We start from the raw sequence: 72,089 nt of genomic DNA, 5'->3' as shown, positions 1-72,089 counted from the left end.
TAACTACAGGTAGTACATAAGCATCTGGTAACAGCCAACGTTGATGTTCTGATAATTCAACCCAACATCCCATCTCATCTAACATTCCTGTACTTTCCTTCCACTTTCTCAACTCATTCTCCGTAGCCTCTCCTTGAATTGATTTCACACTCTCTACTGTATCTTCACACATTCCCTTTTCTCTTATGCAGTTTGCGGGACCTGCAACATACATTCGACTTGTGTTGTCTCTGGCTGTCTTTTTCGCTACCTCATCTGCAAATGCATTTCCTCGACCAACATCGTCCACAATCTTTTTGTGTGCACTACACTTCACGATCGCTATCTGAGTAGGCATTGTAAGTGACTCAAGAAGTTCAGTCACTAATTGACCATGTTGTATCTTAGTACCATGGGAAGTAAAGAATCCTCTTTCCTTCCATAAACGCCCAAAGTTAAACGCTACACCAAAAGCGTATTGGCTATCAGTGTACACGTTTACTCTTTTTCCTTTGGATAACACACACGCTCTAGTTAAGGCTATCAATTCAGCTGCCTGAGCTGAATTATGTCTAATGCGTGCTGTCTCCACAATCGTATGCAAAGTAGTAATAGCGTAGGCTGAAACTGTATCTCCATTCGGGAGCTTGAAACAAGAACCATCTACCCATAGTGTTCCATCTGGATTCACTAATGGCGTGTCTTTTAGGTCAATTCTACCCTTAGTCTCTTCTTCAGTACGGAGAAAACAATCATGCTGTTCAGAGACATCTCTCTCTTCTGGAAGAGGCAACAAAGTAGCTGGATTCAGGGTATTACATCGTTTGATGTGTATGTGACTAGCCAAAAGCGTCAGCTCATATCCGGACAACCGAGCACTCGTAAGATGCTGCGTTTTTGTCCTATTTAGTAAAGTATCCACTGCATGTGGCACCATAACAATGAGAGTATTATCTAGTACTACTCCAGCAGACTGTCGAATAGAAATTGCTGCTGCCGCTGTCTCCTTAAGACAACTAGGCAATGCTTTAGCTACTGGATCTAACGTAGCTGAGAAATATGCGCATGGTCGCTGTTGATCTCCAAAACGCTGCGTTAAGACTGACAATGCACAACCCTCTCTTTCGTGGACATAGAGCGTAAAGGGCTTACTGTAATCAGGAGTACCCAATACAGGAGCAGAACACAAAGCAATACGCAAATCAGTAAAACTCTTCTGACATTCGTCAGTCCACGGAAGAGGCTGAGGCGTATCTTTTAAAGTTAGCGCCAACAGCGGTTTAGCCAATAAAGAGAAACTCGGAATCCACTGTCTACAATAAGAAGTAATGCCCAAAAAGGCACGTACCTCTCTTTGTGTGGATGGCACTGACATTTGTGCAATTGCCTGAATTCGTTCGGGGGTCAATCGTCGTCCCTCCTTTGACAAGAGATGACCCAAATAAGTCACCTCGCGACAGACATATTGTAATTTAGAAGGAGAAACCTTGTGATTCAGATCAAACAAATGACGCAACAGTGCAACGGTCACGTTTTTGCAAATCTCCTCTGAATCAGCGGCAACTAATAAGTCATCCATGTACTGAATGAGAGCGGCACCGGACGGTAAGGAAAAGGCATCAAGATGACATTTTAGAGCTTGACTGTAAACAGAGGGACTTTCACAATAACCTTGAGGTGCGCGTTTAAACCGGAAGCTTCGGCCTCCGAGGGAAAAACCAAAAATATCTCTACTCTCTTCGGCGATGGGAATACTAAAGAAAGCATTCTTTAAATCAACAACTGAAAACCAAGTCGCTGTAGAAGGTATCATCGTCAACAGAGCAGTGATATCTGGGACTACAGGAAACTGCGGTACGACAATCTTGTTTACCTCCCGAAGATCAATTACAAAACGATAAACAGGAGGCTGAGAAGGATCAGTGCGTTTAAGAACCGGAAGAACAGGACTGTTACATGTATTTCCTCTCGTTTCCTCAACCACACCCTTCTGAATCAAATCATGGACAATTTCCAGAAGTGCTTTCTCACCTTCAGTAGAGATTCTGTATTGCGGAATACGTGGCATTTCAGCATTGGGCTTAAGAGTAACAACATAAGGTGGGATCTCAAGACAACCAACGTCATTCGGACCCGTAGCCCAAAGCGTTTCGGGAAGAGAAAGCAATTCAGGTGGGAATTGATCTTTTGATAAGTACATTGGACTAGTCATTTTCTGTCCTTGAGTGAGGTATACACCAGAAGGTGAACAATATATCGTAGCATGCATTCTTTTTAATAGATCTAAACCCAACAGATTTTCACCACAACCATTCGTCAGAAGAAGCGGAGCTTCTAAATCATAAGGGCCTATTGAAACAGGCAAAGGGCAAGAAACTGGATTGCGAACAGGGGCGCCAGAAAATCCTACAGATACATTCGTTAAGCCAGACAAAGGTGCGCCAGGGAGTTTAGAATGAATGATAGAGCTTCTCATGGCACCAGTATCTAAAAGAAATGGCTCTGAAACACCCATTGTAGTGACATTAACATAAGGTCCATTCTGATCCACTGGAATTGACGTAACCCCCTTACTTTGTCCATGGCTGTCCTATTCAAAATGAAGACTTTCATTCCCTCCTTCAATATACTGATCCTCACTGTAATACTGTGTAGACCTAACATTTTGCTGGTCAAAGTAATTTCCGGAATTTGGAGGAACAAAAGAACGCTGCTCTTGGGTTAACACACCTCGACCTCTACCTCTATTTGCTGACTGAAGACCACCACGACCTCGTGAAGCAGATGTTGCTCCATTACGCTGCAACAATGCCGGACAATTGTTCTTAAAATGACCTTCCTCCCTACAATAAGCACATTGATTGGGACCTAGCAAAGGTCTTGGAATGAATGGTTCAGGCTTTTGATACAACCTCTGAAACTGCGGAGGCTGTTGAAACTGAGGCTGAACATAACGAGGAGGATAAGCCTGTTGCAAGAGAACTTTAGTTTTTAATTCTTTCGTCTTTTTCTCTTGTTTTTCCCTTTCTTCTTTGTCTCTATTTTCATAATATTGTGCAGTAGCCAATATCTGGGCGGAAGAAGAAACTGCCCATGAACTCTCGGAGTCTTTTAGCTTGTGTGATAGTTCAGGAAGCAAGTTATATACGAACTTATCCACAAATAATCGCTGTCCCCCTTCTGTAGCCATATCTTGACCACTGTGATCAATGAATGTCTCCTCGAATCGGGTAAAGAAATCGGAAACACTTTCATCTTTCTTTTGTTTACATGCTGCTAGCTTATCCCAATTAACTCTCAAAGCAGGCATCATTGTTTTCATTAATGTAATAATCCTACCAGGGAGTTCTGAGATCAAAGCATCGGGCTTTGCACCACCTACTTGACCTCTATCTGTGGCAATAATAGCGTTCCAATCGCCGCCTAATTCTTGAGCGTGATCCTCTCTACGAATTTTAGCCCATATTGTCTGTGGAACTACATTTCCCATCAACATGTCAATATCTGCTAGATTCATAGTACATGCATCAACTGTTTGTGACAACTCTTTATAGTAACCAGCAGGATTTTTGCGTGGATCTGGTAGTGACTGTTTAAGTGCTAAAACTTCAGACCTTTTCCAGGGGACATGTATCCATATGCGCTGAAAATGCGCAGGAATAGCTGGATTAGCACCTGCTGCTGCAACTTCTTCCTTCCATATTGGAGAAACCTCTCTCATGGGATAGTTTTTCAGTGCTGTCCTAACTGAAGGATCAGAATCAGGAAAAGTCTGTGAGAACAATAGGGATCTGAAAGAAATAAGTGTTCTGACAGCGTTTTCAACCTTAGGACCCACAATAAGTCCTTTGTCAAAGTCAGCCTGAACATCTAACAGATCCTGTGGGACCGAACCCAAATTCATATCCTCCCATTCTTTAGCGAGAGTATCGCACATAACTTTAAAAACATATCTCTGCGTAGGTGCATTCCATTGCAGAAAGGTGGACATAATATCAGACGTACTATATTGGGGACCCTTCTTGATCCATCTACAAGCAAGTGAGTCCAATTTTTCTCGCTCTTCGGAGTCTGGGAATTGACTACGAGACTGTCTTCGAGAAAAAGCTGGAGACACGTTTAAAGCTTCAAAGAAAGGTGATAAGAGACCAGAGACAGTACCGGTAAATCGCTTACGCATAGATGGAGAATTTGACATAAGGATAGGGGACAAGGTATTAGGTGAATTAACTAAAGGAGCATTAGGAATTGCCAAAGGAGCAGAAGGCAAAGGAGTTAAAGGCAAAGCTGGCATAGGCAATACTTGAGGAGGCAAATGTGGAAAAGCTGGAGCAGGCGGAAGCACAACTGGCGGCTGAACAGGCTGTAACATCGGGGGTGCATTAGCACCTTGTACATAGGGCGGAGGCAATTTCAATAAGTGGGACATTAAGGAATCTTCCTCAAAATCTTTTCTTTTATCAAGGGAAGAGATAGGCAACGTCGGATAGCATTTATCTATTGCCATTCGATGCTGTCTGTCTGAAATTTCCATTGCATTATCTATTTCATCATCTTTGAATTGCTGAGCAGCCTGTATAATCGTCATTCCCTGTGTTTTCCTATCTCGTTTCGCTTGTTTAATTTCTCTCTGTTTGGCTTCCTTACGCCAAAGGCGAAAAGAGTCAAACATTGCCGGCCGGGCTTTTCTTTTAAATAACGTTGCTTCTAAATTATCTAGCACATCAGTTTCGAAACTACCATTTTCTGGCCATTTTAAAACACCATCTTTCTTTGTATATCGGGTCCATGTCTTATTAAAGGCAATAGGACCAACACCATGTTTAGAATAGAGCTCATATGTGGGAGTTCCAACCGAAGGAATCGGACAGGAGTCCTCAAGCTGGGAGTCCCTATTACAACCAAAGCAACAAAGTTTTCCAAACTTAGTCAGACCAGACATCTCACGATTTTTACTGGCTGTTCACAAACATCAAGGGGGTAAAACTTTCAGTTACACAGCACAAATGCACTTACCCCTCGGCTTTGGCCACTGCAATGGCCAAATCTAAGGACCTAAGGACAAAACAAAGACCAAAATTTGTGGGCGCGACCCACCAAATACTTAACTAAGGATGTCTTCTTACACCAACAGAGGCCCGTCTATCGTCTCGCTTTACCATACATCATCAAAGAAAGGGCCAAGGCAGGGCGGCAGTCAGGGCAGCAGTCGTCAGTAGCCGTCAGGAAGGAGTAACCGCGCTGAAAAAGACCTTCGGACCACTTCGACATACAGGGGTCGCTTGACGTGGCTCGCAATTCCTCCAGAATTTTCTTGCGGGGCTCCTCACGACCTTCAGGCAGAACCGGTACCGCTGAAGCCGCCCCACGTTGGGCGCCAGTTGAAGAACCAGAACCTTATGGGCCTGACGGCGCAGGGTACGCCTGAAATCTCCTTGGATTCACCTGCCTCAACTAACAGAGACACGGGACACTCTGTCAGGCGTAAAAGATCGGATTTTATTAGCTGCAGCTAGTACAGTTGTCCAAGAAGTACACAAGGTATGTTCTCAGGAGATTGCCACTTTACTTTGTGGCGCACAATCTTATATACCGTATAAAAACCATTTATTAACTACATACACTCCCAGAACACATAGAAAGGAGCCAGTAAGAATAATGTAAAGATAGAACAGAGCCAATAGAAATGTCGGAAAACAAGACAGCACCAATAGAAGGAATTGGAAAACAAAGTATCAAGTGACTTAAGGTTGCCTCCCCTCCAGCTGTGTTTGTCACCCCTCCCTTGAACTAATTCATTAACCGATCCACAACGAAGTTGCATGTGGTGTGATAAGTTTGTGTGCATTTGGAGGACAGTTGTGAAATGAGAGAATACTAGCAAAGGACAGCGAAGGCCAGACGATAAGATAAGATCGGCGGAGAATAGTGTGAGCCTACAGATAGTTGAAACAAGGATTAGAAAACCAGACAGGGATTAGTGTACTCGGTCAGACCTTAATACCAGCCTTGTAAAGATAGAGGCAGAAGGCTGTTTTGAACACCATGTTGCAGAATATCAGAAAAGGCAGAATGGACTTCGTTCGCTGTGCTGCCTGAGTGAAGGCAACATAAAATGGCGGCGGGCCACAAAATGGCGGGTCGATACGATCGTATTAAAAATCGAATTTCCTCAAACGCCTTCCTTGCATCTCATTAACGCAAGGAAGGCGTTCACGCAAAAAAATGACGCTATTTGCCCATACTTTGGCGCTAGACGCGTCTAACGCCAAAGTATAAATATGGCGTTAGTTTTGCGCCGAATTTGCGTCGAAAACAACGACGCTAATTCGGCGCAAACGGAGTATAAATACGGGCCTTAATCGTGACCTACAAGTTTGACCGTGCCACTATCCAGGAACTATGTACCCAGTTGGAGCCAGACCTGATGTCACAAATCCGCCATCCGACTGGAATCCCCCCTGACGTGCAGGTGCTGTCAGTGCTCCATTTCCTTGCAAGTGGGTCATTTCAGACAACAGTGGCCGTGGCATCAGGGATGTCCCAGCCTATGTTTTCCAACGTCTTGTCCAGAGTGTTGTCTGCCCTGCTGAAACACGTAAGGAGATACATCATTTTCCCTCAGGTGGAGGATTTGCCTAAAGTGAAAGGTGACTTCTATACCCTTGGACATATCCCCAACATCATAGGTGCCATTGATGGGACTCATGTAGCTCTGGTCCCCCCCCGCAGGAGTGAACAGGTGTACAGGAACAGGAAGAGTTATCATTCCATGAATGTACAAATGGAATGTTTGGCAGACCAGTACATCTCGCAGGTAAATGCTATGTTCCCTGGCTCAGTGCATGACGCCTACATCCTGCGGAATAGCAGCATCCCTGATATGATGGGTCAACTCCAGAGGCACCGTGTATGGCTATTGGGGGACTCTGGTTACCCCAACCTTTCCTGGCTATTGACCCCAGTGAGGAATCCCAGGACCAGGGCAGAGGAACGGTACAATGATGCCCATGGGCGTACTAGGAGGGTTATCGAACGCACCTTCGGCCTCCTTAAGGCCAGGTTCAGGTGCCTCCATATGACAGGTGGATCCCTATTCTACTCACCGAAGAAGGTGTGCGACATCATCATCGCCTGCTCCATGCTCCATAATTTGGCATTGCGACGCCAGGTGCCTTTTCTGCAGGAGGATGATCCAGATGACGGTGTTGTAGCAGCTGTGGAGCCTGTGGACAGTGATGAGGATGAAGCTGAGGAAGAAGAAAACGACAACAGGGAGTCAGTCATCCAGCAATATTTCCAGTGAAACACAGGTGAGTACATTTTCAGGTTTAACATTACAGTAACTTTCACACGTCTACCTCTATCCTGTAGCTCCATTTCACTCACTATTTGTTAACTGAGTTGTCCCCTTCCATTTCAGTTTCACAAATGTGGTCACCTACGTGTCAACTGCTTGCATCCTTGAAGGGCTTGTGATGTGTGACATAGGTATGATTGCCTTCCTACGGGTAACCCATTATGACACTGTCATTGATAAAACACAATCACAAATCATACAGTGACTGCAGTTTTTTTTGTTTTTCAAGGGTGTTTATTTAAGTGCTCAAAAAATGAAGGGGGGTTGTAAAATGGTGATGGGTGATGGTGGAGGAATGTCCATGGCAGAGTCCAGTCTATTAGTCTCACAGGTACATTGCACATCTGCCCATTGGAAGTGGAGCTGGGGCAGTTCCGATATGGACAGGGTAACAAAGTGGGGCAGTGGGGGGACAATCAGGGTGGTCTTATTTCCTGGCGGTGGTCTTGCCATCTTGCTCTGTCCTGTTCCTGGATCTCAGGGCCCGCTTGCGTGGTGGTTGTCCGTCTGCAGGGGGTGGGGTGATGGTGTGGTGGTCCTGTGGCGGGGCATCCTGTCCACTAGCGCCGGCAGAGGTGGTGGGCATTTCATCGTCCTGGCTAGTGTCAGGGGCCCTTTGGAGTGCCACGGTGTCCCTCAAGGTCTTTTGAATGTCCGTCAGCACCCCTACGATGGTGCCCAGGGCGGAGCTGATGGTCCTGAGCTCCTCCCTGAACCCCAAATAGTGTTCCTCCTGCAGACGCAGGGTCTCCTGCAACTTGTCCAGGACCGTGGCCATCGTCTCCTGGGAGTGGTGGTATGCTCCCATGATGGAGGAGAGGGCCTTGTGGAGAGTTGGTTCCCTTGGCCTGTCCTCCCTCTGTCGCACAGCAGCCCTCCCAGTTCCCCTATGTTCCTGTGCCTCCGTCCCCTGGACCGTGTGCCCACTACCACTGCCCCCAGTTCCCTGTTGTTGTTGGGGGGGTGGGTTACCCTGGGTGCCCTGTAGTGGTGGACACACCGCTGATTGACCTGTCCTGGGTAGGGAGGTTTGGGCCCGCTGGGTGGGTGCTGTGCTTGTGTTACCAGAAGGTGGCAGCTCAGTGTTGGGCTGTGGCTGGGCAAGGGGAACCGACTGTCCTGAGGCCCACGATAGTCCGGGCTGGTCATCAAGATCCAGTAGGGCAGAGCTGCTGTCGTCACTGTGGGCCTCTTCTGGGGGTGGAGTGGTGTTGTCTGGACCCTCTGGTGTGGTGACGTTCCTTCGTGTTCCTGCAGGGGTATAAGAGTATGATTATTGCATGTGTGTGTGTCATGGTGTGCAATGGTTGGGTGTGCGTGAACCCCAGTGCAGGCATTCCTGTGTGGGGGCTGGTGTGCTGATGGTTGGGGGTTGTTCTGGGTATGTGCAGTGGGCATGCTTTAGTGAGGGCTGTCCATGCTTAGTTGTGTCATGCAGGTCTTGGGTTTGGGATGTGTAGTATGTGTTCTTAGTACATTAGTGAGGAGTTGGAGTGATAGGGGAGGGTGTGAGGGTGGGGGTGTGTGATAGCATGCAGGTAGGGTGGGGGATGTGATATTTAAGATTTGACTTACCAGTGTCCGTTCCTCCAACGACTCCTCCGAGGCCCTCAGGATGCAAGATGGTCAAGACCTGCTCCTCCCATGTTGTTAGTTGTGGGGGAGGAGGTGGGGGTCCGCCGCCAGTCCGCTGTACCGCTATGTGGTGCCTGGAGACCGTGGAACGCACCTTCCCCCGTAGGTCGTCCCACCTCTTCCTGATGTCCTCCCTATTTCTTGGGTGCTGTCCCACTGCGTTGACCCTGTCCACTATTCTTTGCCATAGCTCCATCTTCCTGGCTATTGATGTGTGCTGTACCTGTGAGCCAAATAGCTGTGGCTCTACCCAGATTACTTCCTCCAGCATGACCCTGAGTTCCTCCTCGGAGAAGCGGGGGTGTCTTTGGCGTCACATGGGGTGGTGTGTGTGATGTGTGGGGTGGTGTATGTGGTGATGAGTGTGGTGAGTGTAGTGGTATGTGGTGTTTTGTGCTTGGATGTTGTGTGGGTGATGGTGTTGTGTGCCTCTGTGTGATGGGGTTGTCTATTCTGTGCTCTCTCTCTGGCCTTCTTTCTGAATTTCTGGTCGTAGGGGTTTGTGGGTGATGTGGGTGTGTGTTTTATATTGTGTTGGGTGTGTGGGAGTGGGGTGTCTATGTGTATCAGGTGTGTGTATTTGTAATTGTCAAATGTGGCGGTGTTTTGGAGATGTGTGTGTATTTTGAGCGTGGCGGTGTGTACCGCTAATGGAATACCGCAGTTAAAAGACCGCCGCGTGGATTCGTGGGTCGTAATGGCATGGGCGTGTTTCTGTTGGCGTGGAGGATTTGTTTCCGCCATTTTATCGCTGACCTTTGGTGTGGTGGTGTTGTGTGGGTGTCTGAATTTCAGCGGATTCCGTAATGTGTGTCATAATAGCTGTGGCAGTCTACCGCCGCCGCCGCGGTGTATTGGCGGTTTTCTGCACGGCGGTAAGCGCCTTATACCGCCAATGTTGTAATGACCCCCATAATGTTTTGAACAACAAAACCACTGAAGTCAACAGTTATATTTATCACAAGAAACTGTAACTCATACCCTGAAGTAACTATAACGTGTGCCACATTCTATGAGATCATTGATAACATTGCTGACACATCTGAAATGACTTATATATATATATATATATATATATATATATATATATATATATATATATATGTGTGTGTGTGTACATATATATATAGATATATTCTGCTGCAGGCAGAACACACACCCTTTATTCTATTGTGGGATGACAGGTTACTACCATAACACCTTTGTCAAGTAAAGTGCCCTAGTGCCATTGAAATAAATCGAAAGCTCACCATAGATATAAAAAGATACTCAAATTGCAAAATACATTTAGCCTAATACTGTGATCATCATCCATAGGCCCTCATTACGACCCTTGCGGTCGACGGTAATTTGGGGAAAGGTACTGCCAACAGGCTGGCGGTACCTTTTCCCAAATTATGACATTGGTGGTTTGGCTCAAGCCAAACCGCCAATGTACCACTCAATCCACCAGGATGGTAACGGCCACTGGGCTGGATACTTCAGTCTCCAGCTCGGCAGCCGTCACAATCCCACCCTCGGGATTATGACTCCACCTACTGTCATGGTTTTCGTGGCAAGCGTACCACCACGAAAACCATGGCGGTAGGCACTTTCAGTGCCAGGGAATTCCTTCCCTGGCACTGATAGGGGTCTCACCCACCCCCTCCCTATCCCCAGAGTCCTTCCCACCCTCCCCCTCCCTCACCTGCCCCCCCACATTTACACACCCACATGCACACACATACACAATCATACACACATGCATACCCACATCCACCCACACATGCACTCATACACACCCACACACCGCAACACACACCAACATACATTGTCGCAAACAGGCATTCACAACACACAACATACACGTCCACTCACATTCAGTCATTCACGCAAACATTCAACGCGACTCACACCCGCATGCATGCATACAAAAACAGACACACACACCCCCACACAGACAACACCCTCACACACGCACAAACCACCCCCGACCCCTCTCCTTTTAGAGAACCCGACTTACCTTCTTGCAGGGGGTCCTCTGGCAGGAGACGGGACACGGCGCTGCTGCCAGCAGCAGCATCCGCCCACAAAACACTGCCAGGCAGGCCGTATCATTGCTCATTATACAGTAGGCGGTGTTTTGATGATGTGGCGCTGATGCTGACAGCAGCGCCACCTTACTGCCATCCCCCGCCATGACTGTCGATGGTTTTCCACCAGTCTTCTGGCAGAATTCCGGCGAGGGTCATAATGTGGGTCGTGGCTGGTAGCCACGGCTACGGTATGTTGGCGGCTGTCAGCGTGGCGGTAGGCGGCATTTGCCGCCAATGTCATATGAGGGCCATAATGTGTCCAATTCATTAAAAAAAGGGAAATCAAAAATAAAATTCAATAGAATAATGAAGACACATTAAAACCAAGTCCACTGATGACTGTGAAAATTGCATGGCGGGAGGAGCAGTCCTCTTCCACAGCCAAGAAGAAATATATGTTGGGGGTTGCACCAAAACTATGTTACCCATAGTACAATGCGGCAGAATCCCGTTAATAAATAAACAACAGCGATTCCTCTACATACCTTATGCCATCTATGAAACACTTCAATCAATTATAGTAAGCATTTGCTACTGAAATGTACTTGTGTCAATCTGCTGCTACTCGTTCAATATTTTAATCATCATGGAGATAACTTTTTCTACAGGGCACATAGTGCTGTGTTGTATATATCACTTGAATATCTAACAGAGTGATCATGTTGATATATAGATGTACACAAGTGACCCATGGTTCAATGTAATAAGTATGTCTCAATCTCAAAAAACCTATGCATTATACATGCTGAAGTAAGCAGCACCCATCCATTGTTCGGGACCCTTCTATGTTGGCCTTTACATTGGAATTTGTACTGGAAGGGCATGCTTCTAGAACAAATGTCTGTGCTCAACAGCACACACTCACGTTTGTGAGGTTGTGCATTATGGAAGGCAGCTTTTAAGAGCACCAGCACATAATAAAACAGCAGCAGCAGGGCAATTATGGTTATGAATGCATTATCATTTTGACAAATTGTTCTTTTGTAAACACGGTTAACAAATTTGAAATACCCCTTTTTCTGAAATATTAATAAAAATTAGTGTAAATATAAATAAAACACTACGCCCAGTTCTACTTTGTATGTTACCACACACAGAAAAAGCACATTGAACTCCATGGCAGAGGACTCAGGCACAGGTTTAGCCCAGACCCCTCTGACCCTTTCTTTTACCACGGGGCATGGAATTCTCCCATCAGTTAAAGAATAGCCTGTCTGTCCACAAACATTGTTCTGTTCCCCTGGGCCCTACCATGACACACATTAGCTCAGATACAATCTACCACCTGCACCAAACAGCTGGTATATTCGAGTAGAACAATTCCTGGAATTGGTCATAAACATCCAGAAATCCTTGTCCACCTGGCTATTACCCATTCCAGGGACTTTAATTCAGAATTGCACTGTGCTGGGGAAAAAGACCAGTAAGAATTGGTATTAAGTAATTATAGCCCCCACGCAGGGCACAATTCAGTATCAGCCTGATTATTCGAGCACTAGCATCTTAGCAGGAAGACAATTGCTAGACTGTGACTTGGATTACAATTTTACTCAGTCACTAAAGGGATCTGGAGTGATATACAAGATCAAGAGCGGTATAAAAAAGGAAAACACAACAACTTTGTATTGACAGTAGACTTTTTTTTTTTTTAAATACCGTTTATTGCTTTTAACAAAGGATTATATTGCATTACAAATTCAAGTACTAAGTTAAACCCAACTGGGTGTACTAACCCCCCTCCCCCCATCTCGCATTTTAGTCCGTCATCCATTATTCTTGTTGCAACTTTCATCTGCTGCCAGGAGACTAGTCGGTGTTCGTTGGTGTACGTTATGCCGTAGTGACTGTTGACTGTACGGAGTCTGATTCTGAGTCAGATGTATTATCCTCTGAAGTGGAGGCATCCATTGTTTTTAAATTGTCCAGTAGAGCGTCCCAGTGTTTAGCATTGTCTCTAGGTCTTTAGCCTTGCAGTGCTTCTTTCAGCAGTACATTGTTCTCGGTTTCAGCCCATTTCACTAGGGCATTTTGCCATCTCTTCACCAGGGGACCCCTCGGGTCCTTCCAGTGAGAAGTTATTTCTCTCTTTGCTAGTACTAGCGCCAGGTCTATGAGCCTATTGGACATTTTTTGTGCTGGAGGGCGAGGGAAATCCCCTAGTATGGCTACTATTGGGGTGGGCAAAATTAATCTTTCTGTGCTGAAGATAATTTTCATGAATACTTCGGACCAGTACAGGTTAATTTTCGGGCAGTTCCAAAGCATATGCAGAAGGTCTGCTGAAAGATCCTCACATCGGGGACATTTAGAATTATTCGTATTGTAAAATTTGGCTAATAATTGTGGGGTCAAGTAGGCTCTATGGTAGATGTATACATTTATCAGTTTTGAACCATGCGTTCCTGGATACGGAGTAAATATGAGAGGTGAAACTGGTCCATTGGGAGTCCTCTAGGATAATGTTTAGATCGGTCTGCCATTTGGATCTAAGCTTGTTCAATGGTAAACAGGTGCTGCTTTGTAGAACTTTATATATTCTCGATACTACTCCTTTCTGGTCTCCCACTGTGCAGAGGAGGTGGCAGCTCTCATGTGTGTCTGGTTCCCTTGATTTTGTGCCCCATAATTTCTGAACAGTGTTGATTAAGGCAGTGTGAGTGAGGAATAAGCCTGAGGGGAGATTGAACCACTCTTGCAGCTCCATGTAGTTGCAGAGTTTACCATTATTGAACAAATCTCCTGTTTTCGTGATATTATACTTTATCATTTTGCTAGTATGTGTTATGATGTGGCCCCTAGGGATGAGATTAATAGCTGTTAGGGGGATGTTGGGTGTGTAGGGGGTTTTTGTGCACGTCTGTTTTAGTAATTGGTCCCAGCAATGTCTGGGCACCTTCCATTCGCGTGGGAGTTGTTGTGCTGGTTTTTTGGGGTTCAGTAAAATATTTAGAATGTTTTCTAGGGGACAGTTTAATAAGGTCTGTGGGTTGGCTGTGTTTAGGGACTCACTGATTGCCCTTGCTATCCATTGTAATTGCCCTGCCCAGTAGTAAATCTCTAAGTTTGGCGCAGCTAATCTGCCCTCCGAAGTGGGCCTCTGAAGTGTGTTAAGAGCAATTCTGTGTCTATTCGGTCCCCATATGAAGTTCACGATTAAGGAATCCAAGTCTTGGAATACCCTTTTAGGGATTATTAGGGGGACGGTGGAGAAGTAGTATAATAGTCTGGGCAGTGCTATCATTTTTAGCAGGGCAACTCTCCCGAAGACAGTCAGAGGAAGTGTTTTCCAGAATTGCATGTTGGCTTTGAGTCCTCTGATAGCGTTCAATATGTTTCCCTCCAGGAGGTCTTCTACCTTATGGCATATGTTGACCCCCAAATATTTAAATGTGTTCGGGGACCAGGGGAGGTCTCCGGTATCCGCGGGCTCAGGAGTGTCAGCGGCCAGTGGGAAGATGGTGGACTTTCTCCAGTTAATTCTGAGACCAGAGGCCTTTCTGAAACTCTCAAGCATGTCTATTGCCCCTGGTAAGCCTACTTCTAACTTGTTGAGAAATAGTAGCAAGTCATCTGCATATAATGCTATGAGGTGTGCTTGGTTGTTGATCATTATACCCTCATAGTGTCTCCTTGTACTCGCTGTCTGTGCGAGGGTCTCCACTGCCATAGCGAATAGGAGGGGAGAGAGTGGGCAGCCGTGTCTGGTTCAGATATTATGCCACCTGTGCGCACTCTTGCTGTGGGGTTGGTGTAAAGTAGTCTTGTCCAACGTGCAAGGTCTTCTCACAGACCTAGTTTTAGCATAACCAGTTCCAGGTAATCCCATCGTAAGATGTTGAAAGCTTTTTCTATATCTACTGATATTATCGCTGTTTGAGGAATTAGTGTAGTGGAGGGCATGGCATGTAGTATGGAAACTAGGCGTCTGATATTTTGAGCTGTGCTGCGTTGCGGGATGAATCCTGCCTGATCTTGATGAATTAGTGACATCATGTGGGGTAGTAGTCTGTTTGCCAGTACTCGGCTTAATATTTTATAATCTAAGTTTAACATGGATAGTGTTCGGTAGGAGCAAACGTCCGTGGGTGGTTTATCGGGCTTTAGTAGGGGGATCATTATTGCCTTGTTGGTTGATTGGGGCAGCCTATTGTTATGCCAGGCTTCTGCATATAGTGCGCAAAGTCTAGGGGCTAAGAGGTATTGGTACAACGAACAGAACTCCATTGGGAGTCCATCCGTTCCTGGGACTTTACCTCTGCCCATGCCCTGTATTGCTGTTTTAATTTCTGAGATTGAGATAGGCGCAGCTAGTGACTGCCTGTCCTCTGTGCCTAATTTGGGGAGGGTGAGCGTCTCCAGTTCCTGGACCTGGATGTTACTGATAGTGTCCACTGGAGGGGTGTATAGGGTTGAGTAGTATTCGAGGAAACAGGTGTTTATTTCCCTTTGACCATATATACTACCGCTTGTGAGTGTCCTGATCTCGACGATGGCAGTTTGTTGATTGTGAGGCCTAGCAAGCCATGCCAACAGGGCCCCTGCTTTGTCACCCTCAGCATGTTGTTTGTTCAAATATTGTTTGTGGTCAAAGCAGGACAGCCTTAAATTAGCTTCGGTTATTTTAGTATTCGTTTCATTCAGGAGGGATAGCAGTTCGGGATGTGTTGGGTACTTGCGCTCTGTTTCTCTAAGGGAGTCCTCAAGTGTTTTAAGTTCGGTTTCGATTGATTTACGGACTCCAATACTCTCGCCTATGCAGTTACCCCTTGTCACTATTTTGAAGGTTTCCCATTCTAGGGCTCTAGAGGATGTTGACCCTGTGTTTAGTGAAAAAAATTCCTTAGTGTTTTGGTGTAAAGTGTGTTTGAATGCTTCGTCTTCGAGAGCTTCTGTTCTCATTCGCCAGGTGGGGATTGCTGGTTTTTCCCTGCCCCACGCCAATGAGATCAGCATGGGATTATGGTCTGATAAAGTGCGGCTTAGGTATTCAGCTGTCACCACAATATGTTGTAGTTCCAGGGAGACCAGAAGGGCATCTAGTTGAACGTGTAGATCATGTGTTATCGAGTAATAGGAGTAGTCTCTGCCTAGGGGATTGAGTTGTCGCCAACAGTCTACTAATTGCCAGTGTTGTTGCCATTCCGCGAAGTGTTTGGCATTTTTTTTTAGTTTGCGTGTGCTGCAAGGGGGGGGGGATCTATCTAAGTGCATATTGGCTATGCAATTGAAATCCCCGCCAAGTATTTTGGGTCCTGTGAGGGTCGGGCCTAGTTCTCGCAATAGCTTATCTAGGACATTTTTTTGGTCTGAGTTTGTCGCATAAAGGCATCCAATAGTCACATCTTTTCCATCCAGACTCCCCCTGACCACAACATATCTCCCCTCTTTGTCTATCATTGTTAGTAGTGCCTGGAAGGTTATCCCTGGTCGGATCCATATTAATACCCCCCTAGCAAATGCTGAGTAATTAGTGGCAAATATTTGGCCTCTCCATATTTTCCTAAGTGCCGTGACTTCCTGTTCTAGTAGGTGTGTTTCATGTAGTAGAGCTATATGTGTCCCTCTACGTTTGAGGTGGCTGTATACTTTATACCGTTTGGACATGTTATTTAAGCCTCTAACATTCCATGTTATCATTTTGTAGACCACAGCCATGACCTATGTGTTTTAAATTCGTGGTTATTGGTGGGTACGGCCCGCTGGTTGAATCTACTGTTGTATGAATTTGTTGAGGAATAATGACTAGAATTGTTAGGTTCGTGGATGACTGGTGCGATGTAAACCCCCCTAACTATGTGAACAGATTTAAACCCCAACTCCCCTTCCCCAGGACCGGTAACCAAAACTTTCCCCGTTCAAACCATAAGCATTCTTAATTTAGAGTCATATAGGTGGGTGGTGTGACAGAGGCTGCGAGCCCCCGCCGAGAGCTGCTCCCGGGGCCCGGCTGCACTATTTCTGGGTCCCAGGAAGGTCCATGTGATAGGCTTAGTCTATCAACAGGGTTGAAGGGGACTCTACCTGGTATCTTATATGTGTCAGCAAGTGTCACATTAGTACTCATGTGGATCTTAATCTTGGAGATTAGTGGTTAGATAATCTCCTCCGCGGTACCTGGTGTAATTTTGGGTAGACTTGTCAAGGTGTCTTGCGAAGCTGAGGAACTCCCACCATCTGAGTCAAGATCCGAAATATTTTCGGGTGTTTGTGGAGGGGGGCTTGATCCCCCGCTTAGGGCTGCCGCCGCTTCTACTGCATTTCGCATCTCGCAGAGAGATTGGTGCCTCGGGGGCCGCCTCCGTGGTTCTTTTGGAGGTTCTGCTGCGCCTCCCATCTGTTTTGCGCGGGGTTTTAGAGGGGTGAGTCGAAGTGGATATATTCCGAGATTCCAGCCAGTCCCATGTCAGCTGTGGTGATATAAAGAAGTGCGATTTACCATCGTGTTCCACCCTAAGCTTGGCTAGGAAGAGCATTGCATATTTTATGCCATTCTCACGTTTAGCGTCATTGAAGGAGGCCCTTAGTGCTTGCGTTTCCTTGGTGAAATATGGAAAGATCATGATCCGTTGGTTGTTACATGTGATCTCTCCGAGTTGACGTGACTGTGCGAGAATATAGTCTCTGTCTTTGTGATGAAGTAATTTTGCCACTATAGGTCACGGTCTGGCTCCTGGAGGTGGCCTTCTGCCAGGTACCTTGTGAGCTCTTTGTATTGCAAAGAAGGGTGACAGGCCCTCCGGGGACACTGTGGTCTGGATCCAGTTTTCCAAAAAGGATTTCATGTTGTCTGCAGACGTTTCGGTTTGCTCTGGTATTCCAACTAATCTGAGGTTACTCCTGCGTGCACGATTTTCAGCATTTTCTGCTCTGGCCTCTAAGGTTTTGACACGGGAGGTGAGAGTCATGAGATCAGTAGCTGTCAATTTTTGTGCTAAAGTCATCTCCGTGAGCGAAGATTCGTTGGTTCCCACCCTCTCCTTTAGCTTGCGGTGGTCGTCTCTCAGTAGATTAAGGTCCGTTGCTAAGTTATCAATTTTCTTCTCAAGAGCTTCACGAGAATCATTAATGGCCAGAAACACCGTATCCAGTGTTGTTTCCTGTGGCGGCAGCTCCTCCGTTTGGTGTGATTTAGTGGGGAGGTAAGTGGGCCTCTCGCCTGCGGTTGAATCCTGGTGCTGCTTCTCGTGTTTTTTGGTTTTCCCCATTGTTGGAGGGGTTGTTAGATTGGGCGTTGTGGTTTTTTCTAGGACCCCAAAGTCGCCGTATGACCGGAGGGTGGGGTCAGGGGTGTTTTCTGTTGCTATTCTCCCTCCAGCCAGAGGAGCGAAGGGCCTACAGCTTCCCTCGTTGCTGGGTTTCTGCACTCCAATTGTCTCTATGTTGCAGAGGGGCTGCCAGCGGGGGCGCCACTGGAGTTTTTACTTGTTGGCAGCTATGTTATTTTGTTATAGAGGTCACTTCAGGCAATTCTGACCATTTCAGTGGCTTCTGAAAGCGAGTCTGCCTTCACTTCTCACCCTCACCGACAGTCCCCCTGATTAGTCAGGGGTCCTCAATGTCGGGAAGACCCCTGTCACAGATCAGGCCTGCAGGGCCTATTTATGTGGTTGGTTTTGTGACGCCGAGCCTCCGTGTTCGCCCCGTTGGTCTGCCAGACGTGATTTACTGTCCTCCTCCTCTCGTTTCCCCCTTCTCTAGGTGTTCAGCGCTGGAGATAGGGCATTTCGTCTGTCCCGCTGGGTGGCGGCGGGGGGGGCCCGGGCACCAGGATGTCCCTAGCCCTTCTTCGCCACCGGGGTGCTCCCAGATTCCGCTCCTCCGGAAGACGCACTTTCAAAGGGGCATGGCGGGGGCGCTCTACGTTCCCCCCGCCACCTCCCACTTGTCGGGGGCTCTCCTGCTGCCCCCGCCGCGTGCGGAGAAGCCGTCAGCGGGCCCTAGCCCCACCCACAGACAGAAGCGGGCCGCGGCTCCTCCCGCTCAGCCGCCCTCGCCACTCACTGGTTCTCTCTTGGCTCGGTTGAGGGGGGAGTCTGCCTTCGCTGGGGCCGTCGGTCGGCAGCAGTTCTCCAGGGCCTGTAGCCCCCGCTCCGGCTCCTCCATTCCTCGCTACAGGGCCTCCGTCGCCTCAGGCTGTCGCTGTCGCCATTTAGTTTCTGGCAGCCGCGTTAAGAAAAGTCATTTTTCCTAGCCCAGCAGTTCGGATTCAAGTCCGCAGGGGCCCCTTTGTGATCCAGGTGTCCCGCGGTGCTGTAGGCTGTGGACCGCTCCGAATTTCAGGTGCCGTACAGTGGTATTAGGCAGGCCGGGCCCCGTAGGCTGCCCAGGAGCTCTTCCCTAGGCGTGCAGCTTCATCGGCCGCTAGCCACACCCCCCCCTTATTGACAGTAGACTTGATGTTATCTCAGGTTGCAATCCACCTGTATTCCATGTCTCTTCCAGAATAGAATCCTATTTGGTGATCAAAAACATATCTGTTTACAAGGAGGAAGGTTCAGATGTGGGAAAGGCTGATGTTGCAAACCTTTTTGCACATGAAAGGTCATTTAGAGATAAAAATGGAAGTTGAATATGATTGCTGGAACAAGGCTTGCTTATTTAGGACTGGATGGAGGCCTTCAAGTTGGCGAAGTGTGTGCCAAATTCCAGGAGTGGCTGCAAATTTGGAGAGGTAAATGTTGTTAATTTCCTGGTGAGAGAACATCTGTCCTGGAGAGCTTTCTATACTGCAAGCAGTGATCGATGAGGTATGTAATGCAATTTTAAGAGAAGGAGTTTAAGGAGCTCAGTCATGACTAGTGGCCAGAATGAGAAGGCATTTAAAAAAGTTATTAGCTTGTAGATAACAGACTTGTCAGTGAGTTGCATAGTTCTTGTAAGAGAATGCCACAGGATTTAGGAGGTTCATGTTCATCAAACTAGGCAAGTATTTGTTCATTTCCATTAATTGATATACACATTTTGAGATGACGCACACCTAACGTAGATGCTACAATGTTTTGATAGTGGATTTTAATTCCAGAATCATTCCAGGACTGTGTTTTTAATTTCATTGATTTTACATGTGTACTAATCCAGACAGCTTTCCTTCCACAATGTAGACTTTAGAAGGCATGGAATATTTTAGTCATTCCCTCGCCACCTCCTTCCTTGTGCTTCTCAGTTGTGCTTCGTATTGAAAGACGTTACAATGTCCACCTGTATATTCTTTGCGTTTTCCATGGGTATCTCCTATTGTTTTTAAAGCGTTTCTCCTTGACTATTCTCGCAATATGCCAGGGTCAACCAATCCAGATCTATTTGAAAAAAAACTAGCATTCATTTATTCCAGCTACTATGATCGAAGGACTTTCATGATGTCAGACGACACGCATTCCTTTGTGCTCCTAATGAATATTGCACATCAGAATACGGGTGTCACAGATATCGGCCAACATAAATACAGTGTTCGAAATATAGTTTAAAAAAAAAAAAACTTCCCATTGGGTGTAGCTTTTGTGTTCTTAACTCCAACTGGGCGACATTTATATAAATAATAATTTGGACACAATAAATATGGCAGAAGATATTCATACAAGGGTATACCAAGGCCATGCCTTGGTAGGTACTCTATTTTTGAGTTTGGAATGACCTCTGTATTTCCAACGATGGGTAAAGACAGCTAGGCAACCATTTTAAATTGAAGTATAGCCCACACGTCTATTCCCATGGTGGCACTGGAATGGCAGACGTGGCTTATACAAAGACCGTAATATGTCCAAACATTTAGAAAAAAAATAGAAAAATCATTACGTTTTAAAGAAACTTTTATCCACATTGGATTGCGAGCAATCTCGCTTGTCTGTATTTGGAGCTCTTGCCTCTATCATGTCCCGGTCCCAATTCAGGTAAAAGAGATAAAATACCCAGAAGCCAGACCATTGTATTTCTAAATTCCGTTGATTTCTTTCAGGTGAATTGTGTAAATTATGTTGCTGGAGAAATGCATGCGTTAACGCTGCGCTGTAAAACGGAATGTGTATTTTGAGAACATTTCCCCCGCCTTTTCGCCATTGCTTCCTTTACCGACCAGTGACCTCGACACAGAGTTAGATGGCGGATTTTGGATTTTAGATGCATGCGACTCTGTAGTGCAAGTGAAAAATTGCCAATCAAACTTTGGCCACAATTATTTGGGATAATTTTAAAATTGCATGGTACAGTAGTCTTGGTGTGTATTTGCCAAAGCACCAATAAATATGAAACAGTAAAAAAAAAAAAAAAAAAAGAGAGGAATTTCGGAGGGAGCCCGAGAATAGTTTTTGAATGTCTGTAAAACACGCTCGCAATCTTTCACCAGACTTCTAAGGCCTGATTAGAACTGTACGGAAAAACTCTAACCAGCGCCAGATCCTTGATTGTGCAGGGGCTCTGGATGCTAGGTTGTGTGGACTGTATCACATAGGTAATTGCACAGACGACGGAAAAGAACCTCAGCGATTTTCCTCAGGTACATATTGTTACATGAGACTATATTTACCCGCAAATATCGGGAAATAAGAGGACATGCAGAAGCCACATGTTATGCCTCATTTTAAACGCCTTAAGCAATATTTTTTACCCTATAAATATCAAACCAGCGGATTTTATCAAGTGCAATAAATATTGCATTCCCCTACCGGGTCACTAATTAGGGTCTACGAGGGGTTAAAGAGATTTTGCACATCACATATTTGATTTTTATTCCTCTGCAAGCCTGGGATGCCCACGGGTAGCCATGCGCTCTACAAATCTATAAACTAAACTAAACTAAATTCATGTACTTATTATATATACTTCTGGGCATACTCAAATATGATAAAATGTAAAGATATTTTCTTTCTAAGTCAAACCAAAGAAAGGATAAAGGTAGACGAACATGTGAGTCGGTGAAATAAAATATTCAGTGCCCGAACAGAATGTCTGTCTTTCTTTCTTTCTTTTTACATTTAGCTTCCCTGCATTATTAAAATCTTTCAGGCTGAACCTCGTGTTAGCAATGAAGTTCTGAGCACCTTTACTTTCAATCACGGATTTCGAATAGCTTCCCATTGCAAGTTATAGCGTTGTTTGAATGCGACTTCGATGGTGTATTTTCAGATGAACGGAAAGCGCGGATTTCATCACTAAAGGTGTGCTTTATTGCTTTTCCAAATCAATCAGGATTTGTATCCGGAAATGCATCTCTAAGGGGCACTCTTGTAATTAACTACGCTTACGACGTGTCAGTGTTTGTTTTTCTTTATTGTGAGACTGATACACGGTATTCGAACATAGATAGTTCTTGAAAAGAAAATTTGATACAAAATAATTAGATTTTTGCTACACATCCATCATGTTGTCATATGCGGGATAAATATTTTAGGATAATATCATAAAATGTCTCAATCCTCTCAATGCATAACCTAAACTGCAGCTACGCTGGAGATTATGCACCTGAGGGAGTCGAGCAAAATGAAATGGCAGTATAGTGTTTTTTTTTATGACGCATTCATGTAAGAAAACTGCATAACAAGCATTTTCGAACATATTATATTAAAGGCAATGTAGCCCTATGGTGTGATGTGAAAATATCAACATTTCGACGGATGGAAAAATTTAACCTAAGCTGAAGTATTGTTTTTAAAATCATGTGTAACTGCCTATCAGTAACAGTTAAGAAACATTTTGCAAAACATGTAGCTAATTAAAACTATCACATGATTGCTCTAAAATACGTTTTCAAGCCTTTCCTTGTGCTATAGCGGAACAGGGGAGAAATGCTGAGAATGCCTTAATTACTGTTAGACCTGGCAGCTCTTGGTGTGGTTTTCCCAGTCTTTTCTCTTCTGACTTCCTATTTTAAATCCTGTGCTGAACTTTGTTATTGCTGACATTAGGACTCTGGACATTCTACTACTGCTGACCAGTGCTAGAGTTCAAGTGCTCCCTGTCTAAATTGTTTATCCATGATTGGCATATTTGATTTACTAGTAAGTCCCTAGTATAGTGCCTCACATGGGGCCTGTAAATCAAGTGATACTAATGGGTCTGGAGCAATGTTTGTGTCATCCAGGTAAGAAGCACTTCAAACATCTTAGACCTGCCATTGCAGTGTCTGTGTGTGCAGTTTTAAACTGCCATATTGACCTGACAAGTGCACCCACATGCCAGGCCCAACCTTCCCATTTATTACCTGTAAGTCACCCCTAAGGTAGGCCCAAGGCAGCCCCATGGGCGCAGCACAGTGTGTTTAAAAGGTAGGACATGTATTGATGCGTTTTACATGTTCTGATAGTGAAACACCACTAATTTCGTTTTTCACTATTGCAAGACCTATCCCACCCATAGGGTAACATGGGAATTGCCTTTCAGTATCTTTTATGTGCAATTTCCCACTGGGAACATATTGAGGTATGGAGTTTGTGGTCTCTAAACTCACAATAAAAAAATACATCTTTTGGTGAAGTTGTTTTTTAAATTGTAAGTCTGAAAATGACACTTTCAGAAAGTGGGAATTTTCTTGCTTAACCGTTCTGTGCCTCTGTCTCTCTGCTGAATACACGTCTAGGTCAGAATGACAGTTTGTGCTGTTTGTGCTTTCAGTCTAGACCAGCAGTTCCCAATCTGTGTGTCGCAGCACCCCGGTGTGCCATCAAAAGTAGCCAGGGACGCTGTCAACTGATGCACACCAGCGCTGTTCTGTCACAGCTCCCTACATTGTTTACCAAGAATGGGAAACACATTTCTGTTTATCCATTGCCACCTTTTATCATTTTAGAATTGTATATTCAAACTCAAAAGTAAACTCTATTTCTTCCACTCAGAGAGCCAAGTGGGCGCACTCTTCTTTTGTTAGTGCTCTGAGGCGATATCACAAGTTCACTGCATGGGGGCTCGGCCACGAGCTCCCTATGGCGGACAGAAGCACAAGAAAGGTGCTGTCCTTCTGCTTCAGTCCCTATAAAAACTGACAGAGCCTGGTAAACAGTGACTGAGGGGGGAGGGGTGCAGGCCTGCTGCTGTGCTAAAGGGGCTCTTACCTCCGTGACCCTGTGGTTGCTTCAGGCCTGCGCTACACAGCTGATTCTGGGCTACTTTCTGGCACAACACCTGGCCAAGAATTGCTCTCCAACGGCACATGGGACCTGGTCTATGTTATTATACTATTGTGCATGGCATTCTTGTAAGTAAATATAGAATAACCTGCTTCCTGATTCCCACATGTCTGAAAAAGTGCTTGCAACAAAAGAACGCCGATTGATGGCAGTAGCTTTTGATTGGCAGTGTTTGTGAATCCCTTTTACTATTTTGCCAGTCATAGGATGATTTACAATGTTATTTGATTTAATTTCCTCCTTTGTATCCCTACTTTTTCCTCATCAATTCTCCATGAGTTCCAAAAAAAAGGTGAAAACTACATAGAATGTTTTAAATAACATTAAGATTATTTGTACAAGGGAGTGCAGAATTATTAGGCAAATGAGTATTTTGACCACATCATCCTCTTTATGCATGTTGTCTTACTCCAAGCTGTATAGGCTCGAAAGCCTACTACCAATTAAGCATATTAGGTGATGTGCATCTCTGTAATGAGAAGGGGTGTGGTCTAATGACATCAACACCCTATATCAGGTGTGCATAATTATTAGGCAACTTCCTTTCCTTTGGCAAAATGGGTCAAAAGAAGGACTTGACAGGCTCAGAAAAGTCAAAAATAGTGAGATATCTTGCAGAGGGATGCAGCGCTCTTAAAATTGCAAAGCTTCTGAAGCGTGATCATCGAACAATCAAGCGTTTCATTCAAAATAGTCAACAGGGTCGCAAGAAGCGTGTGGAAAAATCAAGGCGCAAAATAACTGCCCATGAACTGAGAAAAGTCAAGCGTGCAGCTGCCACGATGCCACTTGCCACCAGTTTGGCCATATTTCAGAGCTGCAACATCACTGGAGTGCCCAAAAGCACACGGTGTGCAATACTCAGAGACATGGCCAAGGTAAGAAAGGCTGAAAGACGACCACCACTGAACAAGACACACAAGCTGAAACGTCAAGACTGGGCCAAGAAATATCTCAAGACTGATTTTTCTAAGGTTTTATGGACTGATGAAATGAGAGTGAGTCTTGATGGGCCAGATGGATGGGCCCGTGGCTGGATTGGTAAAGGGCAGAGAGCTCCAGTCCGACTCAGACGCCAGCAAGGTGGAGGTGGAGTACTGGTTTGGGCTGGTATCATCAAAGATGAGCTTGTGGGGCCTTTTCGGGTTGAGGATGGAGTCAAGCTCAACTCCCAGTCCTACTGCCAGTTCCTGGAAGACACCTTCTTCAAGCAGTGGTACAGGAAGAAGTCTGCATCCTTCAAGAAAAACATGATTTTCATGCAGGACAATGCTCCATCACACGCGTCCAAGTACTCCACAGCGTGGCTGGCAAGAAAGGGTATAAAAGAAGGAAATCTAATGACATGGCCTCCTTGTTCACCTGATCTGAACCCCATTGAGAACCTGTGGTCCATCATCAAATGTGAGATTTACAAGGAGGGAAAACAGTACACCTCTCTGAACAGTGTCTGGGAGGCTGTGGTTGCTGCTGCACGCAATGTTGATGGTGAACAGATCAAAACACTGACAGAATCCATGGATGGCGGGCTTTTGAGTGTCCTTGCAAAGAAAGGTGGCTATATTGGTCACTGATTTGTTTTTGTTTTGTTTTTGAATGTCAGAAATGTATATTTGTGAATGTTGAGATGTTATATTGGTTTCACTGGTAATAATAAATAATTGAAATGGGTATATATTTTTTTTTTGTTAAGTTGCCTAATAATTATGCACAGTAATTGTCACCTGCACACACAGATATCCCCCTAACATAGCTAAAACTAAAAACAAACTAAAAACTACTTCCAAAAATATTCAGCTTTGATATTAATGAGTTTTTTGGGTTCATTGAGAACATGGTTGTTGTTCAATAATAAAATTAATCCTCAAAAATACAACTTGCCTAATAATTCTGCACTCCCTGTATTTGGTGCGCATGCATATACATTTATTGCTGCTATTGCTTTGTTGATGTTGGTTTGTATGCACTCTCGTTAAACGCAGGGAGGGGTAGCTTGCATAGGTTAGCCAGCAGAGATCACTCTGGTATCTTGGTGTGGAATTACTACTCACCTGGAGAGCGTGGAAACCGATTTTTTCAAGTCTATCTGCCTAATATATCACCATTGTGTGCTGTGCCCAACTTCAGGTGTGGCAACTGCTTAGATGAGGGCTAAACCTAGGAACTGGTGATTGCTTGGAGGTAATAGGGTTCTTGTTAGGAAGCATGAAACAGAGGTACCAACGAGTTGTCAGTCGCAGGACCCGGTCCCGCAGGGCAGACAGGAGTGTATACAGTTAAAATGGTTTTGGGAGTGGGTACACTTAAAATAGTTTGGGAGCAAAGACAGGGTTTAACTAAGCCCCTTCGGCGGGCAGGACGGTGGGGGTGAGAAGAACATCACTTATAGCTGGTGTCAGTTTCTTAAAATTCCACTTAATGGCTTTAACTACAAAGAGTTAATATGGTTTCCCCATGATCACACAAATTCTGGTATAGTGAGCTAAAAACTGAACCCATACTTCCTTGCTGAGACATCGAACCATGTCCATGGGCTAAAAGAGAGGATGCCTCCATACCCGACATTGAGGAAGTACAATTTAGACGCACATGTGGAGTCAGCCACAGCCTTGGCTGATTAGCTGCCATGTGAGCTGCAAATCACCCCTCACAGGCAGAATAATTTATTTCTTGCCAAAGAGAAAGGTCTCAATTCAATGTGTAGATCTCAGCCATCTTTTGACATCACCCGGCTTTTAGACCGTGGGAGTTCTGGTTTTATTTCTAAACAACTGGGATGCTAGCAAGGTTTTAATAATGCAAGCCTGCTCTCTGAGGTGAGCACTGCCTTGCGTTTGCTTTTTACGCTACTGCTGTTGCCATGTTAAACTCAGCTTTCCATTTCTTTTTGACGTTCCTGATCTCTTTATGCTTGTCAGTTTCATGTTAAGCTGGCTTGCCTTTCACTTACAGGGCAATGTTCATCGGGTGCAGGACAAGAAGATTAACCCTCACCTACACAACTAGCATGCCTGTTTCACACCCCATGCTCTTCCGTCTCAAAAATATGCCGAATGCTTCTCTTACTCTCTCAAGTGCTTCTTCTGGTTCTGCTTGGTGCAAGGTTCACTGTAATCAGGATCCCTCTTGCTTTTTTCTCTCTCTTCTCACTTGCTCCTTCACATGCTCAGTGCATGCACATATTCGGCCTCAGTTCTTCAGGTGCCCTCACCAATTTTCATCTCTTGATTAGAAACTTCAGATGAAATTTGTGACTCCATGCCTCTACCTCCTGCCTCCTCCTCACGGGTGGGATCCCCGGAGCATATGGACCCAGGGCCTTCTGCAGCAATTAGGCAATGAATGCACCTCCCCCCAACTACAGGCAAGAGAGGCAGCCGATAGCCGGTGGTGGTAGAACCCCTTTCCGGTACACTCACACTTCCAGACGTAACACATTTTCTCTGGCTTCCTCTGCTGGAGCGGGGTTCCTGTGCTTGATGCAGGAGACCAGATTCCCATGTGTACACTTCACTTTTGTGTCATCATTTCCCCCCTATGATTATAATACTTTCACTGGCTTCATCCCAATTATTTTTATGGAGTAAAATGGAAGTATCCCAAGGCTGGGCTCACATCCTTCCAACAGCCCCAAAAAAGTAACATAATGGGGAGCCATAGCCAACAGCCAAGAGGGCAACGGAGCTGCGAGTCAAACAAGGTTGGAAAACCCTGCTTTAGACAGTCACACAAAGAGAGGTGAGGTGTGTCCTGCATATCCTGATGGCTGATCACAAGACTGATGGGTCTTCCTGAGCAGGAATGGTGGGGTGAGCTGAAACTTACACAAAACAGTCTCCTACCCCCTGGAATGTGTGGCCAGGGCAGGGAAAGGCAGGGTCTTGTGTACTACAAGTACCTGTCTTTGAAGTTTGCCTACTTCACAGATAGGAATGTGAATAAATAGTGGACCTCTGACACCACCTAGTTGGAACACTTCTGCACTGAGGACATTCTGCCAGGAGGATGAGCTGGATGCTGTAGGAGGGATTGCCAATCTGCCTGTTGTTTTGTTGTGCTGCTGCTAGCTGCTTTTGTCCTGGCAAGTGAAAGGACTGGACTTTGCTTTCTACATTGTGTTTCCAAGGTTATCCAAGGGCTTGAGTTGAGTTTGACCCAGTTAAGAAGTATCAGAGCCATCAAAGACTTGATCTGCCAGCACTTGGGTTCTCTTGCAGAGTCCTGTCTTGCCAAGTGGTGCCAAATCCATTCCTAAGGCCCTTGGAAGGGAGTTCTATTGCTATTAAGGAGAAAATCCAATTCAGGGCCTGCTTTGCCACTGGGAACCAATGCATTGCAGTGACAATCCAATGCAGTTCCTGGACGACCACTTTAGAAATGACATAGAGCCTGCTTCCCAGCTGTAGACCAAAACAGCTGGTCTGGATTTTCAAAGCATTGTCCCTCGATGACAATTTCTTCTTCTACACTGCACCGCAGCAGGGAACCAAGTGTCTGGAAATCAACGCTTCACCTCCCCTGACAGTAAGGAACTGACACATAACCTCCTTGTAACAGTAAAGAACCGAAGCATCACCTCCCCTGTCAGTAAGGAACTGCCACGTCTTTTACTTTTCCGGCACCTCACCTCCCCTGCGCCTGTTCTCATCTTTGAATTTTGAAGTAGCTAAGGTACTTTGCCCTAGAACAAATGCATCCATTGATTTCTACAGACTGGTCTTGTTTTGCTCAGATAAATAATGGATATTGTTCTAATCTGGTGTAGAATCCTTTTGTAGTGTTGTCACTGTGTTACTCTGTGTGTGCATACAAATACTTTACACATTGCCTCTGCGAAAAGCCTGTCTGAGCGTGCCAAGCTTCCAAAGTGGGTGAGTAGGAATTCTCTTAGCTGAGGGACTCCCTTTCCCTGACTAGACTGAGGATCCCTACTTGGACAGGGTGCAAACTGCTGACAACTGGAGACCCTATTTCTAACACTGGGGATCAGCGGTGAGGATAAGGCTTGTATTTGTACTTTACATACAGTGATTGGTGTCCACTACTTCCATATCTCAGGCCATTATGAGACCACATTATGTTTTTCCTTTTTATCAATCTTCTTGCCTTCTTGAAACTTTGCAACTCAATCATGTCTCAGTCTGGGGACCATCAGCAGTTGTTGCAGATTTGGTGTTTGAGCAAGAGAGGTTGGAAGCTTATACGGCGCTTCACCTAAAAAAGTTCTGCAAGGAGTTCAAATGTCCTTTCATAGGCCTCACTAGGAAGGAGGAGCGACAAAAGGCACTGAGGGCCTGGTTGGCAGCCAGGGAGGCTGGTAAGCACACAGATGAAGAGAATGATCGTGTGGACATGGAGGAACAGAGCTTACAGGGTGATGCTGATGGTAAGTAGTATTTGCCTGGGGGGAGAGCACCTTCTAGGGCAAGCAGCAGTGTTTCATCCAAGGGCCTATCCCCAGAGGAGCTGGCAGACAGACGGGAAGATAAAAAGTAGCTGCTGGAGTTGGAAAAACTCAAGATGGAGCATGAAAGGGAAGAGCGCCAATTGGAACAAACTAGGCTCAAAAGAGAGGCAGAGAAAGAAAAATTGCCATGGAGGAGAGGAAAATTATGTTAGCTCAAGAGCTGAGCTTGAAAAGGAGGTCCAGCACGGATGGTGGCAGAAGCTCTACAGTGCTGTCTGAGGGAAAGGTACATATACCCAAGGATGTAGTGAAGGAGTTTTGTGCGGGTGATGACGTAAAACAGCCATAATAGAAGCCCTTACCAGAAGGTATGGTCTCACCCCAGAAAGTTACAGGTAAAGTTTAGTGAGAGTACTAAGGGCCATATTTATACTCCGTTTGCGCCGAAATTGCGTCGTTTTTTTTGACGCAATTTCAACGCAAAACTAACGCCAACTAACGCCATATTTATACTATGGCGTTAGAGGCGAATAGCGCCAAAGTTCCCGGAATGTGCGTCATTTTTTAGCGTGAACCCCTTCCTTGCGTTAATGATATGCAAGGGAGGCGTTCCCGTCTAAAAAATGACTCCCAGGCCTTTACGTGGTATTTATACTCCCGGGCAAAAGAGACGCCCGGGAGTTGGCGTGGCTAAAAACGGCGCATTTGCGCCACTTTTTAACGCCTGCTCAGGGCAGGCGTTAAGGGGCCTGTGGGCTCAAAATGAGCCCACAGGTGCCCTCCCATGCCCCCAGGGACCCCCCCTGCCACCCTTGCCCACCCCAGGAGGACCCCCAAGGATGGAGGGACCCACCCCAGGGACATTCAGGTAAGTTCAGGTAAGTATAATTTTTTATTTTTTATATTTTTTTTTGGTGGCATAGGGGGGCCTTATTTGTGCCCCCCTACATGCCACTATGCCCAATGACCATGCCCAGGGGACAGAAGTCCCCTGGGCATGGCCATTGGGCAAGGGGGCATGACTCCTATCTTTACAATGATAGGAGTCATGTTGATGGGGGATGGGCGTCGAAAATAAATGGCGCAAGTCGGGTTAAGACGATTTTTTCGACGTAACCTGACTTGCCCCATTTTAAGACGCCCATGCGCCATTTTCCCCCTACGCCGGCGCTGTCTGGTCTACGTGGTTTTTTCCCACGCAAACCAGGCAGCGCCGGTCTGATTGCGCCGTCTAACGCCATTCCATAAATACGGCGCCCGCATGGCGCTTCAGAATGGCGTTAGACGGCGCAAAACTTTTTGACGCTAAACTGCGTTAGCGCAGTTTAGCGTCAAAAAGTATAAATATGGGCCTAAGGGCCATATTTATACTCCGTTTGCGCCGAAATTGCGTCGTTTTTTTTGACGCAATTTCGACGCAAAACTAACGCCAACTAACGCCATATTTATACTATGGCGTTAGAGGCGAATAGCGCCAAAGTTCCCGGAATGTGCGTCATTTTTTAGCGTGAACCCCTTCCTTGCGTTAATGATATGCAAGGGAGGCGTTCCCGTCTAAAAAATGACTCCCAGGCCTTTACGTGGTATTTATACTCCCGGGCAAAAGAGACGCCCGGGAGTTGGCGTGGCTAAAAACGGCGCATTTGCGCCACTTTTTAACGCCTGCTCAGGGCAGGCGTTAAGGGGCCTGTGGGCTCAAAATGAGCCCACAGGTGCCCTCCCATGCCCCCAGGGACCCCCCCTGCCACCCTTGCCCACCCCAGGAGGACCCCCAAGGATGGAGGGACCCACCCCAGGGACATTCAGGTAAGTTCAGGTAAGTATAATTTTTTATTTATTATATTTTTTTTTGGTGGCATAGGGGGGCCTTATTTGTGCCCCCCTACATGCCACTATGCCCAATGACCATGCCCAGGGGACAGAAGTCCCCTGGGCATGGCCATTGGGCAAGGGGGCATGACTCCTATCTTTACAATGATAGGAGTCATGTTGATGGGGGATGGGCGTCGAAAATAAATGGCGCAAGTCGGGTTAAGACGATTTTTTCGACGTAACCTGACTTGCCCCATTTTAAGACGCCCATGCGCCATTTTCCCCCTACGCCGGCGCTGTCTGGTCTACGTGGTTTTTTCCCACGCAAACCAGGCAGCGCCGGTCTGATTGCGCCGTCTAACGCCATTCCATAAATACGGCGCCCGCATGGCGCTTCAGAATGGCGTTAGACGGCGCAAAACTTTTTGACGCTAAACTGCGTTAGCGCAGTTTAGCGTCAAAAAGTATAAATATGGGCCTAAACTTGCTTCTCAAACTTGAGTGGAGTATGTTGATTCCTTTTGCAGAGCACTGGATGGTTGGGTGAAGGGCAGTAAGGTAACAGACTAACAGGGATTGTACAATTTGATTGCATGTTAGCTCTTGTTTAGTCGTTGTTTTCCAGAGCTGCACCAGCACGTTACTGACAGCAAGCTTACTGACCCGAGGAACTGTGCCAAGGAGGTGGACCGCTAGCCCAGCACCAGGGTCCAAAAGAAGCTGTATGTGGAAGACTCAGCCAAGAGTCAGCAGGGTCCCCAACAGAAGAAGGAGGGGGGGACAAAAATAAAAATAAGGAGTTCTCTAAAGGGTCCCAACATCCAGTTGAAAAGAAGAGGTGGCTACCTTCAAGAAAGCCTGCAGGGAAGGGCCCCCTCAAGTGTTTCTGCTGTAATTAGGAAGGGCATTTCGAGGGAAGTCCCAAGAGTCCCAGGAGATCATAACCCCCAACGGTGGGCAGTCACTAGGGGTGGCAAGTGTAGTGCTTGGCGAGAATTTACCCCCAGTTAGTGGTGGGGAGCTAGCTGAGTTAACCCTAGTCTCATTGTGTGAGGGTGAGTTGGTTCAGAGAACCCTCATATCTGACAACACTAAGAAGTACAGGCAGTGGGTGACCATCAATGGGAGGCTGGGGGAGGCTCTGAGGGACACAGGAGCTAGCATAACAACTGTCTGCTGTCATCTGCTACCCGAGGAGCAGGTAATCCCTAAGGTGGTCCACCAGATTGTAGCAGTGGACAGCACTGAGCATCAATGTTTGGTAGCTGGGGTTCTCTTTGAATGGTGGGCCTCAGGTTCCTTGAGGGTATCTGTGAGTACATCCATGCCTGTTAACTATCTGCTAGTGAATGACCTGGCGGCTGATGCCTGGAAAGAGGTGGAGCTCAGATCACACTTGTAAACGTTCAGATTGCTAGAGTGGGACTGCATGACCACACAGTCCATGGCTGCCAGAGGGTGAGCGGAAGGACCTGGCGCATGAAATAGCAGCCCAGACACCTGCCAGGAGGAGAAGATGCAAGGGGTGCAGGAAACCAGATTCCCATGGCTGCACCTGAGAGTGACACCCCAGAGCCTACAGGGGAACTGAGCAAATTGGGGGACATACCTGAGCTGGCCCATTGGCAGTGAGAAGGAGGCCCCATCTGGGAGGAGTTCTGCAGCGCAAGGAAAGAGTGCCCCACTCTTGAGTTTCTTCGGAAACAGGCCGAGGCCCAGACAGCTGGTGACACCTCTGAATCTCACTTGATTTACATGGGAGAATGATCTCCTTTATAGTAAGCCCAAGGTTGCTGAGCCTGGGGAAACCTGTGTGCTGGTAGTAGCCTAGTGTTTCAAATCCCTTCTACTAGGTCTGGCTCATGATGTGCCGCTGGCAGGTCACTTGGGACAAGATAAGATCTTTGATAGGCTTGTTACCCACTTCTATTGGACCCAAACGAGGAAGGCCTCAGATGCACTCTGCAGAACCTGTCCAACCTGACGAGCGAGTGTTAGATCTGGGAAGAGGTGCAAGGTTTCTCTTCAACCATTTCCTTCTGTGAGCACCCATTTTACGCGTGTGGGATTGACATTGTGGGGCCTCTCAATCCCAAAACAGCCATGGGCAACAGGTTAGTCCTGGTCTTGGTGCATCATGCTGCCCGGTATCCGGAAGCTATTCCTCTGAGGACCGTGACTGAACCTACCATGGCCACTGCACTTATGGGGATCTTCACCTGTGTGGGTTTTCCCAAGGAGGTGGCATCTGACTGGGGTACTATTTCATGTCTTTGTACATGAAGGCCATGTGGAAGGTGCGTGGTGTTCACCACACCTTACCATCCCCAAAATAATGGGCTGGTTGAAAGGTTCAACTATACCCTGAAGGGCATGATTAAGCTCTCTTAAAACCCATTAGGTGTAAGTGGGACATCCTTCTACCATGCTTGTTGTTTCTCTACAGGGAGGTACCGCAGAAGACGGTTGGTTTCAGCCCTTTTGAGCTTCTGCATGAGCTCCCTGTGAGAGGACCTTCCAGTTTGGTAAAGGAAGGCTGGGAGCAAGATGCCACCCCAGAATTCAGTTACATGCTAGTCTTCAGCAACCAGAGAACCCGCTTACGGTAAGTCACCCAGGAGAATCTGGAACTGGACATGGAATATGGAAAAGGACATGAAAAGCTGGTATGGGCAGAATACCTCTCTGTCTGATTTTAAGCCTAGCTAGAAAGTGTGGGTAACATCCCTGGTAGAACCCCGCGCTCTACAAGACTGCTGGTCTAGCTGTTTGAGGTGAAAGAGTGCAAGAATAATGTCACCTACCTTGCGGACATGGGACAAAAAGAAAAAAGGGAGCACACTGCTTCACACTCCAGCAAAAAGTTAGCCCCAATGCATCATGGTAAATGCAGTCACTTTGTTTTGTGTTGAAAAAGTAATCAAAAGTCTTTCACCTAAGTAGGTGCAGCAAGTGCTGTGTATCTCTGGACACGTGTTTCTAGGTTTAGCCCGTCATCAGCAGAGAGCAGCCAAGTCTGTGGGGTTGCTTGAAATGCCGCCAAAAGTCTTCTCAGGTTTATGTACCACTCTTGTGGACATGCAGACTCCTGGCAACCCTTTAAGGGTCCTACACGTGAACCGCCTCATACAGCACTTTGAGAGTTCTCAGTCGTCCATGCTCTTGGTCACGGATGATGGAGTGGAAGAGGAGAGTGAACCTCCCCTTGCCTCCTGTCTTCAAAGAGCAGGATGGGTCAGTGGAGGGTGTGAACCTCTCCCCTATTTTGACCTTAGCAGAGCAGAGGACTGTCTCCAGTTATTGGGACAGCTTGCCTCCATGTTCTCACTCATCCCTGGAGTCACCCAATGATGTACCCATGTTATTGTGACTGAGGACAGCCTGCCTGTTAAGCACAAGTCTTACAGGTTAGCTGATAGAGTGAGGAACAGCATAAAAGAGGAAGTCTCTAAGATGCTGGATTTAGGGGTGATTAAGCACTCCAACAGTGCTTGGTCCAGCCCAGTAGTTTTAGTCCCCACGGCTGCTCCACCTGGCCTCACCCCTGAACTGAGGTTCTGTGTGGACTACTGAGGGTTCAATGCCATCACCAAGACTGACACGCATTCCAACCCCCAAGCTGATGAGCTAATTGACCGGTTGGAAGGTGCCAAGTTCCTGAGCACGTTTGATCTAACGTCTGGGGACTGGCAGATCGTCTTGACCAAGGGAAGCAAAGGAGAGGTCTGCATCTGCATTCTCTACACCAATGAGGCATTAGCAGTTCTGTGTTATGCCCTTTAGGTTAAAGAACGTCCCTGCCACATTCCATAGACTGGTCAACCAGGTTCTTGCTAGATTGTAGACCTCCAGATCTGCATATCTAGACAACATTGCGTTCTTCATTTCTACCTGGGAGGGCCACTTCCACCACCTCCAGGAAGCGTTGAGGGCCCTGCAGAGTACAGGCCTCACTATCAAGGCCAGTAAGTGTCAGATAGAGCATGGGCCTGTGGTGTACTTGAGACACCAGGCCAAAAGCGACAAGGTGGCCCCCCTACAACCCAAGATTGTCACCATTCTGGCATAGGCACCTCCAAGACCTAGACCATTCTAAGAGCCTTTTTAGGCCCCACCGAGTATTACAGGAGATTTCTCAAAGGATATGACACCATTGTTGCCTCCTTGACAGAGCTGACTTCCAAAATGCAGTCAGATCAGGTGATCTGGACCGAGACATACCAGACCACCTTTGATGCAATGAAGGAAACCACGTGTAGAGCAATTGTACTCAAGGCTCCTAGGAAACTGACCAGTGCTAGAGTGCCAGTATTCCCTATCTTAACTGTACAGGTGATTGGTTTTTCCATGATTGGCATGTTCGATTTACTAACAGGTCCATAGGTGGGCCCAGGGCCTGTAAATCAAATGATACTAGTGGGCTTGCAGCACTGATTGTGCACACACATGGGTGGCCCTGCAAACATGTCTCAGGCCTGCCATTGCTGTGTCTGTGTGTGCAGTTTTAAACTGCCATTTTGACAAGTGCAGCTGCTACAGCTTTTGTGCACTTTTGCAAAGAATCCTTTGTGCACAGCATAGCACTGGTCCCCAGCACTCTGTCCTGCATTGCTCAACTCGCTGAGTTGACAACCGACTTCGTGGGACCCTCCTTTGTAGTGTTGAGATGACCAACGTGCTCATATTTCTTAAATGGCTGTTCAAGTGCTTCTGTGGGTGCAGACTGCTTCTGCATGCGCTCTCTGTGCTGTTGAGCGCCTCCTCTGCCTCCTCCTCCAAAGGGCAACCTCCTGGTCCTTCCTGGGCACGTGCAGCACCCATTCTCTTTAACCACGACTCTTGCAGCTAGCAAGGCTTGTTTGCGGTCTTTCTGCGTGGAAACAACTCTGCATCTTCTGTGCAAAGGAGAAGTTCATGGCAACTTCCGTTGTTGCAGAATCTTCAGCTTCATCCACCCGTAGGCACCCCTTTTGCACCTTCATCTGGGGTTTAGTGGGCTCCTGCCCCCCCCGGACACTTGTGTGACTCTTGGACTTGGTCCCCTTCCTTTACAGGTCCTCAGGTCCAGGAATCCATCTTCAGTGCTTTTCTGTCAGTTGTTGCCTTTGCAGAATCCCCTATCACGACTTTAGTGTGTTTCTGGGGTAGTAGGGTAACTTTACTCCTACTTTTCCGGTTCTTGGGGTGGGGTATCATGGACAACCTAGGGGGCATATTTATACTGCGTCTGCGCCGATTGTGATTCAAAAATGTTGACGCACAATCAGTGCAAACGTTGCCCCGTATTTAAACTTTGACACCCGCGGACGACAAAATTCGGCCATGTGTGTCATTTTTTGGATGCAGCAACCCGCCTTGCGTTAATTATATGCAAGTTTGGCGTTCCCGTCCAAAAAATGGCTTAAACGGCCGTGCGTCATATTTTTGCTTTCGGGCAAAAATGACGCACAGCCGAGAGGCGGAGTCAGAAAATGACGCACAGCCCGATTTGCGTAAAAAATTAACGCCTGGGTCAGGGCAGGCGTTAAAATGGGGCAAACACACCTCTATTTAATCAGAACACACAGAACAAACAGCAGAGCAGCAGAGCAGCAACAGGGAGCCATGGAGGTGATTCTAATCCAGCGTGCACGCAGACCCAGAGCCCAGCAGCAACAACAGCAGCTACAACAACACCAGCAGGGACCCCAAAGGCAGCGCAGAAGGCAGGAGAGGATATTCCGCCCCAGAACCACCCTTCAGGGCCTCAGGGAACACAACATCATCCAGAGGTACCGGTTGAACTGGCAGGCCATTCAGCAGCTGCTGCGCAACATTGAACCGCAGTTGATCCCCACTTTGGTGACACCCCGCACCATCCCAACAGAAACCAAGCTGCTTGCCGTACTTCATATGCTGGCAAGTGGCTCTTTCCAAACAACTGGTGCCCTGGTTGGCGGAATATCACAACCATGATTCTCCGCCTTTTTCCCCAAAGTACTGGATGCCATCATTGGACTGACACCCCGCCACATCTGCTTCCCTAACACACTGCAGAAGCAGGAGAAAACAAAACAGGGGTTCTACCTCATCAGTGGCTTCTCGCACGTCCTTGGTGCAATCGACTGCACACATGTACGCCTTGTGCCCCCTGGTGCAACTGAACACCTTTACCGCAACAGGAAGCACACACATTCCATCAACGTGCAGGCCATAGTCGATCACCAGGGATTGATCACCAACATCGTGGCTAAATATCCTGGGAGTGTACATGACTCATTCATCTTCCGTCACTGCACCATCAATGAACACTTCCAGGATGGACGGTATGGCAATGGACTACTTGTTGGTAAGTACAAAAACCTACTTATATACACACTGCACAGCAACCCTCTAGGACACACAACACATACACCACAACAGCAACATGTGAACAGGAACATACTGAGGTCGTGACATCGCTAGCCATGTTTCTTAGCTCACCATTGAACCTGTCACACATCGGAAATTACTGTACAGCCTAATGTTAAGACGTCAAAGATCACAACGTGTGGAGTGGGTTGCCCAAATGTCACCTTGCAAAATGTAAGTGTCCCAATGACCTTTACATTAATCCATTGCATAAGTCTAAAGGTATGGGATGTCCAGGGTACATTGATATGAACGTGTTAACAACAGTGTCAATTTTAACTGTGCATGGAACTATCATCTCACCCCCAGTGAAGAAACACGGACACCTGTATCACAAGTCACAATGCTAGGGAGGGCACACTGTACTGCAAATCCCAAAACATACTGCTGACAAACGGTTAGCAGACAAACACTTGTTCAGCCAAGGAAACAACACAATGCAGATGGTACATCCTACAAGCGTAGGATGCCACATTATTACACAAAAGAGTCACAGACAACACAAGACAACTACTGCCATGAAAGGTCATTTCAATAGTGCCAGCTACATCAACATGATCCCAATCATTTTCTCTTGCAGCTGATCAGGGGTATGGCATCCAGCCATGGATTATGACACCATTGGGCAACCCAAGTACTGCTGCAGAGCATGCCTACAACAACGCCCATAGGAGGACATGCAGCATTGTCGAGAGGACCTTCGGCATCCTCAAGTCAAGGTTCCGATGCCTCAACATCACTGGTGGTAGCCTCCTATATTCCCCAGAGATGGTCTGTAGGATCATCCTAACATGTGCAATATTGCACAACATTTGCATCAAAAGAAACATTCCCCTCCTGGAACCAGAGCCACACATGCCTGAAGAGGAGGAAGAGGAGGATGCTGGCCTGCAACAGGAGGGGAACTACAGAACACGGCCGCTGGTATACGCAGGTGGCAACAGATCATCAACAATTTCTTTTGAATATGATCACCTTCACCACTTTAGTTAACAAATTTAAATAAACACCTATTCTAATCACCATCTCATGGTCTGGCTAGTCCTTTTTGCACACCTTCATCTCTACTTATCAGAATAAGAGTGTTGCCTCATGGAGCATTGCTGAGATACAGAGTAAGACACAGAATATCCCAGAGCTAATGTGATGCCTAACATACAATGGTCACATACAAACACACTCTTAATGACATATATCATGTAAATTTCTCCTTTGAAGGCCAATAGCAGAGGACCACAACTATTTCACACATACATGTTGAAATCAAGGTCCAACACAGCATATGGCACACAACTAAGACACCATCACTCAATAAGGGGAAAACAAGCCTCATACATGAGGCAGTCAATGTGCTTTGGCATCAGTAACAGGAATGCCTGACCAGACCCTTGACAGCAGTAAGTCCAACTGCATCAAATATTTGCAAGGAATATCTGTGACCAGAGTCCCGTAGAAGCAGAACAGAGACAGCACAAGTGCCACACATATGAGCAGCATTGCACACATGACATTCCATGTACATGTCAGCCCATTTCCTAACTCCTGACACACCCATGCACCTAGACACAACCCACCTGTCGGAAGAGGTCCCTGGAATAATAAGATGTGTACCCTGATATTCCCTCCTCTACACACACAGACCAACATTAGCAAACCAGTGGGCTACACCCTTTCCTATGGTATGCCATTGTCATGGAACATCTGACTGCAAGGACGTCAGGTCAATTTATACACTGTCTTCTAGTTTCAAAGCCCTGTTAGCACATGTAGATTGCTTCCCCTGTGAAAATGTCTGTTGGCCCTTAGAATGCAAGTCTCACCTATAGGACTGGTGAGAAACAGATGCAGCCCACACCTGTGATCCCTCCATACACACTACCCATTTCAAAAAGCAATGCCCCTGCTGATGCCTGGAACAGCATAGGAGTTGCCATTATGTCAAATACACCGTTAAGCATTGATACTAATTAAGCCTTGTAACACAGCCACTGGGTTCATTTGTCACCTTCAAAAGCACAGGACATACACAGTTTTACATGTCAACTGTCTAGTTTGTCCTCCAAACACTCTTAGTCAGACCACTGATTATGTAACTTGTCAAGTAGCTGGATCCTGAATCACCTTGCATTCGGTCAGCCTGACTGGCAACAGTCTGTGCGTCACACTAAAGTATCCCTGTGTCTACATATGTACCACACTTGCGTTAGCAAACCTCTCATTCATCAGGGGGTATTGGGCATGGGCTTCTTCAATGCATACACAAATACATTGTATAGCATCATCTGCCTTTTAACTGTACCATTTGAGTTACATCCTCCTGGAAAAGGAAAATTCATGGCCCATCCCTTGTCTGGGTTGCATTTATGCATGAATGACAAAGTGTGACAGTGTCCCAATGCCGTAGGCAGGGATTGGGTACGGGGCTTTCAGCACAACTAGCAACCTCTGATAATGTCCATGTATAATACACAAATGTCAGGACCATGACAGTTCACACACAGAATCACAGTGCGCACAACATAGTGATGGGCCGTGTGTGGTGAATAGCTGCGAGAATAATCAGCACAGAGGCTATGATGTTCCCAGATGCAGTGGGAAGTGCAGAGGCCAACCTGTGTACAAATGTTGTAATGACATCTGCCGGAACATGACACCTGAGACATTCTCTCCCTCAGCACACCAAGGTTGCCCTGTTGACTGTCTCATTACACATCTTTAGTGACAGGGTGGTGTAGTGTGGTCAGTTTTATGTATCCTTTGCGCGTTAGCTTCAGGTGTTAGGCCTTTGTGCACTTTGCCCTGGATGTATTTTATTCCTTTACTCGCAGCATAGAGCCTCTGTGCACTTTGCTCTAAATGCTTTTTATTCAGCTTCGTACTGTTATTTTTCAAATAACCAGTTCTACGGTCTTGTTTTTTTTTTTTATATCACACTGTTTAGCCTACTTCAGCACTGGAGTTTTCAATAACACATTCTTGTTCACTCTGTGCTTCAGTCAAGGATACAGTCTGGTACATTGCCGATAGACGTGGTAGGAGTTTAGTCTTTGGCATTCTTGCGTAGGGACATTTTGTGATCACACTGACATGTTAGATATAAAAACACTTCCTTGTCCTAATACACGCAAGAGGGAGATTCCGACCAGGGAACCACAACTAGACGCTGACTGCCTTGTTGCAGATGCTGAACCAGATCACAGGCCTTTGCTCAGGTATGAGGGTTGATGGCTTCCCAGGGAATCTAAAAGGCAAGTTAGAAGCTTAACATGCTGTGCTCAAAATAGAACTAACTGAGATAGAGAATGGAATCTATTAATACCATGATAGCGTTATTCTTATGTTTCACTCTCCTCGTGACTATTTCAATCCTACTGTGTGTATGGTTCTGGTTATTGCGGCTCATGCCTTAATATCTAAAATGCAGTCGTTTTATTAAAACAATCTATAAAACTCAAACTGCGTTTGTCATTTGTATATGAGATCATACTGTAAATGAGAGAGAGCTGGTTTGGATTTGAGTGGCCACGACTTCCTGAGAAGTTCCAAAAATGTCATGCGCTCGGCTACCGAATCATCTCTTCCCCTTGGGAGAGATGAGGCACTGCTAGTTAGCCGGAGCAAAACCGGATTTGAGGTGACAGTGGTCCTTCCAAGTGGGTAAGACTTAGTCCCCCACACCAGGAACAACCCCTGCTACCTAGAAATCCAGTAGTCTCATTTAGGATAATGAGAGCCCACGCAACACGGCGCCCAACGATTGGTCTGGCTCTAATTTTCGGGTCCAGCTGACTCTCTTGGTCTCATATATATATTGACTCCTCGGTTCCGTTAACGGAGACGTCCGTGGCGCTGAGGATTTCCACCACCACAATATAGGTACGTCCTATTGTTTGTGGTCAGTTGTTCAAGCGCCTTCTCTGACCTAGTGCTGTTTTCATAATGGCGAATCCTCAATTAGTGAACATAGCGCTTAATATGCGACAACCGCTCACAGGACATCTGATAGCACATGGTCTGATGATCCAGGGGGGTCCGGTCACGTTTGTGGTGGACACCCATGCAGCCTATAGAACAGAGCTTTTTTATTCTTGGGTCGTATTTCCAGCAGTTGATGGGGGTACACACACTTTTCATGATTACACTATTGCGAATGTCCCTGGACAATACAGAGCATATGCATACTTAGAGATACCTTTATCTTATCAAGAACACCATAATTGGCTTGATGGCGCCCTCCCACACACAGTAGCACAAGTTAGGTTAGGTCCACTGAGTAATGATGGTCCTACCTGGCCTTTATTGGCTACATATAAACCATATCCTGCGGTTGCTAACTTGGCGGTGGCTGAAGTTCGTCGTTTATATATAGACTTAGCGACTACATATAGACGATTAGTTCAGTTTGTAATGCAGACACTGAATACAAACGCAGCGCATGCTGCTCCGGCGCAACCACATGCAGTGGTTCCGGGTATCAATCCGGCCACTGTGCACTCAGTTATGGGTAAGGTACCGGCGAAACGAGAGGAAACTCCATTTTGGCTGGCGCAAAAAATCAATACGCTGGAAGCAGTATTTCCCCATACGGGACCTCAGGATAAACATAGGATATTGACGATGTGTTTGCCGTATGGAATGGTTCCTAGTGTGGACCATTTTAATACCTGGGGCACGGTGTTTGCCGCGCTCTACACTACAGCACACGGTACACAGACATTGGCTAATCTACCGGAAGTGCTAAAGCAAATTCAAGATGAATATGGGGCTGCCCCAGCCTTAGAATTAGGGATGCAGCTGATGGGCAATTTTGCTGCAGTTTCTTCTATTATATTGAGTAATCTTAAAGGGGAGGCAGTGGCACTGGTGGTGCGTATGCGTCTAGGAGACATCCCGCAACTTAATCAAGAGTGGGAGCTGCCGAGAATAATAGCGGAAACATATTCGAGTATCGGTCGTGATAGCCTAGGAGCTAGACCGCAAAAACCACAGTTACAGGGTAAGAGTAGTAAGGATACTACTAAACAACAGCAACCTGAGGGTACTAAAAAGCGCTTGGAGAAAAAACAACAAACACCCAAAAAAGACAGGGGACAATCTCCGCAACCGGAGACCCCACACACTAGGTATAATCTCAGGAATAGGGATAATTTGAAGATGCCTGATAGATATCAATATACTGATACATGCCAATCTCGTTCCTTTCAGGATTCATCGGAAAAGAGAAATGAGAGAGGTGGGCGGTCAGAGCGGCGATCAGAGTATGTGAAACCGAGACAGGAATCACAACGCTCAATGGAGGTTTCTGTCAAGAAAGAAGAGAAACCTACCCAACAAAAGCAGCAGTTTAAAAAGAAGAAAGTGGTGGCAGTCTCAGTTAGACATGCCACACAAGAAGAGAGTTCTCTTGAAGAACAAGACGTGGGCGTTAGCACTGTTAGACAGCGCAGCAGAGGTCACAATAGTTCGCCGGAATCTTCTAGAGCATCTGGAGGTGAAAGCAACTGATGACTTCATACAAGTCGAAACAGCAGATATGCATGTCTCTGATCCCGATAGAGTTTATACAGTAACTTTGCAATTAGAAGGGGACATTGAGCGCACTATAAACGCCATCTTTTGGGATCGTGTGGTCAAATTATATGATATTCAGCTGGCCGAACAGGATTGGCCCCCCGACTTTGTACGCAACTGTCCAGTTGGGGAGGAGGTTATTACGCCTTCATTCTCACCACTTGTTCCGGGAGAACTAGCAGAGTCCTATAGTAATACATGGGCTCTGGCACAGGCACCTGCCTTATATAGAAATCATGTGGGGTGGGATAGGGATTCACCTTATCATGTAATTCCGATAAAGGGCGAACCTCAGCCGCAACCGCAATATCCTATAAAATTTGAGGCAAGGGCATCGGTAAGGAAAATACTTACACAATTGGAGTACCAGGGAGTTATTGAACCCTGTGTCTCGCCGATGAATAATCCCTTATTTCCTGTAGCTAAACCGGACCATTCTTATAGGATAGTGGTGGATTACAGACATTTAAATGGACATACACGCACATATGCAACACAAAATTCACACAGCGCAGCGCTCATGAATAATATTGTGCGTAAGAAATACAAAACAACTTTAGATATCTCGAATGGATTCTTCTGCCAAAATATAGCGCCCGAAAGTAGGGACTTTACGAGCTTTAGTGCGTTTGGCTCTCAGAAATTTTTTTGTTGTTTGCCTCAGGGGTATAAGAATAGCCCAGGACTGTTTTCGGCTTGTGTGACTGAAATTCTGCACGAGTAGGACCCTGAAGCTTTGTCATATGTTGATGATATGTATCTGACAGATGATGAGTTACTACAACATTTAAGGCGGGTAGCCCGCATTGTTGTGGGATTTGCCGAAATTGGCTACAAATGTAATTTTTAAAAACCAAAAATTGCCTTCCTCAGCGTCATTTTCCTGGGATATGAGTTGTCGAACGAGGGCAAGAGCTTAGCACCACACTTTTTGGAAAAATGTGCACAGTTCGAGCCTCCTAATACGATTCGGAAACTCCAGTCGTTATTGGGGTTTCTAAATTTTGGCAGAACTTACATTCCTGATTATGCTACACGTATAAAACCATTATACGAGTTGATTCGCCCGAATTTTTCGATTAGATTTTGGACGATTGAGCATACACATATTCTTCGAGATTTGCAAACTGATCTCTTGGCAGTAAAGCATTTACACACACGGCACAATAAGACACATCTGATCATCAGGGTTATAGCTGGGGCCGTTGGGTTTACATATGTCACCTTTAATGAGGGTGAGACAGTCCCGATAGCATACAAGTCCCACTTGTACTCTGTTGCAGAACAACGTTTTGCACAGACTGAGAAAATTCTCACCGCAGTACAGATGGCTGTGATTAAAGAACGACCTCTTGCCCAGGGCCAACGCATCATTGTCGTTTCCCCGATTCCAGCTTTAGAGGCTGTTATGAAAGCGAGTGTTCCTAATTCGAAAGCATTACACCCGCGATGGATACAATGGGCAACGTCTTTGACAGCCACTGATGTAGATTACATATTTGACCCTAAATTGCAGACTCAAGAATTTCTTCAATATGAAATGGAGTACCCAGTTCCCGCGGGCACATTGCCTATTGATCAATATCAGGTGGTCATGTACACCGAGGGCTCTGCGCAGCCAGCGGTTGGGACTAAACAACAGTATTCTGCTGCATGTGCGGTGGTGAGCGGCCATATGGAGGGGGAAAAGTTCTGCCCCCAACACACTTATACAAAGACCTTGGGAGACTGTACGGCACAGATGGCTGAGCTGAAAGCTATGTTGTTAGCTGTGGAACATTACGGATCCAGCAATTTTTACACTGCTGGTTTGTGATTCCTATTACTGTGTTCAGTCTTTCAATGAATATTTACATTACTGGAGGTTGAATGGGTTCAGAGATTCCAAGGGAAACACCATAAAACACAGATTGCTGTGGGGGAAGGTTGCGGATCTGAAGGAAACGCTTCCTAAAGTCCATGTTGTGCATACACTTGGACACCAGCACGTTGGAATACACGTTGCTGGGAATACTTTGGCTGATGAAGCCGCGAAATCGGCAGTGGCTATTGCCACTGTAGCCGCAGTAACTTGTTTGAGTTCCAAACCAGACACAGAGATTTTGGCTACCATAAAGGCTACGGCTGATGGCACGCCATTTCCTAAAGGATTCCCTTCTAAATATAGTTACTGCATGGCTGGTATGCTGAACGCTGTAGTTAAAATCCCAGGCGTTGGTGTACGTGAAATGCCCAATAAAATTGAGCGACCTCGATTAATTACTGCAGCACATGAGGGGGCGGCATCTGCGCATGCAGGCGTGGCTGCCACAATTTCACTCTTACAGGCTCGTTATTGGTGGCCTGGTCTCTATAAGGAGACAAAGCAGTATGTCCTTTGTTGTGATATCTGTCAACAGATTAAAGTTTCTACGGCTAGACGCCCGCAGCAGACGCCCCTTCTGATATCGAATAAACCTTTACAGTGTGTGTACTTGGATCATTGTGGTCCGCTGACACCAGATAGTGCATACGAATATATATTGGTAGCTGTAGATTCGTGCTCCAGATTTGTGTGGGTCTGGCCACAGCGCTCGGCTGACGCTCGAACTGTTATTAAAGATTTGCGCATCTTTGTCGATACATATGCAGTTGCGGCTTTTCATTCGGACCAGGGCCCTGCTTTTGCCTCTAAGGCATTCAGGGACACCATGGCTTCGTTGGGGGTCCAGCTCCAGTTCTCGTCTCCATTTCATCCCGAGCGAAATTCTGTCGTGGAACGTTTAAATCGCGATTTTAAGTAATCCTTAACGGCGAGAGTTATAGGTACGGGTCGTAGTTGGCTAGCCTACCTGTATGGAGTACAGAGAGCACTTAATAACTTGCCTAGAAGGTCCCTGGGGGGTCGTACTTCATATGAGTGCCTGTTTGGAACACGAATGTATGTTCCTGATCTAGATGGTCCTGGTGTGGAGACGGCAGTTACGCCCTTTGACATAAATGATCGTGTCACTGTTTTACAGGATTTACAACAATTCCGTGAAGATAACTCTTCTGCCAGTGCTGCCTCCACAGGAATTAAGGATGAACCAGTAACGCCTACTGGTTGGAATCCCAGAATTGGGGATCTTGTGCGTGAAAAGGTCACGGTGAAAAAATAATTTGGCCCTTCATATCGCGTGCCAGTCCCTGTGCTAGGGATCCACGGCACAAGAACTGTGATTTTGCCACCGCTGCAAGGGGCCAAGGGAAATCGCTTTGTTTCCATTGGCAATGTCAAGTTACAACATGTGGCCGATTCTGCACAGCAGACCAAGAGGGACACCCAGTAGTTCCAGAATCCCTCTCACTACTGGGGACGAAGTTCCGCTGCAGGTGATTTGCACCAACGATATTTCCTCTCCGAGCTTGGGGAGGGTGGAAGCTGATCTTGCGATTGTTCCACTAACGGCGAATAATTTGGAATCTTTGATCAAGTTGCTGTGAGTACTCCTGATGTTACTGAAAGTGTAGTCTACAGCGTACCAAGACGAGAGCCACAATCTGCTCCTTTGTTTACGGTTGCACCTTTTGCGAGAACTGCCTCCGGCTGCTTTAACACCACTGATGATACCGTGTCGGACTCCTCGTCCTCTTCAACATCAGCCCTGGCTCCACGTAAGATGCTGTGTTAGCTCAAACATACATATTTTGTTGTTCCGTGGAACTATCTGTGGCTTTTCATGGCTGTGATGACTTTTTTTCTGCGGCTGGGGTTTGTTGTTACTTTTTTTCTGGTGATACATGGTAATTTTCTTCCTGAACGATCTGAGATTGAGCACGTGGAGAAGGTGTTGAAACCGCATTTTTCATCACATATGGTTCGAAGAGACTTGTCCTTTGTGAACATTTCTGCTGTACCGTTTCTGGATGGGATTGTGTGGGATAGAGTAATGTTTGATATATATGGTCCCACTGAAATAATTCAAATACTGTATGTTCTCAAATTGTCAATGAGTGATATAGTTATACCAGGCATTGTATCTGATGATATGGATGTGAAGACAGTTGATTCTATGTTGACAGAATTGCAATATTATACTGTCTATGAAAATGAAGATGCTTACCAATTTAGAGATAATTATGGTGACATGTTTTGCTACAATTATTATGGACACCACTTTATTCATAAAGCTAGTAGCCCTAAATCAATATTTGAGTATATGCAATGGGAACATTGCCCGACTCCTCCGCAGGGGAGTTCTAAAACTTATTCTGATAAATTTGCATATTTTTCTGGGCATAATCAACAGAGTCCTAAGTCTTACTATTTTAGGGTTACTCTGCATCCTAATAAGCAAATGTTATTGACTGATACTAAATTACTGTATTCAAATTTGTTTGTATCCCAACTTTCAGTTGAGGGGTAAGAATACTGGTCCAAAACTGTTGATTTGAAAAGTGTCTGGGGAACGAAAAATTGGCAAATGCGGCGTAGGGACACATTGTTTAGGGCATGTATTATTACTGTCCAAATGATTTTCTTAAATGACACTGTAAAACAGACTAGCTGTTTGGGCTTAGCAACAATTAGAGACTTGAATTTGCCTAGCATACCTGTCCCTTCCAAGTTGAAAAATTGGCAGCAATATATTAATGCCACGTTTAGTGAGCTTACAGACTGGGTCCAGAATGGTACGCTTAACACTTCATTGACACGTCCGGGCGGGTGGTTATTGTGGCCCATAGACACTAATGGGTGTCATCAACGTTTTGTCACCTCTTCAGGGGGTTCAGGACTAGTAGGGTAGACCCTCGCTACATATCACCAGAAAATGCTGATATCATTACTACATATAGGGCCATATTTATACTCTGTTTGCGCCGGAATTGCGTGGTTTTTTTTGACGCAATTCCGACGCAAAACTAACTCCATATTTATACTTTGGCGTTAGACGCATCTAGCGCCAAAGTCCATGGAGTTTGCGTCATTTTTTTGCGTGGACACCTACTTTGCGTTAATGAGATGCAAGGTAGGCGTTCCCGTCTAAAAAATTGACTCCGAGGCATGTGCGACGTATTTACACTCCCGGGCAAAATTCACGCCTGGGAGTGGGTGGGTAAAAAAAAATGACGTACGGCCGCTTTTGCGCCGTTTTTTTGCGCCTGGACAAGGCAGGCGTTAAGGGACCTGTGGGCTCGGAAGGAGCCCAGAGGTGCCCTCCCATGCCCCCAGGGACACCCCCTGTCACCCTTGCCCACCCCAGGAGGACACCCAAGGCTGGAGGGACCCATCCCAGGGACATTAAGGTAAGTTCCGGTAAGTACTTTAAAAATAAATAAATTGTGGCATAGGGGGGCCTGATTTGTGCCCCCCTACATGCCACTATGCCCAATGACCATGCCCAGGGGACAGAAGTCCCCTGGGCATGGCCATTGGGCAAGGGGGCATGACTCCTGTCTTTGCTAAGACAGGAGTCATTTCTATGGGGGTTGGGAGTCGAAAAAAATTGCGCAAATCGGGTTGAGGTGAAAAATTTGCCTCAACCTGACTTGCCCCATTTTTTGGCGCCCAAGCTCCATATCCCCCTACGCCGGCGCTGCCTGGTGTACGTCGTTTTTTTTTCACGCACACCAGACAGCGCCGGCGGCTACCGCCGGCTAACGTCATAGATTAAATACGGCGCCCGCATGGCGCTTCAGAATGGCGTTAGCCGGCGCAATTTTTTTTGATGCAAAACTGCGTTAGCGCAGTTTTGCGTCAAAAAGTATAAATATGGCCCTAAATACGGGGGGCCATATTTATACTCTGTTTGCGCCGGAATTGCGTCGTTTTTTTGACGCAATTCTGACACAAAACTAACTCCATATTTATACTTTGGCGTTAGACGCGTCTAGCGCCAAAGTCCATGGAGTTTGCGTCATTTTTTAGCGTGGACACCTACTTTGCGTTAATGAGATGCAAGGTAGGCGTTCCCGTCTAAAAAATTGACTCCGAGGCATGTGCGCCGTATTTACACTCCCGGGCAAAATTCACACCCGGGGGAGTGGGCGGGTCAAAAAAAATGACGTACGGCCGCTTTTGCGCCGTTTTTTAGCGCCTGGACAAGGCAGGCGTTAAGGGACCTGTAGGCTCGGAAGGAGCCCAGAGGTGCCCTCCCATGCCCCCAGGGACACCCCCTGTCACCCTTGCCCACCCCAGGAGGACACCCAAGGCTGGAGGGACCCATCCCAGGGACATTAAGGTAAGTTCCGGTAAGTACTTTTTTAAAAATAAAATTGTGGCATAGGGGGGCCTGATTTGTGCCCCCCTACATGCCACTATGCCCAATGACCATGCCCAGGGGACAGAAGTCCCCTGGGCATGGCCATTGGGCAAGGGGGCATGACTCCTGTCTTTGCTAAGACAGGAGTCATTTCTATGGGGGTTGGGAGTCGAAAAAAATGGCGCAAATCGGGTTGAGGCGAAAAATTTGCCTCAATCTGACTTGCCCCATTTTTTGGCGCCCAAGCTCCATATCCTCCTACGCCGGCGCTGCCTGGTGTATGTTGCTTTTTTTTCACGCACACCAGGCAGCGCCGGCGGCTACCACCGGCTAACGTCATTGATTAAATACGGCGCCCGCAAGGCGCTTCAGAATGGCGTTAGCCGGCGCTAATTTTTTTGACGCAAAACTGCGTTAGCGCAGTTTTGCGTAAAAAAGTATAAATATGGCCCATAGTGTGGGGAAACTTTGTCAAACAATGGTAAAAGTCATCCACAATAGATGCAGTTAAGTCACATCTCACGTTACTGTCTAATAATACTGACTTGCAAGATTTTTTGTCTACCCCGGACGAAACGTTTTTTGTATGAAGTGTACAATGAGATTTGGAAACATTCACAACAAGAGGCGGCGGCCCGGTTGAGGCAGATAGATCAGGAGAATTTGAAACAAGCATTGTCTGTTGTAGATAATGGAATGCATACCCTATCCGACCGTGTATATACGATTGATAACATTGTTTCCTCTGCTATAGACATTATTAAATCAGATATGTCTTCTTTATATCATGGGCAGAGTCAAACGCGGTCCATCATGCAGTTGGGTTGGACTTTACAGACATTGAAGGCAGGTCGCACATCCGTGGCAGCACATCCAAGCGAGGGAGATATTTTTTTCCTTTAATTTGACACGTCAACAACAGCTAATGGCTAAAAAGGAAGCAACATATGTTATGTTAAATATTGAGAAGTTGGAGAAGTTGCCTTTTACTGTGGCTGAGATTCCGTCAGCTGAGTGGTTGATACACGGGGTTATAAATTTGCCTATTTCCACTCTGCAATTCACTTCTTGTTTGAAGCATATCCCGGTGGGCAGATATGAGAAGTTGGGAGACAGTTACATACATGAGGTGTGGGAGCTTCCCTTTTTATACAGATGTCTTAATGGTATGAGGGAGGTTTTTCTTAGCGGTAGCGAATGCGAAACTTCTGTCAGCCATTCAATGGTTTGTAAGCAGCTGTCTTTGCATGGGGCGTGTAATGCCTTGGTTGCGAACTTGGCTTGCTATCTTAAGGGAGTTCCAGTCCCAGTGATGAAAAACACTTTCCAGGTGCTTTCAAACGGCAGCTACGTCCTTCTTAACAGTGAAGCCTGTTGTGGAATGTGTGCCGGAATAGTTTACGTAGTCATTGTCACCAAGGCTGTTACGTGCTGCGGGAATGTGTTGTTTCCCCCCACTCAATTTAGGGAGGTAGCGGACATCTGGCCTCACATTGCTACTTCCAAGGTGAGTTTCGACAAGTTGAGTCGATTGAAGGCTCTATTGTTTCAAAAGCATGTGGCCCTTACATCTGCACGCGAGACCTACGCACTTCAGGTGGCGAGGTCATCAGCAGAAATACAGTCCCAATTAAACACTAACTTTCCGATCCACTTTGGTGAACTCGTGGGACGTATGTTTAATGCGTCCAGCACTGCTGGACTTGCAATTTTTTTTAAAGCCGTTGGTGTTGGTTTTGCTCATATCTTCTCTTACATATTTGGTTTGATACCTTCGGCTATTCATTCTATTTTCGGAAGCATCTTTGGGAGATTTCCGATTACTTTGGCTTTATTGGCTGGTGTTTTGCTGTTGCTGTTGTTCTTCCGCAATGGCTGTCCCACTGCAAAGAGATCCAATATTGGGGCTCCCGTCAGCGCAGCTGTGTCGTGAACGCATGATGCAGCATTTTGGAGCAACACTCCTGGGACAATTGGAGTGTGACTGGTCTCTGTCGTTCCGACCAGTTTTGGATTGTGTGCAACCCGTGTTTCAGTGCCTTTGGTGCTCGTTTGAACATGCAATGGCTCTCTGTCTCTCACTGCAGCACCCCCCGGTGGTTGATGCTAATCTGTTGGTGTTCCCGATTAGGGCTCATTCCAAGACTTGTGCACTGCGGTTGCGTTTGCTTCGTGAGGCAGTTTATGAGATTCCCTTCCTGGAGGAAGATGGTGTTGTCTCATTCATAGGCCCTGCATGGGGTGCCGCCCTGGATGGTTCTGGGGCTTTGGAACATTGCTCCATGATAGTATTTGGCGTGTATTTTCCAGTATTGACATCTGTCGAAGTGGAGGATCTCCTGCTTTCCGTGGCTTCCGTTTAAGAATTGGATTTTTTGTAATTGACATTGTAACGATTTGGCTTTACCGTCACATGCTTACAAATTTAAAGTTGGTTTTATGCTTTGGTGTCCTCTGGACTTGTCGAAATGTATTTTGTATATTTTTGTATCTGGGGCATATTTTAATTTTTTTAGAACAACTTGCTACCGACAAGGGGAGGGTGTAGAGTGGTCAGTTTTATGTATCCTTTGCGCGTTAGCTTCAGGCCTTAGGCCTTTGTGCACTTTGCCCAGGATGTATTTTATTCCTTTACTCGCAGCATAGAGCCTCTGTGCACTTTGCTCTAAATGCTTTTTATTCAACTTCGTACTGTTATTTTTCAAATAGCCAGTTCTACGGTTTTGTTTTATTTTTTTATATCACACTGTTTAGCCTACTTCAGCACTGGAGTTTTCAACAACACATTCTTGTTCACTCTGTGCTTCAGTCAAGGATACAGTCTGGTACATTGCTGATAGACGTGGTAGGAGTTTAGTCTTTGGCATTCTTGCGTAGGGACATTTTGTGATCACACTGACATGTTAGATATAAAAACACTTCCTTGTCCTAATACACGCAAGAGGGAGATTCCGACCAGGGAACCACAACTAGACGCTGACTGTTGATGGCTTCCCAGGGAATCTAAAAGGCAAGTTAGAAGCTTAACATGCTGTGCTCGAAATAGAACTAACTGAGAGAGAGAATAGAATCTATTAACACCATGATAGCGTTATTCTTATGTTTCACTCTCCTCGTGACTATTTCAATCCTACTGTGTTGTATGGTTCTGGTTATTGCGGCTCACGCCTTAATATCTAAAATGCAGTCGTTTTATTAAAACAATCTATAAAACTCAAACTGCCTTTGTCATTTGTATATGAGATCATACTGTAAATGAGAGAGAGCTGGTTTGGATCTGAGTGACCACGACTTCCCTGAGAAGTTCCAAAAATGTCATGCGCTCGGCTGCCCAATCATCTCTTCCCCTTGGGAGAGATGAGGCACTGCTAGTTAGCCGGAGCAAAACCGGATTTGAGGTGACAGTGGTCCTTCCAAGTGGGTACGACTTAGTCCCCCACACCAGGAACAACCCCTGCTACCTAGAAATCCAGTAGTCTCATTTAGGATAATGAGAGCCCACGCGACAGTGGGACCATCCACATGTTGGTTCACATGTCCACATCCACTTTACTCTCATTGATCAACCAAGGATACTCAGTAGATACAGGAATAGCTGCCACTGACTCATGATGAGTCCTGGACCGAACTGTGACAAATTACACCCCAAAAAATATACAGGATCATCATTGGACCACACACATGAACAAGACACCTATGTGCAATTGATCACTGGAAATAAGTGGACACGTGCTGTCTTGTATGCTGGTCCACCACAGCCACTTGATAGTTGGGGCTCACTTCTATGGCCTCAACTGTGGTGTCATCATACATTTGAGATTCACCCTTGTCTGTCTGTGCAAACAACATGGTACCCACTTCCTCAATGCATGTGTATGACTCACTGTGGTATTCACCAAGTAGTGCCTAGGAAGCTCTTACCAATACTGTAGGACATAGGATGTAGAAAATGTGGACCATTGACATGAACAAGCGTCTGCCATCCATCTGTGCATGCTATGTCACATGTGGTGTCTAGGTGACCCTAAAACATGGAAGTCCACTTTACGGGTGTTGTTACATGTATGACTAACACATGCCCTTGCTCATTTCCAATATGACTTGCATCTAAGGATTGGACACATGGACGACACATTCATACAAGCATATGTACAAATATGCTTCATGTGATACACACACACATGGTCAACAAATACATTAGTTGCCAAAGCACACAATTTGAGCCAAAGGCATTTAGGTATTGTACATATGTGCGTCACATTGCTATCCATCCTTATGCCAAACATGCACAATTTGTGCAACACATATATGTAGGTGTAGGAAAGTACCATCTTGCCTGGCATGTTACCCCCTTTTTTCACTGTATATATGTTGTTTTAGTTGTATGTGTCACTGGGACCCTGGTAACCCAGGGCCCCAGTGCTCATAAGTGTGCCTGAATGTGTTACCTGTGTAGTGACTAACTGTCTCACTGAGGCTCTGCTAATCAGAACCTCAGTGGTTATGCTCTCTCATTTCTTTCCAAATGGTCACTAACAGGCTAGTGACCATTTTTACCAATTTACATTGGCTTACTGGAACACCCTTATAATTCCCTAGTATATGGTACTGAGGTACCCAGGGTATTGGGGTTCCAGGAGATCCCTATGGGCTGCAGCATTTCTTTTGCCACCCATAGGGAGCTCTGACAATTCTTACACAGGCCTGCCACTGCAGCCTGAGTGAAATAACGTCCACGTTATTTCACAGCCATTTTACACTGCACTTAAGTAACTTATAAGTCACCTATATGTCTAACCTTTACCTGGTAAAGGTTAGGTACAAAGTTACTTAGTGTGAGGGCACCCTGGCACTAGCCAAGGTGCCCCCACATTGTTCAGAGCCAATTCCCTGAACTTTGTGAGTGCGGGGACACCATTACACGTGTGCACTACATATAGGTCACTACCTATATGTAGCTTCACAATGGTAACTCTGAATATGGCCATGTAACATGTCTATGATCATGGAATTGCCCCCTCTATGCCATCCTGGCATAGTTGGCACAATCCCATGATCCCAGTGGTCTGTAGCACAGACCCTGGTACTGCCAAACTGCCCTTCCTGGGGTTTCACTGCAGCTGCTGCTGCTGCCAACCCCTCAGACAGGCATCTGCCCTCCTGGGGTCCAGCCAGGCCTGGCCCAAGATGGCAGAACAAAGAACTTCCTCTGAGAGAGGGTGTGACACCCTCTCCCTTTGGAAAATGGTGTGAAGGCAGGGGAGGAGTGGCTTCCCCCAGCCTCTGGAAATGCTTTGTTGGGCACAGATGTGCCCAATTCTGCATAAGCCAGTCTACACCGGTTCAGGGGACCCCTTAGCCCTGCTCTGGCGCGAAACTGGACAAAGGAAAGGGGAGTGACCACTCCCCTGACCTGCACCTCCCCTGGGAGGTGTCCAGAGCTCCCCCAGTGTGCTCCAGACCTCTGCCATCTTGGAAACAGAGGTGCTGCTGGCACACTGGACTGCTCTGAGTGGCCAGTGCCACCAGGTGACGTCAGAGACTCCTTGTGATAGGCTCCTTCAGGTGTTGCTAGCCTATCCTCTCCCCTAGGTAGCCAAACCCTCTTTTCTGGCTATTTATGGTCTCTGTCTCTGGGGAAACTTTAGATAACGAATGCAAGAGCTCAGCCGAGTTCCTCTGCATCTCTCTCTTCACCTTCTGCCAAGGAATCGACTGCTGACCGCGCTGGAAGCCTGCAAAACTGCAACATAGTAGCAAAGACGACTACTGCAACTCTGTAACGCTGATCCTGCCGCCTTCTTGACTGTTTTCCTGGTGGTGCATGCTGTGGGGGTAGTCTGCCTCCTCTCTGCACTAGAAGCTCCGAAGAAATCTCCCGTGGGTCGACGGAATCTTCCCCCTGCAACCGCAGGCACCAAAAAGCTGCATTACCGGTCCCTTGGGTCTCCTCTCAGCACGACGAGCGAGGTCCCTCGAATCCAGCAACTCTGTCCAAGTGGCCCCCACAGTCCAGTGACTCTTCAGTCCAAGTTTGGTGGAGGTAAGTCCTTGCCTCACCTCGCTAGACTGCATTGCTGGGAACTGCGACTTTTGCAGCTACTCCGGCCTCCGTGCACTTCTGGCGGAAATCCTTTGTGCACATTCCAGCCTGGGTCCACGGCACTTTAACCTGCATTGCATGACCTCCTAAGTTGTTCTCCGGCGACGTGGGACTTCTTTGTGCGACTTCGGGTGAGCACCATTTCATGCATCCTTGTAGTGCCTGTTTCTGGCACTTCTCTGGTTGCTACCTGCTGCTGAGAGGGCTCTTTGTCTTGCTCGACGTCCCTTCTCTCTCCTGGTCCAATTTGCGACCTCCTGGTCTCTCCAGGGCCACAGCAGCGTCCAAAAACACTAACCACACAATTTGCAGCTAGCAAGGCTTGTTGGCGTTCTTTCGGCGGGAAAACACTTCTGCACGACTCTGCACAGCGATAGGGATCCGTCCACCAAAGGAGAAGTCTCTAGCCCTTTTCGTTCCTGCAGAAACCTCAGCTTCTTCTGTCCAGTAGAAGCTTCTTTGCACCCGCAGCTGGCATTTCCTGGGCATCTGCCCATCTCCGACTTGCTTGTGACTTTTGGACTTGGTCCCCTTGTTCCACAGGTACCCTAGATTGGAAATCCACAGTTGTTGCATTGTTGGTTTGTGTCTTTCCTGCATTATTCCTCTAACACGACTTCTTTGTCCTTAGGGGAACTTTAGTGCATTTTGCACTCACTTTTCAGGGTCTTGGGGAGGGTTATTTTTTTAACTCTCACTATTTTCTAATAGTCCCAGCGACCCTCTACAAGGTCACATAGGTTTGGGGTCCATTCGTGGTTCGCATTCCACTTTTGGAGTATATGGTTTGTGTTGCCCCTATCCCTATGTTTCCCCATTGCATCCTATTGTAACTATACATTGTTTGCACTGTTTTCTAAGACTATACTGCATATTTTTGCTATTGTGTATATATATCTTGTGTATATTTCCTATCCTCTCACTGAGGGTACACTCTAAGATATTTTGGCATATTGTCATAAAAATAAATACCTTTATTTTTAGTATAACTGTGTATTGTGTTTTCTTATGATATTGTGCATATGACACTGAGTGGTACTGTAGTAGCTTCACACGTCTCCTAGTTCAGCCTAAGCTGCTCTGCTAAGCTACCATTATCTATCAGCCTAAGCTGCTAGACACCCTATACACTAATAAGGGATAACTGGGCCTGGTGCAAGGTGCAAGTACCCCTTGGTACTCACTACAAGCCAGTCCAGCCTCCTACATTGGTTGTGCAGCGGTGGGATAAGTGCTTTGAGACTACTTACCACTCTTGTCATTGTACTTTTCATAAGAGAAAAATATACAAAACAAGGTCAGTGTATATACACATAGCCAAAAAGTTTTGCATTTCCTCTTTTCACTCTTTTCTAAGTGCTGAAAAGTACTTCTAAACTTTCAAAAAGTTCTTAAAAGTTTAAAAAGTTTTTTTCTGTCTTTCTAAAAAGTTCTGAAAACTTTTTTCTCTTTTTCTATCACTTTAACTCTCTCTAAAAATGTCTGGCACAGGCCAAAATGTTGATCTGAAACTTGCATATGATCACCTTAGCTGGAAAGGAGCAAGGAGTCTCTGCATAGAGAGAGGTTTGAGTGTAGGGAAGAATCCTTCTTTGGAATTATTGCTTAACATGCTTAGAGAACAAGATAAGGCCATAGGGGCCACATCTGTTGAAAAAGTAGCAAATGGTTCCCAATCTGATCCAGGGACTCCCCCAGGAAAAGATTCAGGAAAGAAACTTCCAAGCCTGCCCATTACTAGACAGTCTAGCATAGTTGGTAATGATGGAGAGCCTCACCATACAAATAGTGTTGTCTCACATCATAGCAAAAGCATTTATTCTCACCATACTGGTAGTGATGTTTCTGTTAGCCAAGCTGTTAGGGTGGCTTCTGTAAGGGACAGGTCTCCTTCTGTTCCTTCTTCTGTGTCTAAGAATGTCCCTCCCACCAACCCTGATGACAGAATGTTAGAGAGGGAACTCAATAAGTTGAGAGTGGAACAAACCAGACTGAAGCTTAAAAAGCAACAGCTGGATTTGGATAGACAGTCTTTTGAACTAGAGAAAGAAAGACAGAAGTTGGGTTTAGATACCCATGGTGGCAGCAGCAGTATTCCCCATAGTCATCCTGCAAAAGAGCATGATTCCAGGAATCTGCACAAGATAGTTCCCCCTTATAAGGAGGGGGATGACATTAACAAGTGGTTTGCTGCACTTGAGAGGGCCTGTGTTGTACAGGATGTCCCTCAAAGGCAGTGGGCTGCTATCCTATGGCTATCATTTAGTGGAAAAGGTAGGGATAGGCTCCTTACTGTGAAAGAAAATGATGCTAATAATTTCCAAGTTCTTAAGAATGCACTCCTGGATGGTTATGGCTTAACCACTGAACAATACAGGATAAAGTTCAGAGAGACCAAAAAGGAGTCTTCACAAGACTGGGTTGATTTCATTGACCATTCAGTGAAGGCCTTGGAAGGGTGGTTACATGGCAGTAAAGTTACTGATTATGACAGCCTGTATAACTTGATACTGAGAGAGCATATTCTTAATAATTGTGTGTCTGATTTGTTGCACCAGTACTTGGTGGACTCTGATCTGACCTCTCCCCAAGAATTGGGAAAGAAGGCAGACAAATGGGTCAGAACAAGGGTGAACAGAAAAGTTCATACAGGGGGTGACAAAGATGGCAACAAAAAGAAGGATGGTAAGTCTTCTGACAAGGGTGGGGACAAATCTAAAAATGAGTCTTCATCAGGTCCACAAAAACACTCTGGTGGGGGTGGTCGGTCCAAATCCTCCTTTAATCAGAACAAGGAAAAGAAACCATGGTGCTATTTATGTAAAATAAAAGGCCATTGGACAACAGATCCCAGTTGTCCAAAGAAAAGCACCAATGCTCCTACCACTACAACCCCTACTGCTACCCCTAGTGTCCCTACTAATAGCAGTGGTGGTGGGAGCAAACCTACTAATAGCCAATCCAAGGGAGTAGCTGGGCTCACTATTGGTAACTTAGTTGGGGTTGGCCTTGTTAGGGAGGCCACAGAGGCTGAGTTAGTCTCTGAGGGGGCTATTGATTTAGCCACCTTAGTTGCTTGTCCCCTTAATATGGATAAGTACAAGCAGCTACCCCTAATAAATGGTGTTGAGGTTCAGGCCTACAGGGACACTGGAGCCAGTGTGACTATGGTCATAGAGAAACTGGTCCACCCTGAACAACACCTACTTGGTCACCAGTACCAAGTAACCGATGCTCACAACAACATACTTAGCCACCCCATGGCTGTTGTTAATCTCAACTGGGGGGGGTTACTGGTCCAAAGAAAGTTGTGGTAGCTTCAGATTTACCTGTAGACTGTCTATTAGGGAATGATTTGGAGACATCAGCTTGGTCAGATGTGGAGTTGGAGGCCCATGCAGCAATGCTGGTCATCCCAGGGCATATTTTTGCTTTGACAAGGGCTCAGGCCAAAAAGCAAAAAGGACAGGGAAGCTTGGATCCTGGAACAATGGACCAAGTGCTTCCTAAAGCTAGGGCTAGTAGAAGCAAACCACTTCCTACTATCCCTCCCTCTACAGTGGATTCAACTTCTGAGGAAGAAGAATTCCCTCCCTGTGCAGAACCTACACCAGAGGAGCTTCAAGCAGACACTGCTGAGCTTTTGGGTGAAGGGGGGCCTGCCAGGGAGGAGCTGAGTGTGGCACAGCAAACCTGTCCCACATTAGAGGGTCTCAGACAGCAAGCTGTCAAACAGCCTAATGGGGATGTCAGTGACTCTCACAGAGTTTACTGGGAGGACAACCTCTTGTACACTGAGCATAGGGATCCTAAACCTGGAGCTGCCAGGAGATTAGTGATTCCTCAGGAGTACAGAAAGTTCCTCCTAACCCTGGCACATGACATTCACCTAGCTGGGCATCTAGGACAAATGAAAACTTGGAACAGGCTTGTTCCCCTGTTTCATTGGCCTAGAATGTCTGAGGACACAAAGGAATTTTGTAAGTCCTGTGAAACCTGTCAAGCCAGTGGCAAGACAGGTGGCACCCCAAAGGCACCCCTTATCCCACTGCCTGTGGTTGGGGTTCCCTTTGAAAGGGTAGGGGTTGACATAGTTGACCCCCTTGACCCTCCTACTGCTTCAGGCAATAGGTTTATCTTGGTGGTAGTGGACCATGCCACAAGATATCCTGAAGCTATTCCTTTAAGGACCACTACAGCACCTGCAGTGGCAAAGGCCCTCCTGGGAATATTTTCCAGGGTGGGCTTCCCAAAGGAAGTGGTATCAGACAGGGGAAGCAATTTCATGTCTGCATACTTAAAGGCCATGTGGAAGGAGTGTGGTGTAACGTACAAGTTCACAACACCCTATCATCCACAAACAAATGGACTGGTGGAGAGATTTAATAAAACTCTCAAAGGCATGATTATGGGTCTCCCTGAAAAACTCCGCAGGAGATGGGATATCCTTCTACCATGCCTCCTTTTTGCCTACAGGGAGGTACCCCAGAAAGGAGTGGGCTTCAGCCCCTTTGAACTTCTTTTTGGACACCCTGTTAGGGGTCCACTAACACTTGTAAAGGAGGGTTGGGAACAACCTTTAAAAGCTCCTAAGCAGGATATTGTGGATTATGTACTTGGCCTCAGATCAAGAATGGCTGAGTACATGAAAAAGGCTAGTAAAAACCTTCAGGCCAGCCAAGAGCTCCAGAAGCAATGGCATGATCAGAAGGCTGTTTTGGTTCAGTACCAACCAGGGCAGAAAGTGTGGGTCTTGGAGCCTGTCGCCCCAAGAGCACTCCAAGATAAATGGAGTGGACACCACACAATTGTTGAAAAGAAGGGAGAAGTCACCTATTTAGTTGACTTAGGCACTGCCAGGAGTCCCCTTAGGGTGCTCCATGTCAACCGCCTGAAACCCTACTATGACAGGGCTGATCTCACCCTGCTCATGGCAACAGATGAGGGACAGGAAGAAGACAGTGATCCTCTACCTGATCTCTTCTCTTCCACAGAACAAGATGCTCTTGTGGAAGGTGTAGTTTTGGCTGACTGTCTTACTGCTGAGCAGAAAGACAATTGCATAAACCTCCTAGATCAATTCTCTGAACTCTTCTCTACTGTGCCAGGTACCACTTCTTGGTGTGACCACACTATAGATACTGGAGACAGTTTACCTGTCAAAAGTAAGATCTATAGGCAGCCTGACCATGTCAGGGACTGCATAAAGCAAGAGGTCCAGAAAATGTTAGAACTAGGAGTGGTTGAGCACTCTGACAGTCCATGGGCTTCTCCTGTGGTACTGGTACCAAAACCCCATTCCAAAGATGGAAAGAAGGAAATGCGGTTTTGTGTAGACTATAGAGGTCTCAACTTGGTAACCAAAACTGATGCTCACCCTATACCCAGGGCAGATGAGCTCATAGATACACTGGCATCTGCCAAGTATCTAAGCACTTTTGATTTGACTGCAGGGTATTGGCAGATCAAATTGTCAGAAGATGCTAAACCTAAGACAGCATTTTCAACCATTGGAGGACATTACCAGTTTACTGTAATGCCTTTTGGTTTGAAAAATGCACCTGCCACTTTTCAGAGGTTGGTGAACACAGTCCTGCAAGGGCTGGAAGCTTTCAGTGCAGCATATTTGGACGATATAGCTGTCTTTAGCTCCAGCTGGGATGATCACCTGGTCCACCTATGGAAAGTTTTGGAGGGCCTGCAGAAGGCAGGCCTCACTATCAAGGCTTCAAAGTGCCAGATAGGGCAGGGGAAGGTGGTTTATCTGGGACACCTTGTTGGTGGAGAACAGATTGCACCACTTCAGGGGAAAATCCAAACAATTATTGATTGGGTTCCCCCTACCACACAGACTCAGGTGAGAGCCTTCCTAGGCCTCACTGGGTATTACAGGAGGTTCATTAAGAACTATGGCTCCATTGCAGCCCCTCTTAATGAACTCACTTCCAAAAAGATGCCTAAAAAGGTATTATGGACAGCAAACTGTCAGAAAGCTTTTGAGGAGCTGAAGCAGGCCATGTGCTCTGCACCTGTCTTGAAAAGCCCTTGTTACTCTAAAAAATTCTATGTCCAAACTGATGCATCTGAATTAGGAGTAGGGGCAGTCCTATCACAACTTAATTCTGAGGGCCAGGATCAACCTGTTGCTTTTATTAGTAGGAGGTTGACCCCTAGAGAAAAGCGTTGGTCTGCCATTGAGAGGGAGGCCTTTGCTGTGGTCTGGGCTCTGAAGAAGTTGAGGCCATACCTGTTTGGCACTCACTTCATTGTTCAGACAGACCAGAAACCTCTACTTTGGCTAAAACAAATGAAAGGTGAAAATCCTAAATTGTTGAGGTGGTCCATATCCCTACAGGGAATGGACTATACAGAGGAACATAGACCTGGGAGTAGCCACTCCAATGCAGATGGACTCTCCAGATATTTCCACTTAGACAATGAAGACTCATCAGGTCATGGCTAGTCTTATTGTCCTTCGTTTGGGGGGGGTTGTGTAGGAAAGTACCATCTTGCCTGGCATGTTACCCACATTTTTCACTGTATATATGTTGTTTTAGTTGTATGTGTCACTGGGACCCTGGTAACCCAGGGCCCCAGTGCTCATAAGTGTGCCTGAATGTGTTACCTGTGTAGTGACTAACTGTCTCACTGAGGCTCTGCTAATCAGAACCTCAGTGGTTATGCTCTCTCATTTCTTTCCAAATGGTCACTAACAGGCTAGTGACCATTTTTACCAATTTACATTGGCTTACTGGAACACCCTTATAATTCCCTAGTATATGGTACTGAGGTACCCAGGGTATTGGGGTTCCAGGAGATCCCTATGGGCTGCAGCATTTCTTTTGCCACCCATAGGGAGCTCTGACAATTCTTACACAGGCCTGCCACTGCAGCCTGAGTGAAATAACGTCCACGTTATTTCACAGCCATTTTACACTGCACTTAAGTAACTTATAAGTCACCTATATGTCTAACCTTTACCTGGTAAAGGTTAGGTGCAAAGTTACTTAGTGTGAGGGCACCCTGGCACTAGCCAAGGTGCCCCCACATTGTTCAGAGCCAATTCCCTGAACTTTGTGAGTGCGGGGACACCATTACACGCGTGCACTACATATAGGTCACTACCTATATGTAGCTTCACAATGGTAACTCCGAATATGGCCATGTAACATGTCTATGATCATGGAATTGCCCCCTCTATGCCATCCTGGCATAGTTGGCACAATCCCATGATCCCAGTGGTCTGTAGCACAGACCCTGGTACTGCCAAATTGCCCTTCCTGGGGTTTCACTGCAGCTGCTGCTGCTGCCAACCCCTCAGACAGGCATCTGCCCTCCTGGGGTCCAGCCAGGCCTGGCCCAAGATGGCAGAACAAAGAACTTCCTCTGAGAGAGGGTGTGACACCCTCTCCCTTTGGAAAATGGTGTGAAGGCAGGGGAGGAGTGGCCTCCCCCAGCCTCTGGAAATGCTTTGTTGGGCACAGATGTGCCCAATTCTGCATAAGCCAGTCTACACCGGTTCAGGGGACCCCTTAGCCCTGCTCTGGCGCGAAACTGGACAAAGGAAAGGGGAGTGACCACTCCCCTGACCTGCACCTCCCCTGGGAGGTGTCCAGAGCTCCTCCAGTGTGCTCCAGACCTCTGCCATCTTGGAAACAGAGGTGCTGCTGGCACACTGGACTGCTCTGAGTGGCCAGTGCCACCAGGTGACGTCAGAGACTCCTTGTGATAGGCTCCTTCAGGTGTTGCTAGCCTATCCTCTCTCCTAGGTAGCCAAACCCTCATTTCTGGCTATTTAGGGTCTCTGTCTCTGGGGAAACTTTAGATAACGAATGCAAGAGCTCAGCCGAGTTCCTCTGCATCTCTCTCTTCACCTTCTGCCAAGGAATCGACTGCTGACCACGCTGGAAGCCTGCAAAACTGCAACATAGTAGCAAAGACGACTACTGCAACTCTATAACGCTGATCCTGCCACCTTCTCGACTGTTTTCCTGGTGGTGCATGCTGTGGGGGTAGTCTGCCTCCTCTCTGCACTAGAAGCTTCGAAGAAATCTCCCGTGGGTCGATGGAATCTTCCCCCTGCAACCGCAGGCACCAAAAAGCTGCATTACCGGTCCCTTGGGTCTCCTCTCAGCACGACGAGCGAGGTCCCTCGAATCCAGCAACTCTGTCCAAGTGGCCCCCACAGTCCAGTGACTCTTCAGTCCAAGTTTGGTGGAGGTAAGTCCTTGCCTCACCTCGCTAGACTGCATTGCTGGGAACCACGACTTTTGCAGCTACTCCGGCCTCCGTGCACTTCCGGCGGAAATCCTTTGTGCACAGTCCAGCCTGGGTCCACGGCACTCTAACCTGCATTGCACGACCTCCTAAGTTGTTCTCCGGCGACGTGGGACTTCTTTGTGCGACTTCTGGTGAGCACCGTTTCATGCATCCTCGTAGTGCCTGTTTCTGGCACTTCTCCAGGTGCTACCTGCTGCTGAGAGGGCTCTCTGTCTTGCTCCACGTCCCCTCTCTCTCCTGGTCCAATTTGCGACCTCCTGGTCCCTCCAGGCCCACAGCAGCGTCCAAAAACGCTAACCACACAATTTGCAGCTAGCAAGGCTTGTTGGCATTCTTTCGACGGGAAAACACTTCTACACGACTCTCCACGGCGAGAGGGATCCGTCCACCAAAGGAGAAGTCTCTAGCCCTTTTTTTTCCTGCAGAAACCTCAGCTTCTTCTGTCCAGTAGAAGCTTCTTTGCACCCGCAGCTGGCATTTCCTGGGCATCTGCCCATCTCCGACTTGCTTGTGACTTTTGGACTTGGTCCCCTTGTTCCACAGGTACCCTAGATTGGAAATCCACAGTTGTTGCATTGTTGGTTTGTGTCTTTCCTGCATTATTCCTCTAACACGACTTCTTTGTCCTTAGGGGAACTTTAGTGCACTTTGCACTCACTTTTCAGGGTCTTGGGGAGGGTTATTTTTCTAACTCTCACTATTTTCTAATAGTCCCAGCGACCCTCTACAAGGTCACATAGGTTTGGGGTCCATTCGTGGTTCGCATTCCACTTTTGGAGTATATGGTTTGTGTTGCCCCTATCCCTATGTTTCCCGATTGCATCCTATTGTAACTATACATTGTTTGCACTGTTTTCTAAGACTATACTTCATATTTTTGCTATTGTGTATATATATCTTGTGTATATTTCCTATCCTCTCACTGAGGGTACACTCTAAGATACTTTGGCATATTGTCATAAAAATAAAGTACCTTTATTTTTAGTATAACTGTGTATTGTGTTTTCTTATGATATTGTGCATATGACACTGAGTGGTACTGTAGTAGCTTCACACGTCTCCTAGTTCAGCCTAAGCTGCTCTGCTAAGCTACCATTATCTATCAGCCTAAGCTGCTAGACACCCTATACACTAATAAGGGATAACTGGGCCTGGTGCAAGGTGCAAGTACCCCTTGGTACTCACTACAAGCCAGTCCAGCCTCCTACAGTAGGCCACACTTAGGACCAACTATTGCGTCAGCCAACCGTAAAAATACTGTGAAGGGAGTAGCCGATCATGGTCCACTGCAGTATGATGTCACACATGTGAACATACACCATCAACACCATACTGTCTTCAATCAGCCTAACTTTGATGTGTCCCAAATGTAACATAGCCAAAAAACAAGTAAAAATGCCCAAAACCAGTTAATGCACTGTAATTTTGACATCCCTAGCGTTATGCGTCATTTTTTGACTACCAAAACTGTAGTTGCGTCATTTTTTTTGACGCACAGGAGTGAAATTTAGCCCGCATCTAGATATTTGTACAGTCCATGTACTATTATGTGGACTTGGGTTAATTTTCACTTCTGTGCGTCAAAAAAAATGACGCAAATACAGTTTTGGTAAAAAAAAAAGACGCATAATGTGAAAAAGGCGGGACTTTTCATACAGGAAGTGATGTAATAGGATATCCTGTTTACAGATCATGTACAGTGGTTGTACTTTCACTTTCAGTTTGCAGTCTATGATCCTTCTAGACTGTGTGGCTGTGTAGAGAGTGTTGTCCTGAGATTTAGTGCTGTTTTTGTCCTGTGTGCTATCTATATTGTCAATTTGTGAAATAAATATTGTTGCTGTATAGTGTACTACTGTGTTTTGTCTACATTTGTCCATTTATCTTGTGTTTTTGTTGTTTGTGGGAGTCTGTTGTGGGTAGTGTTAGTTTTGGGATAGTTGGGCTCTTTTAGTGTTTAGGTTTACTTTTTATCTGTCTTTGTACCCCTACTTTCCCCCTTTTCCCTTTCTATTTCTTTTACCCCATTCCCTTTCACTTCCAAGTATGTCTGGTAGGCCACGTCTTGGCAGGATGGGGGAAGAGGAGTTGGGGGGTTCATCTGGCTTGTGATGCATTTCTTGCCGCTCATGATCCAGGCAGGGTGATACAGGGGTATCCAACAGAGGCGCGCAGAATCCGGTGGGGAAAGGTGCTGCATCACCTGCAGCGTGTGTATGCCAGCCAGAGGAGTGAACACCAACTGAAGCACCGGTGGGCTGACCTAATCACCAGGGAGCAGGATCTCTTGGACCACCTGGGAATCATGATTGGTGGCACTGTTGGTGAGTACGAATCATGTTAATGTGCACGATTAAATGCTCTGTAGTGACATAAGGGGATTAGTACAATGTCTGCCAGCTAACTTGCTGACTGTGTGTAATGCTGGGGAAATATAAAGGGATCATTGATGCACTATGGCAAGGATCACAATTGCTAGCTGTCAGGTAGCACGTGCTCAGCAAACTTACAGGTTACTTTTCCATGAAGGAAATTGGTGCAGCCTTTTTGTCAGAAAAGCTAACAAAATAGGAGCCAATCATGTCTATATAGGGTACTATTGACAGAGAAGTACAGATGTACCAACATTTAGGCCAACTTTGTTGACGCAATTGCTAGACTGACTTTAGAATCACTACATGATGCAGAAAATTAGTGCTGCCTTCACGTCAATTGATAATAGCAAAGTGGCTCAGACATATGTCTCATGTGAGTCTGGTGAGTGTGGAAGGAAAGCGTTCACGGAAGTACTATGAATGTGTGGGATTATTGTGTTCCTTGATCTTTTTGGATACATGTCAGTTCTGGATTTGAAAACATCGTGAAAAGGTGTAAGGTGCCCTCAGCTAACATCTTAGAATGTTTGTTGGAGTTAGTTGTGCCACAATCCAAATATGGATGGCAGTCCAAGTGTATGCACATGGCTTCACATCTCCATGGTTGGTGCAAATCACCATAGCTTGGCCACATCAATTGAATAAACTGTAACAACAGGATGGCTTACAAAAGTCCCTGCCTCTCCCTCTGTTCATTGGACCTATGTGTAATAAATGTGTCATGGCCACAAGGCATGTTTGACTGGTAACGCAGTCCTCAAGTAACCAGGCTTTGGATGTCTCTCTTGGATGCACATGATGAGACGATTACACTCCATATTTTTTACTGCTCACCAATTACCGGGCATATTTGCAACCACATGATAGTTAGGGCCAATGTATGTGTGCAGATATATGTGTAACTATCACAGGAGACCCATGCTATGTACAAGTTGCCGTGATATATCAGATGCAGTACCATCATGTCTGAATGGCTGCCATTTCCTTATTCAGCCTACACATTGTATATGTTTATGAATTTTTGGCATTGTGAACAGATTTTGAGCACATTTCTTCCTTCCATACCTTACAGGTGGACCGGCACCCTACACTGTGGGAAAGGTGGCCACATTTGAGGACCCCGACCACTCCAGTAAGTGTTGATATGTCTGTTATGTGTTGTGTTTGCTGGTTATGGACTCGTGTGAGTTGGACGCATAGCAAGGTGTGATGCGTTGGGCAAGCTTTTCTCTTGTTCCATGAGTGGGAATTCAGTTTCTCACATGTTTTGAGTTGGCCAATGCGTATCCAATGGTGTCATGTAGGGATTGTAGGCCATTTCTGTAGGCCACACTGTGAGTACAGGGGTTAGTCATGTGTATGACACTTGTATCTCCAAGAGTCGCACTGGAAGTCAGCCCCGATTTAGTCAGCCTGTCAGACCCACATTCTCTAAGATTGGTACAGCAAATTGCTTTCCAATAGACATCTGCTTCCCTATTTACCTACGTAATTTTGAAACAGTAGGTAGAACCTCCTAGCAGCATGTACTTCCCCATGTAGTGCTATAAGTATGTGGAACCTGAGTGCAATGGCCTAGGTGTGCATGCAATTCATGATCATGGGTGTTCTAGCAACTCTGTGTCTGATGTAAGTCAAGCCTCACTGGAAGTATATGTTGTGTACCAAGTTCTGCATTTCCTGACATGTCTGACCCTATGAGTGCTCTAGGGTTTGCTGACTCCTAATTGTAGATAGACCTTACCTGTGGTGTGTCTGTAGAGACAAACATGTGTGGAGTTTTCTATACACTCCTCAGTGTACATGTTGTTGGCAAATTATACTTGTTTATCCACCCCCCTCAAACACGGGCATGGGTTTGTGAATGGGGTACCTAGTACTGATGCTACCAGTATGTTACACATACATGTGAATAAGTGACGGTTTGGTTGCAAACTAGTATACCCACTCAGGTTTGGCACTTGGTACTATACTGGCAAGTCCAGTTACAACTTGCAGACCATGTGGCTTTATTTTTGCTTTCCGTACACTGACATTTGTAGCCCAGGTCTTGGCGGAGGATATGCAGCATGAATCTTAGCTGATAACTGGCAGAACTCAGATTGCAAGTCAAAGCCAGTTGTTACCCATCTCGTAGGTTATGGATGTGCTATGTGTGATGTGACCTTTGTAGTCTGGCCTGCCATGTACTTCCACAGGGACATTCAATGATCTGTATTGTGATATGAACTGTTACAAGTACAGTAGATGTAACGTCTGATAAACTTGCTGTGCCATTTCACACAATGCAGTTACTAATGTAGAATATCTGCATTTGTCTTTATAGCTGCTAACATGACTCCAGACCAGGTCCGTGAATTTCAGCTCCGGGCCATGCGATATCAGCACATCCTGCTGGTGGAGTCGGGGTTCCGGAGGATGGCCCGGCGATATCGCCATGAACTGGCCTCCGGGGCATGGAGAGCCTTCCCACAGGGTGGGCCTACTTTGCCCACCACAGCCACCACCAGCACAACCACCAATCCGAGCCAGGTGGCCCCACCCACAGCTGCCACTGTTGGTCCGACATCTGCTGGACTTCTAGGCCCCAGCATTGCTACCGGTGCAGGACAGCCCACTAGGCCTGGCACCACACCCACACAGACCTCCTCCACCGGTATCCAGACTGCCACTGCTCCATCTGTTGACCCTGCAGCCTTCAACCAAATGGATCGTAAAATGGACAAAGTGCTGCGCAAGTTGAGCCACCTGAGCCGGGATGTGCAGCACATTAACTGGCGTGTTAAGTCCATTAAGAGGACCCTCCGGAGGGCCAACCTCTAGACTTTTTGCTATGGACATGATTCCCTCCCCTCCCTCCTCTTTCCTTGTTCTTATAGTTAGTGGGCTTAGGGGGCTTAGTGTTAGGTTAGTATAGGCTGTTAGTTTAGTTAGTGTTAGTGGGTGGGGGTGGGGGGTCCTGCTTGTTTCTATTTTTACTTATTACATGTTTGGGTGGGTGGGTGAGGGGCTATGTTGGGGTTCTTGTGTGTTTAAAAAAAAAATCCCCCAAAAAATAAAAAAAAATATGTCTTTGTATAGGATAGTATAGTATGTGTTTAGGTTAGTATGTGTTGTCCTCCATGTGTCCCGTCTCATAAGAGGGGCGGGGGGTAGATGTTTAGAACGTTTTGTTGCATGTGATAAGTAAGTGTAGCTTAGGTTATTTAGGGACAGTTGTGGGTAATGAGTAGTCAGGGTAGATTAGGGTAGGTAAGATTTTTCCCTCAGTTTCCTCATCTGTGATTAGCATTTAATAAATATTTGGTTAACCCTTAATTGTATGTGTTGAATGGTACTTGATCGTGGGTTTGGATTCATTGTACATCAATTTTGTACTATAACATCTGTGTCCTATGCTACAAACAAATCCCAACTGAGCTGTACGATTGGCAGCTAGCCCAGAGCTACCTTGCAAAGTGTCGACCCTTCGTTGCAACCGGCAATCACAGTTAATATGGATCCCAATGTGTTTCTGTTGATAAGTGTGTTTTGAAAGTCACAAACAGTGCTTCCAGACTTGGTAATGGGGAAACAGTTTTAGGTCTGACAGCAGTGTGATGATCATGCACACCCTTATAAGATGAGTTCTCATTGGCAATCTTGTATTCTTGTCTTCATGACCTTCATACATCATTTGTGACACAGTTCGGCATGATTACCTATTTGTATGTTAACTCAGACACCTTCATTTATGCAGTTTTTTTTAGTGTTTTCTTAGATTAGTGTGGCATGTTTATTATGCTATTTTTGCATGTTGACAACATTTTGCGCCCACTATTTGATGACTTAGTTATCCCCTGAGGAAGCATTCTTCTGTCCAACACAGCATGGTGGTGTATGGTTTCTCACTTCATCAGATTTTTCCCTCAGGATGGGCAGAGTATGATGCAATCATGGGCACAGTGCAGAATTCTCTGACTACATATTATCAGGACGGTTGTATTGACAAGCTACAAAATTTGACAGTAGGCACATTCCAGTTATCTACTTCACAGTTGATATGTCACATTACCCAGAGACAGATTTGTTGTGTAAGTGCTATTTATTGAAACGTGCTGTAGTGCTATCTGTACATTGTCCATGATTGTGAGTCCATTATAGTGACATCTTACATTGTGATCCAACACAAGGGGTTACGGAAATGCTTTTGACATGCTAGGGTTGATGTTTCAGACAGTGCAGAGGGACAGGTTTTGGCAATGAGTAGGAGAGAGACAATCACTGGGCTGGGTGACAAAATATACAGTGGTTTGCAGAACAGTGCTTGAGTAAACTTGTTGCAAGACTGGCAAGTTACAAAGCGCAGGACCTTGGTAAATGTGGGCCATGTGGCAGGGACTAGTGCTTCGGGGTCATTTTCCTTGTGAATGTGATCTGTTCCATAACTTCTTCTTCTGATGTGTGTGTGTTGCCTGCTCTGTCCTTGTTGTTGTTGGTTGTGAAGGGGCAACACACACCTCAGTGTTAGAAGATGTGGAGTCAGCCATCCCGGTCGCTGCTCCCTGTGAAGGTCTTAAGGGCAGTACTGCAGCAAGGAGGGTCTGCTGGTTAATGAGAATAGCAGCCACATCACGATGGTAGGCAGCCAGGTCGGCCCTGAGGGAGTCATGATTGCATTCGTGCATGCAGTGGAAGGTTTAGGGTGCGAGGTGTTGTGGCAACTCCCTTACTGCAGTGGTGAATTCCTTGACAGTTTCTTGTAGTCCTTGCAGTATGGATGTTAGGGCTTGCATAGCTGCTGCCTGATCTGCAAATGACATCATGCACAAACGCATCCCCTCAAGGCTGGCTGCCATAGTTTGCATCCCCACCCGCACCTCCTTGGCCAGCTCCCGCTGTACTTCAACTACAGTTCTCTCAAAGCTGGTGCCAATGTCGTCTGAGTCCTCAGCTGTATTGGAGCTGGCAGGTCTTACAATTGTGGTGGTGGGTGGATCCTCTGCGATGGCTGCTTGTTCTGTGCTCCTCCTTGTGACTGAAGGTGGGGTCTGGAGGCTGTCAAGGACCTTTTGGATAGTCTCCTGGGGAATGTTTATCGGCTCGTCATCCATGTCATCAGGGAAATGTGGGACAGGCATATCGGCAGGAGATCCATCTTCCTCTGCAATGAAACAGGGTACAATTAGTGTGTCTATGTTGTGGCAATTTTGATGTGATGTGCCTGCCTTTTGATGAATTCACTTTGTGATCTTGTTTTGTGTTAATTTCTCCAGTCCTTCAGATGGGCATTCTTCCAGGCCTATGGCCCACCTGTGTGTCACATTTATGTTATTGAGTTATCAGACTTGTCAGCCTCATTGCCTCTAGGTGTTGGTTTATGCCAAATAGAGAATTGCCACCTTCTTTTCCTACTCAAGCCTCCGTCTACATCCATTCTCATGTTGAGAAATTTCACTGGCTGTGGGTGTACTGATGGTCCTGGCAGCACACTTAACAATCTGGACCTGCCCCAATCTCTGATCTTTCACATCCATTTAAATGTAATTGACATGTGGTATATCCTATTCATGGTAATGTTATGATCCAATATGGATGTTGACATTGGTAATGTGTCCTGCTGATTTTGGGGAATGTGTGTTACATTGGATTGCCCTGATAATCGTATCCATGTCCCATTTCCTCCTCTGACTGTGTAGGTGTATTTCAGTGACCAGTTACATGTGCCCCCCCCCCCTCAATGCTGCTGTCTGAGCAGTATGACATTTGGGATGTTGCATTGTT

The sequence above is a fragment of the Pleurodeles waltl genome, chromosome 2_1 (genome assembly GCF_031143425.1).
Source record: "Pleurodeles waltl isolate 20211129_DDA chromosome 2_1, aPleWal1.hap1.20221129, whole genome shotgun sequence".
Classification (NCBI taxonomy): domain Eukaryota; kingdom Metazoa; phylum Chordata; class Amphibia; order Caudata; family Salamandridae; genus Pleurodeles; species Pleurodeles waltl.
Note: the sequence above shows the minus strand (reverse complement) of the source record.